This window comes from Rhinoderma darwinii, chromosome 1 (assembly GCF_050947455.1).
Source record: "Rhinoderma darwinii isolate aRhiDar2 chromosome 1, aRhiDar2.hap1, whole genome shotgun sequence".
NCBI lineage: Eukaryota > Metazoa > Chordata > Amphibia > Anura > Rhinodermatidae > Rhinoderma > Rhinoderma darwinii.
In genome coordinates, this window is record NC_134687.1 from 26,124,009 (window position 1) to 26,196,097 (window position 72,089).

Consider the following 72,089-nt stretch of genomic DNA (forward strand, 5'->3'; position numbering starts at 1 on the left):
TTCCTAGGACCCTGTTTCCTAGGCAGCTACCATGGAATGGATCCACAGAAGCAATCTGAGAGTGAAGCATGTAACCCTTCACTACCCTGGACCAATGGGGACTTTACCTTTAACTTCAGTGCCCTGGACCACCAGGGACTTTACCGTCAACTTCACTGCCCTGGACCACCAGGGACTTTACCATTAACTTCACTGCCCTGGGCCACCAGGGACTCAACCATAAAACTTTTCACCGTTTAGGCATTGTATGAAATCATTTTTTGGACATAAATGGCAGTTTATTTTGGCCATTGATTTGGGCAATGGATTGCATTATTGTATGGAAAATATATGGCAGTGTTATGTGGACACTATATGGTAGTATTATTTGGATACCATGTGGAGTTATAATGTGGGCATTGAATGGTGGTATTATTTGGGAATTGAAGGGCTGTATTGTGTGGGCATTTTCTGGAAGTATTATTTGGCATTGTATGGCAGTATTCAGGTAGGGACATACATAAATGTACTGGGTCCTCACACTGGGGGCATTGGTTATTCTATAAAAGGCGGAAGTTCTGTCTAGCGGTGTGGAAATAGGCTTTATAAACTAAACAACCCCGGTTTTAACCAGCACCAAACAGGGGGCCCCTTCACCTCTATGTATGTCCTTGCTAAAGGGACACGTTACCCAGAGAACGTTGAAGGTCCCGTCTAGTCAAAGGGGATGCCCACTCATGGATTCCCACCAATGCTATATTCTAATTTGTCTTAATAACATCTCAGAAGACATGTAACGAATATTCTAACAACAAAATACAAAAATGCATTGGTTTGGGCAGTGTTCTCCTACTTGGCCAGGATTAAAAAACAAGTCGGTAAAGAGAACTTGCAAGATCCAATATAATATAAATCAATGTAAGTTTCTCCATTTCTTATGATTCCAACATGGATCTGTCAAAAAATCTCCTTCCATCCATCACTACTTCATTCCAGCAACTGTGTTTTCTTAATTTTTTGCAAAAAAAACCCCTAAACTAAGAAATGTAACATTAATAATCCGCCTTCAATGTCGTCTTTATATTCTTCATCCGCCTGGACAGATTTAAAGGAAATCTTTATTTTCTTTGGCAGAAACCATTATTGCCAATTAGTACTCTGAAATTATTTCTCGTTTTGTGCCCCACATAACACAATAGTATCTTTTTCCTTTGCCATAAATGATATCCGGTAAGTGGGCAACCAGCCAGAAATCTATTTTATTACACAAAAATTTCCCAAATAAGTTCAGTCCTGGCTACAAGAATGAATCAGTCAGCACTCTCTTTCCATGAGCCTCAGTATTCCACATTTTACACCTCAGTTTCTCATGGATAAAATATGAAAGAAAAATAGTTATAATGAGGAACCTCAACCTCCCATTAACCTCTTTGCCACTCAACGATGCGACTTCATCGCCTACCTCCATGATGTTGAGTCATAGCACCATCAACTTATGACCCAACCAGGGCCGATGTCAGCACCAGACCAACCTGGGCTGATGCTAGGTCCTAATTGGCATGAGGGGGGATCATGGTGATCTGGTAAAGATGTTCTATGAATGTGAGATAGATCGATAGATAGATCGATAGATAGATAGATAGATAGATAGATAGATAGATAGATAGATAGATAGATAGATAGATAGATAGATAGATAGATAGATAGATAGATAGATAGATAGATAGATAGATAGAACAGACAGACAGACAGACAGCAATAAACAAATTAAAATCACCAAGGGCAGAATGGGAGGAGTGCAAGATCAAAAATGGAGGCAGTCACTAACCCCACATATACAGTGGCAGATTAAGTAGACTACGGCCCTGGGCTGTTCCACAAACTTGGGCCCCCCTTCCCCACTGCCGTTCTGCCGTGTCTATAGTGAACACCAGCTTTCTGTGTGAGCATTGACAAATGGATGTTTCGATTCCCCTTGTCAAAGGGATGTTCCTACATACTGACAGTCTCCAACCATCGCTGACAGTATCACACTGTGTAGGGACACTTCCTCTTGACGATGAGAATGGTAACACACATTTCTCTATTAGTCCTGGGTACACAAAGATATGTAGAATCCAAGGATTTCCTACAACAGACATGTCAGTACAGGGGACAGATCCCCTATAGATCCAGTGACTCACAAGTGACGTCTTTTCTGATGGGAGTCTTTTCTTTTCTTCTCCATCTGACACAGACCGTTATGGCGACTTCTCCTGATGAGACATCTTTGCCCATCACTTCTGCAGCCATTTCCAGCCTCTATAGAAACACATAAATTTAGACATCAAGGCCCAGAACCATAAATTAAAGGGGTTGTCCGGGCACAGACTGTTTTATATACTGATGACCTATCGATGTGCCTGGACAACCCTTTTACTCAGACTAATAAATTTGGACCTCAGACTAGATCATAGGATACATACAGACCCAGACCTATTGCAGTCCCTAGACCCGACCCCCCTAAGCAAATACAGAACCAAGAACAAGCACTCTAAATAAATACAGACATCAGACCAAACCCCCTACACTAACAACGACCCCAGACCTGATTCCCTTAATACAGACCCGAAACCACAACACCTAAACTAATACAGACCCTTAAATAAAGACCCCTAAACTAATACAGACCCTAGACCGGGCCCCCTAAATACAGACCCCATAAACTAATACAGATCCCTAAATACAGACTCCAGACCTCAAACTAATACAGACCTCAGACCCCTAAATACAGACCCCCAGACCTGACCCCCTACACTAATAATGACCTCAGACCTGACTCCCTTAATACAGACCCCAGACCAGACCCCTAATCTAATACAGACCCAAGACCAGACCCCTAAATACAGACCCCTAAATAAAGACCCCTAAACTAATACAGACCCTAGAACAGGCCTCCTAAATAGACCCCATAAACTAATACAGACCCCCAGACCAGACCCCTAAATACAGACCCCAGACATCAAACTAATACAGACCCCAGACCCCTTAAACTAACACAGACCCATAAATATACAGACCCCAAAACTCTTAAACTGATACAGACCTCAGACCCCCTAAATACAGACCACAGACCTCTTAAACTAACACAGACCCCTAAATATACAGACCTTAAACCCCTTAAACTGATACAGACCTCAGACCCCCTAAATACAGACCCCAGACCTCTTAAACTAATACAGACACCAAACCTCCTAAATACAGACCAGAACCCCTAAATACAGTCCCCATACCAGACCCCCTAAATACAGAGATGAGGTCATGTGACCTTATGTCTAAAGGTCCTTTTGCAGGACATATACAATGCCGTTTCGATGCGTTTTTTTGCCGCGATTCGCGGCAAAATCGTGGCAAAAACGTGACAAAACTTCATTGTACTTTGGGCGGCCATGGGCCCCCCGGGAGCCTCGGGCCCCGGGCGGCCGTCCAAAACGCCCTATGATGATCTGCCATTACACATATATGAACCAGACAAACAACACAAAGATTTGAACAGCACATTTCAACAAAATGAAACACAACGTGTATACAGGTGAAAGAACGCCTGTGACCATAGCTTCCAACCGTCCCGGATCAGGCGGGACCGTCCCGGTTTCTCACCGCTGTCCTGGGCGGTATGCAAAATGTCCCGCTGGGCACTGCAGCTGTATCAAAACAGCTGATCACTGCTGACAGGCGCTCTGCATGCCAGACGACTGCAGCAGCGATCAGAAGAAGGCAGGAATCTTGCGGCGGTGTTCTCACTGGGATCGATGCCGGCACGGGAGTATACCAGTCCAGACACCTGACCTATCATCTGATCTCACTGGTCAGGTGACAGGTCAGGTGACTGGACTGGTCCACTTCCGGGCCGGCATCGACACCATTGAGAACGCCGCTGCAAGACTCCTGCCTTCTTCTGATGGTGAGTGATGTCAAAGCAGAGCGGAGAGTGGCAGCAGTAGGCTACCTTTACCGCTCTCCGCTCTGGCGGAATTGTGGCACAAAGTATAAGGGGGTAGTGTTGCGCTACCTACAGGGGCCTGTGTCTGGAGCTATCTACAGTGGGCTGTGTGTGGAGCTATCTACAGGGGGGGCTGTGTATGGCGCTATCTACAGGGGGCTGTGTGTGGAGCTATCTACTGGTGGGCGGTGTCTGGAGCTATCTACAGGGGGGCTGTGTGTGGAGCTATCGACAGGGGGGCTGTGTATGGCGCTATCTACAGGGGGGCTGTGTGTGGAGCTATCTACTGGTGGGCGGTGTCTGGAGCTATCTACAGGGGGGCTGTGTGTGGAGCTATCGACAGGGGGGGCTGTGTGTGGAGCTATCTACAGGGAGGCTGTGTTTGGCGCTATCTACAGAGGGGGCTGTGTGTAGAGCTGTTTACAGGGGGGCTGTGTGTGAAGCTATCTACAGGGGGGCTGTGTGTGGCGCTATCTACAGGGGGGCTGTTTCTGGAGCTATCTACAGGGGGGCTGTGTCTGGAGCTATCTACAGGGGGGCTGTGTGTGGCGCTATCTACAGGGAGGCTGTGCGTGGAGCTATCTACAGGGGTCTGTGTCTGGTGCTATGTACATGGGGCTGTGTGTGTGGCGCTATTTACAGGGGGGGCTGTGTCTGGAGCTATCTACAGGCGGCTGTATCTGGAGCTATCTACAGGGGGCTGTGTCTGGTGCTATGTACAGGGGGGCTGTGTGTGGACCTATCTACAGGGGGCTGTGCGTGGAGCTATCTACAGGGGGGCTGTGTGTGGACCTATCTACAGGGGGCTGTGCGTGGAGCTATCTACAGGGGGGCTGTGTCTGGTGCTATGTACATGGGGCTGTGTGTGGCGCTATTTACAGGGGGGCTGTGTCTGGAGCTATCTACAGGGGGGCTGTATCTGGAGCTATCTACAGGGGGCTGTGTCTGGTGCTATGTACAGGGGGGGCTGTATCTGGAGCTATCTACAGGGGGCTGTGTCTGGTGCTATGTACATGGGGCTGTGTGTGATGCTATCTACAGTGGGCTGTGTCTGGTGCTATGTAAAGGGGGGTCTGTATCTGGAGCTATCTACAGGGGGCTGTGTCTGGTGCTATGTACAGGGGGGCTGTGTGTGGAGCAATCTACAAGGGCTCTGGTGGATGATATTTATGTGCGCTTGTTATTTTGCAGAAGGATCTGGTCGTGATTTGATGTGTTTATGCAGGATATTGGGCGTGGTTATGGGCATGGCTTAAAATTTCCCTCTTTTCCAAATTCAAAAGTTGGGAGGTATGCCTGTGACTGCAAATGTATACAGCACACAAGAAAATGGCGACAGCACACTGCAAACACCGATGCCACCTAAGCCACTAAATATAAATAAATATGCATTACTGCTAAATCTACTTACAATAGGGAGGTTCTTAGTGCACATTTTGATCATATTGTGTGATCCCACCTGCCTAGATAGATAGATATGAGATAGATAGATAGATAGATAGATAGATAGATAGATAGATAGATAGATAGATAGATAGATAGATAGATAGATAGATAGATAGATAGATAGATAGATAGATATGAGATAGATAGATATGAGATAGATAGATAGATAGATAGATAGATAGATAGATAGATAGATAGATAGATAGATAGATAGATAGATAGATAGATAGATAGATAGATATGAGATAGATAGATATGAGATAGATAGATATGAGATAGATAGATATGAGATAGATAGATAGATAGATAGATAGATAGATAGATAGATAGATAGATAGATAGATAGATAGATAGATAGATAGATAGATAGATAGATAGATAGATAGATATGAGATAGATATATAGATAGATAGATAGATAGATAGATAGATAGATAGATAGATAGATAGACAGATAGATATGAGATAGATAGATAGATAGATAGATAGATAGATAGATATTAGATAAAGAGATAAGCGATAGATACAGTATGAGATTGATAGCTATATAGATAGCTAGTGTAACGCTGGAGGCCGCCGATCGCCGGTATCTGGCTTCCCTTGGCGGCCGCCAGCATCTTTTACCTCTGTGCCGGCATTCTCCTCCTCCTTGCCGGGGTCGCCGGCATGGACTGCTCCCGCTCGCTGCTCATGCGCGCCCTGGTGACCTCTTAAAGGGCCTCCTTCCTGTGCCTGAGCGTTGTTGTGTCTGCCCATGTTTGTTTAGCAAATGGTCCCTTAGTTTCATCCTGTATCCAGTGTTCCCGTATCATGTGTCCTGTATCGCGTATCCAGTATTGTGTTTGTTCCAGTATTAAATATAGTGTCAGAGTTGAGTTTGTTATCACGCTAAGTGTCATCACGCCAAGTGTCTGCTATGCCATATGTCTGCCTATCTTCAACCTAAGTACAATTGTCCTAAAGACTTTCATTGACTGTTGTGTGGCCAGCTGCTACTCCGCTATGGCGGATCGGCCTGGTGGGTCCACATACCCCACAGCCGTGACAGTACGCTCAGGCCATCGATCCCACTGGTCAACCCAAAACAGAGGTCCAGATGATGCAAGCGCACATGCGTGACCTCCGGGTACGCCAGAATTAGCTGCAACAGACAATTAACTCCATAATCACTCATTTGGATCTTCTTACTGCACCTCCTCTGGCTGCTTCCGCTGTTCCTCTACCTGCTACCCCTCCTGCCTGGCCTGGGTCTACAATTTCGATGCCTCTACCTCCTTGCTTCGACTGGGATCCTAAGACCTGTAGAGGCTTTATCAATCAATGTACGATCCATTTTAAGTTACTTGCCCATCTCTTCCCCTCTGATGAGGCCAAGGTTGCTTTTATAATTTCTCTCCTCGCTGGCAAAGCCTTGGCATGGGTGAACCCCATCTTGGAACGAGAGGGCCCAGAATTCTTTGATTTACCACTGTTTCTTGAGACATTCCATACAGTGTTAGAGGAACCGGGTGGAACATCCTCGGCAGCTGTCTCACTGCTGACCCTCAATCAAGGGGAGTCAACTGTAGGGGTAGTATGCCATCTCTTTCCATACACTGGCAGCGGAGCTGGCTTGGAATAATGAGGCCTTGGTGGCGACTTTCTGGCAGGGTCTTGCCCCTCATATAAAGGATGAACTGGCAGCTCGAGAGATTGGATGCCCTAATACTTCTGGCAACCTTGATCGATATGAGGATCCAAGAACGCACTCTGGTACCAAAATTTCAAAGGCCGCTACTGCCCTGTTCTGCTGCACCTCTTTTGCAGGTAGATAGACTTAGACTGTCCGACCTTGAACGATAATGCAGACGATCAACTGGGTTATGTCTGTACTGTGGCCACAAGGGACATTTTGTGCACCAATGCCCTCAAAAGCCAGGAAACTACAGCACCTAGGCTTGATTGGAGAGACAATCCTAGGTGAATGTCCCTCAACCACTAAATTCTCTCCCAGACTGTCATTCCTGAGACAATTGTCACCAGTGCTTACTTAGATTCCGGAGCAGCTGCAAATTTTTATCAAGCAGGACCTGGTAGACCATCTCCACGTGGCCACTGTCCCTCTGGAGAAACCTCTGGTGGTCGCTTCAGTTGATGGACAGCCCTTGCCGGACCCTATTCTGTCCAAAACTAAGCCACTGAGACTACATATAGGTGTTCTCCATTCTGAGATAATAGTCTTCTACATCTTAACCAAAGCTATTAACCCCTTGCTGCTGGGATTGCCATGGCTTCGCCAGCACGCTCCAGTCCTTCATTGGAATTCCAGAGAGGTCCTCCAATGGGGATCTCGATGTCTAAACCGCTGTCTGCCTCAGGTTCGACCTGTTATTTCTCCTCTGCCACAATCTCTCTCTGGACTACATACACAATATGCCCCATTATGCAAATGTTTTCAGCAAAAAGGAGGCGGAGGCCGTTCCTCCTCATAATCCCTATGACTGTCCCATCTAATTGGTTCCTGAAGCCTCTCTCCCTCACAGACGGGTATACCCTCTCTCCTTGCCAGAAACCCAGGCCATGTCGGAGTAAAGGAGAACCTAGAGAGGGGGTTTCTCAGGAAGTCAACTTCTCCGGCCAGAGATTACCGGGGCTTAAACCAAATCACGGTCAAAAACCAGTACCCCTTGCCGCTAATCTCCAAGCTCTAAGATAGAATTCGTGGGGCCAAGATTTTCACAAAGCCTGATCTATGTGGGGCTTATAACCTGATCCGGATCCATAAAGGTGATGAATGGAAGATCGCATTCAACACCCGAGACGGTCACTACGAGTATCTCGTGATGCCCTTTGGTCTGTGTAGCGCTCGAGCTGTGTTTCAGGAATTTGTAAATTACATCTTCCGGGATCTACTGTATGTCTGTGTGGTGGTATATATTGACGACGTCCTGATGCCTCTACCTCCTTGCTTCGACAGGGATCCTAAGACCTGTAGAGGTTTTATCAATCAATGTACGATCCATTTTACAAAATCTGACGACGCATCGGAAGCATGTCCGCTAAGTCCTGTCGCGATTAAGGGTTGAATCACATATACACTAAACTCGAGAAGTGCACATTCAAAAGGAACTCTTTGCCCTTCTTGACCTACATTGTCTCAGATCGTGGACTTAAGACGGATCCAGAGAACATGAAGTCTGTCTTAGAGTGGCCACGTCCAAAGGGTCTCTGGGCAATACAGAGATTTCTGGGATATGCAAATTTCTACCGGCAATTTATCCCAAACTTCTTATCTCTGACTGCTCCAATCTCTGCTCTCACCAGGAAGGAGGTGAACGCCAAGGATTGGACCCCGCAGGTAGAGTCAGCATTTACCAACCACAAGAGCGCCTTCACTTCAACCTCTGTTCTTCACCATCCCGACGTGACTCTGCAGTACTCACTGGAGGTTAATGCTTCTTCCATTGGTTCTGCAGCACTTCGGTTTCAAAGAAACTCCAAGGGTAAGACAGTGGCTTCTTCTCCAAACTATTCTCTCCTGCAGAGTGCAATACTCCATACTACACTGCAGTCTGCACAACAATTAAATCCTCGCCAAGCCTGATGGTCGTTGTTTTTCGCTCGATTCCAGTTACTGCTCCACTTCTGACCTGCAGATAAAAATGTGAAGGCTGAAGACCTGTCTCAGTCATTTGAAACTGATGACTCTGTGGAGGCTCTTAAATATATCATAGATCTTTCCAGGATTATTGCCGTTAACCCTCTGCAAATTATGCAAATTAGAGACATTCCCCCTGGAAAGACTTTTGTTCGTCCTGAATATAGGAAAAAGATTCTCCAAACTGGCTGGGCACTCCGTAAGACCTTGAACTTTATCTTTCATCACTACTGGTGGCCCACGCTGCCTAGAGATGTTGTAGACTATGTTGCTTCTTGTACAAATTGCGTTCAAGGCAAGTCTACTCATTCGATGCCTGCTGGTCTGCTTCAACTTCTGCCCGTTCCTGATGGTCCTTGGCAACATATTGCCATGGATTTTATCACCAACCTTCCTCCTTCTGCAGGGTGTACTACTGTCTGGTTCGTGGCAGATCACTTCTCTAATATGGCACATTTCATTCCACAGACTGGCATTCCCTCTGCTCCTCGTCTGGCAAATTTATTTATACAGCATATCTTTCGTCTGCATGGACTGCCCCTCCATATCGTGTCTGATCGGGGTGTGCAATTTACTTCTAAATTCTGGAGAGCCCTGTGTAGACTTCTAGATGTGAAATTGGACTTTTCCTCCACTTATCACCCACAATCTAATGGCAAAGTTGAAAGGATTAATCAAATACTGCAAAATGATCTTTGGCACTTCGTTCCTGTTCAACACGACAGTTGTGTGCAGCCCCTTCCTTTGGCCGAATTTTCCTACAACAACCACACGAGTGAATCTACTGCTTCTTCCCCGTTCTTCATTGTATACACCCAACATCCACGTGTTCCTCTTCCAGTGCCTGCTGCATCTCAAGTACTTGCATCTAACTCTTCATTTGGAGACTTTCTTCATATCTGGAAGCAAACCAAATTTTCTATCCTACAGGCGGTGGACAGCATGAAGAAAAATGCTGATAGAAATAGAAAAAGCCCTCCTCAGTTTCTTCCCGGAGCCAAAGGCTGGTTATTGTCTAAGAATATTCTTTTCAATCAATCCTGTGTCATATAAGCTACGGCTGCCTCCGACTCTCCAGATTCACAACTCTTTCCATGTGTCCCTCTGAAACCCATGGTCCTGGATCGCTACAGCATATCCCCTTGCCCTGCAATTTCTCCCAGTGGTGCTTCTGACGTCTTTGAAATTAAGAAGATTCTGGGCTACAAGAGGGTGGGAGGAAAAGTCTTCTACCTGGTTGACAGGAAGGGGTTTGGTCCTGAGGAGAGAACGTGGGAACCTGAAGAGAACGTTGAGGCCTCTGCGCTCATCAAGAGGTTCCTTCTACGCTCTGGTCTTAAGAAGAGGAGGCGTAAATGGCAGCCGCCTATCTCCGCTATCCGGCTTCCCTTGGCAGTTGCCAGCATCTATTACCTCTATGCCAGCGTTCCCCTCCTCCTCCCCAGGGTCTCCGGCATGTACTGTACACGTCTGCTGCTTGCTCCCGTAGGGTGCGTACGCGCACCCTGGTGGCCTCTTAAAGGGCCAGCTCCCGCACCACTATAACCTAGCCTATCCCTGTGCACCCTGTCCTACTTAAATCCATTCTGCCCTCCTTCCTGTGCCTAAGCATAGTTGTGTCTACCCATGTTTGTTTAGCAAATGGAACCTGATACTCTATCCTGTATCCAGTGTTCCCGTACCCTATTTCCTCTATCCCATATCAGTATTGTGTTTGTACCAGTACGAAGTATAGTGTCGGAGTTGAGTTTGTTAGTTTGTTACCTGTGCCAAGTGTCATCTGTGCAAAGTGTCATCTGTCCCAAGTGTCATCACACCAAGTGTCTGCCCGACCAAGTGTCTGCATATCTTCTACCCAGGTATTCTTGTCCTAAAGACTTTCATTGACTGTTGTTTGGCCAGCTGCTACTCCGCTACGGCGGAGCGGCCTAGTGGGTCCACACACCCCACAGCCATGACAGATTGATAGAGAGATAGATAAAAAAAAAGATGAAAATTAGATAAAAAGATATGCGATAGATACAATATGAAATAGATAGATAGATAGACAGATAAAAATTAGATAAAGAGATATGTGATAGATATTAGACAGAAAGCTATAAGATATAGTATAGACAGATATATAGATAGCTAGAGAGATAGATAAATAGTGCGTCCTGAGGAGCCTGCGTCCTGAGGAAACGGCTCAAGAAGTGACATGCTCCTTCTTTTTACAGGGCGTCTTTTAAAAAAAAGTCCCGTCTGAACTAAACGCCGTTTTTCCTATTGAATTCAATGGGCAGATATTTGTATGCATTTAGCTAGCATTTTTCAAGGCGTATTTCAAGGCGTTTACGCCCTGAAATATGCATGAAAAGTCTGCGTGTGAACATTCCCTAAGGCCCCATTCACAGAACCGTAGTATTTGTCCGTAATTGCGGTCTGAAATTACGGTCCAAAATTATGGACCAATTCACTTCTATTGACCACGGACACCTTCCCGTATTTTTGCCGCAAAAAGCCTCCACAAAAGAGAGGACATATCCTATAGTTTGCTTTTTATGGTCTGTGCTCCCATTATTTGTATGGGACACGGGCCAAAAATCCAAGTGGCTGTCCGCTGCTGTCCGTGGCCGGCCGTGCCCGCAATCACGGGCAGTGATTACGGGCATGGCCGTGTGCATGAGGCCTTAAGCAGTGACCTGAGCAGATTTATCCCCATTAACCCCTCTCCACTCCTCTGATGTCTGGTGAGTTCAGGAGAGGGTGAGGGCACAATAGCTGCCAATACATTATATAAATGTGGCTGGCATTGTATCAGGGCACTGTGGCTGACATTGTGGTAGGGTACTGGATTTGTACCATATCGTCTGAATATTACCCATATAAAATGTACAGTAAAAGAAAAAAAAAACTTTTTCTCCTCTTTTAAGCTTCAAAATATCTGTTCGTCCTATAGTTCGAAAAATACGGTAAAAGTTGGTGTGCAAGCCTCAGGATCCAGGCTATACATCCTCCATGTATAAAGAAGGCGACGTCTCGGTTCAACACAAGTGAACCTTTCTCAAGCCTTGAGAAAGGTTCACTTGTGTTGAACCGAAACGTCGCCTATGGAACACAAGTTCTACACTTGATTTTCAACTTGACATCCTGGAGTGCTGCCGGTTTTTTACTAGATAGATAGATAGATAGATAGATAGATAGATAGATAGATAGATAGATAGATAGATAGATAGATAGATAGATAGATATGAGATAGATAGATATGAGATAGATAGATAGATAGATAGATAGATAGATAGATAGATAGATAGATAGATAGATAGATAGATAGATGATAGATAGATAGATAGATAGATAGATACAGTGGCGTAACTACCACCGTAGAAGCCGTAGCGACTGCTACGGGGCCCGTGGCATGAGGGGGCCAGTGTCGCCCGCCGGCACGGGCCCCCACCATGGCCGGAGGCTCCGCTAGCAGCCGCTATGGCTGCTACAGCGCGACGCCACTGAACAGTACGGCAGAGCAGGGAGGTATCTCCCCGCTCTGCCATTAAACAAAAGACATGTATCCCCTATCCACAGGATATCCACATGACTTGGATAAGTAGAGTAGAGTGAACCGTACCTTCTTTAGCCTCCAGAATAACACACATGACACCGAGGTTGGATTTTAATGGCCACAGCAGCCGTTTATTATAAATTTTATGCAAATAAAATTTTATAACCAAAATATTATAAAACACCCAAGAATTCCCCAGAATTGGAATTCTTCCAAAAAACACATCACAAAAAACCCTTAACAGGGTCAACATAAATAACAACATGACCAGGGAAGCCCTTGAGGTTACCGCCAAATCAAAACCAACTAGCCATCTGCCACCACCACTTGTTTTTACCTCCAGCCGTAACCCGGCTCGAAAGCACCGCTCACTTGCAGATGGCTTTTTCCATAAAGCACTTCAAAGGGGTAACACCCTAAGAAGCCTTCCACATATTTTGGGGGACGCATACCCCTGATGCGACCTCCCCCACCAGTTTTACTGACCAACCTCAAGGACTACCCACGCCAGCCACCGTGACAACATATTCCCCCATATATCATTCACCATACACCCTCCTGATCACACATCTTCATGCACAACCGAAAATAAAGGGCGGGTGGGTGGGACTGCTTCTGCTGTTGTTCTTCTCGCTGTCTCCCTCGCACTGAGGAAAACAGCGGGAAGCCGTTACTCTCACCCCCTCCTCCCTCCGAGCCCCTCCCCTAACTACCTTATGCATCCCTCCCTTAACTACCGTTATACCTATTAACCCCTTACTTCCCCCTACCTCCTATCCTTATGTCCTGCAGTCGGCAGTGCGGCCGCTCCTGGACAGGGGATACATGTGTGATCGCTGGCAGCGATAGGGAGAACGGGGGACTGAAAGTCCCCTGAAGTTCTCCATCACAAACCTCGGACTTCCGGGGTCTGTGTCGGCAGCTCCGGGGTCTGTGTCGGCAGCTCCTTTCATTTTTATTGAGCTGCGCAGATCCCGGAAGTCAGAGGTTAGTCATGGAGAACTTTGGGGGACTTTCAGTCCCCCGTTCTCCATATCACATGTATCCCCTATCCTGTGGAGATCCTGTGGATAGGGGATGCATGTTATTTGTAGCACACACTGTAGGTCACATTTTTTTTGGGGGTTGGGGACGCTGTATGGTGTTCCCTACAGGGGGGGGCTGTATGGTGTTCCCTGCAGGGGGGGGCTGTATGGCGTTCCCAACAGGGGGGGGGCTATATGGCGTTCCCTACAGGGGGGGGGCTGTATGGCGTTCCCTACAGGGGGCGATGTATGGCGTTCCCTACAGGGGGGCGCTGTATGGCGTTCCCTACAGGGGGGCTGTATGGCGTACCCTACAGGGGGGGTTGTATGGCGTACCCTACAGGGGGGGCTGTATGGCGTACCCCTGTAGATAACGCCATACAACCCACCCTGTAGGTAACGCCATACAGCCCCCCCTGTAGGTAACGCCATACAGCGCCCCCTGTAGGTAACGCCATACAGCCCCCTCTGTAGATAACGCCATACATCCCCCTGTAGATAACGCCATACAGCCCCCTGTAGATAACGCCATACAGCCCCCTGTAGATAACGCCATACATCCCCCTCTGTAGATAACGCCATACAGCCCCCCTGTAGATAACGCCATACAGCCCCCTTTGTAGATATCTACAGGGGGGACTGTATGGCGCTATCTACAGAGGGGGCTGTATGGCGTTATCTACAGGGGGATGTATGGCGTTAACGCCATACAGCCCCCTCTGTAGATAGCGCCATACAGTCCCCCCTGTAGATATCTACAAAGGGGGCTGTATGGCGTTATCTACAGGGGGGCTGTATGGCGTTATCTACAGAGGGGGATGTATGGCGTTATCTACAGGGGGCTGTATGGTGTTATCTACAGGGGGCTGTATGGCGTTATCTACAGGGGGATGTATGGCGTTACCTACAGGGGGGCTGTATGGCGCTATCTACAGGGGGGCTGTATGGCGTTATCTACAGGGGGGTCTGTATGGCGTTATCTACAGGGGGGGCTGTATGGCGTTATCTACAGGGGGGGCTGTATTGCGTTCCCTACAGGGGGGGATGTATGGCGTTATCTAGAGGGGGCTGTATGGCGTTATCTACAGAGGGGGCTGTATGGCGTTATCCAGGGGCGTAGCTAAAGGCTCATGGGCCCGGGTGCAAGAATTCAGCTTGGGCCCCCCTACCACTCCCCAACACCACCATCATCATTATCATCAGACCCCTGTGCGTGCCTATGCCCAGACGCTTTGCCCAACAGCCCCCATAGTATAATGCCCACACACAGTATAATGCTCCCATAGCTGCCCCCACACAGTATAATGCCCCATAATGTATAATGCCCCCCATAACAGCCCCATACGGTATAATGCTCCCCATATCAGCCCCCATACAGTATAATTCCCCCATATCAGCCCCCATTCAGTATAATGCCCCCCATCTTATCAGCCCCCATGCCATATCTGCCCCCCATGCAGTATAATGCCCCCCACACAATATCAGCCCCCCCCATACAGTATAATGCCCCCATATGTGCATAATAAAAAAAATAGCATAATTACTTACCTATCCCCGTTCCCACGCCGGGTGGAGGATCCTTCGCCTCCTCCGGTCTGTGCTATGAGTGACTCAGCGCAGACAGGCGCGATGATGTCGCTACATCCCGCCTGCCTGCGTCGAGCCGCTCAGGGCACAGTGAATGCTGGATCAAGGAGATGCCAGCTCCTTGCTCCAGGATTGAATGGAACCGGGACCTCGGTGAGTGACTCGCGACCCCCCGGAGGTCTTCACACGAACCCCCAGGGGGACGCGACCCACAGTGTAGGGATGTCACGATACCAAAATTTGGACTTCGATACCGATACTTCGTTTACAGTAATAAAAAAAAAAAGTTCTTTCGTTTTCTAATTTCTAATGAATTTTGAATGTGCCTCACATTAATAGTAATTAATCCCGTCATGTTTCTCAGTCATAATGGGTTAATGTGTGAGGTACATGATGGGGTTAATTACTATTAATGTGAGGCACATGGAGGTTAAATTCATCCTCGCACCTCGTGCCGCACAATAAGTGATAGAAAGCAGTTTATTTTATTTTTTTACAGAGTACACATCACAAATAATGCAAAAAAAATCGTTGTGCAGGTTATTACGGCCGCGCCAATACCCAATATGTGTATATTTTATGTATTGAGACCTATTTTAATGTTTATTGTAAAAAAGGTGAATGTGTGTTTTTTTATTTAACATTACTTTGTTTTTACTTTATTTTTAAACTTTAATGTACTGGCATATATCAGATATATGTCAGTACATTAGCCTGTGGACAGATAGCACACAGGCAGTTGTTAGGACATACCTCAGTATGCCCTAACAGGAAATATGGTAAGACAGCCCTGGGGTCCTTCAATAGACCCCAGGGCTGTCTGCCCATATATGGTATGGCCCTCGATCGCGTCACAGGAATTCCCTGTGACACGATCCAGGGGCATCCCCCCCTTCTCATTTTCCCCTGAATGCTGCAGTCGGCTTTGATTGCAGCATTCAGGAGAATAGCGGCGGAGATGAGAGGTTCCTCTGATCTCCGCCGTTATAGAGCGGGGCTGCGGCTGCGGCTGCGGCCATGTTCTGTCTTCAGTGCCGCAGATCATTAGTGCAGCGCCGGCCGCATCACATCATGCTGACGGCGCGCACATGTCAGGACTCAGGAGCGGGGCAATGGCTGTATTACACAGCCGCAGCCCCACTCTCATAGTCATGTGTACTATACTGTATTGTGAAGTTTGCGGTGGAGAGAGGAGGCTGTGATTTAACGGCCCCCCCTCTCCACCGCAAACAGCACAATACAAGACATTACATCACAATACATTACAACACAACACAGACTGCAGCTCACCTGGAGTCCTCGGCACCGACTCTTCCGCTCCACTGTCCGGAAGACGTGTCCCGTGACAACACGGTCACATGGTACACTAAGTGTACCATGTGACCGTAACCAGGAAGTGCCGGCTTTACGGCACAGAAGATTTTTTTTGGAAGCATACAGTATGGCAACGGGGGCCCGTGGGCCCCCCAGGCTTAGGGGCCCGGTCGCAAGTGCGACCGCTGCGACCCCTATAGCTACGCCACTGGCGTTATCTACAGGGGGGGATGTATGGCGCTATCTACAGAGGGGGCTGTATTGGGTTATCTACAGGGGGGCTGTATGGCGTTATCTACAGGGGGGGCTGTATGGCGTTATCTACAGGGGGGGCTGTATGGCGCTATCTACAGGGGGGGCTGTATGGCGCTATCTACAGGGGGGGCTGTAAGGCGCTATCTACAGGGGGGTCTGTATGGCGTTATCTACAGAGGGGGCTGTATGGCGCTATCTACAGGGGGGCTGTATGGCGCTATCTACAGGGGGCTGTATGGCGCTATCTACAGGGGGCTGTATGGCGTTATCTACAGAGGGGGTCTGTATGGCGTTATCTACAGGGGGGCTGTATGGGGGCTGTATGGCGTTATCTACAGGGGGGTCTGTATGGCGTTATCTACAGAGGGGGTCTGTATGGCGTTATCTACAGGGGGGCTGTATGGCGTTATCTACAGAGGGGGTCTGTATGGCGTTATCTACAGGGGGGCTGTATGGCGTTATCTACAGGGGGCTGTATGGCATTATCTACAGGGAGGGCTGTATGGCATTATCTACAGGGGGGCTGTATGGCTTTATCTACAGGGGGGGCTGTATGGCGTTATCTACAGGGGGGGCTGTATGGCGTTATCTACAGGGGGGGCTGTATGGCGTTATCTACAGGGGGCTGTATGGCGTTATCTACAGGGGGCTGTATGGCGCTATCTACAGGGGGGCTGTATGGCGCTATCTACAGGGGGGCTGTATGGCGTTATCTACAGGGGGGCTGTATGGCGCTATCCACAGGGGGACTGTATGGCGTTATCTACAAGGGGGGGGGGCTGTAAAAAAGGCACTATCTACAAGGGGAGGGGGGCCCCAGTCAAAAGTTTGCTATGGGGCCCAGTCTTTCCTAGTTACGCCCCTGGATAGATAGATAGATAGATAGATAGATAGATAGATAGATAGATAGATAGATAGATAGATAGATAGATAGATAGATAGATAGATAGATAGATAGATAGATAGATAGATAGATAGATAGATAGATAGATAGATAGATAGATAGATAGATAGATAGATAGATAGATAGATAGATAGATAGATAGATAGATAGATAGATAGATAGATAGATAGATAGATAGATAGATAGATAGATAGATAGATAGATTAGATAGATAGATAGATAGATAGATAGATAGATAGATAGATAGATAGATAGATAGATAGATAGATAGATAGATAGATAGATAGATAGATAGATAGATAGATAAATAGATAGATAGATAGATAGATAGATAGAACCTGACACATCGCCTATATAAACAATAAAGTGCCACGGCCCCTTCATTCTGGAGATTAGTAGGTGCCCCGGGAGTTTCGACCTCCACTGATCATATATTGACCAATCCTAAAAACAGGCCATCAATATTTAAATCCCAGAAAAATCTTTAGATGCCTGAATCCAGGTCAGGGCTGAATTTTTGGTTTGTGCTCGGTGTCACTTCACACTGTTGTACAGTCCACTATTATAGTTATTACCTTACTTTTATGCTGCCGCTCTCTTGACATCTATTTTAGGAGTCCCGTGTAACCTGAGCAAAACGTAGTTCCCGGGCCAGTGTGTATTTTCAGTAGTCACGCTGTTTAATATTGTAGTCATGCTCCTCGGCATACATTGATTTTATTACTAAACATGTCCTCAATCATGAAACGTCTGTAACTAAGTAGCGGCCTACAGGAAATGATATAAATCACAGCCCCACAGCCTCACTTAGCAGTAGCGCTGGTACAATACACAAGTCTATCGCGCCAGTGACCCGAATCACCACCACTGGAAACCACTAAGAGCTTTCCGGGGCCGTACAGTCAGGGGAAGCAGAAACAGACCCACATGTGTTTTTGTAACAAGAAACCAATTCACAACATTTTGCTACATTAAAGAAACGTTTAAGAAATTTATTGTCCTTCGTCAGGCCTCTCGGAAAGAGACGGGACCTACAACTGCTTCAAAGAGCTGGAAATGATATTTCGCTTGAGTTATACGTGGATGACTGCAAATTTTGACATTTACGCATTTACTTTGTGTTTCAATTCTTCATGATTTTTATGATTTGTGCTTGCTGTCAGTAAATGGAAACATTGTACTTGACATTTAAAGCACGAAAACCTAAACTTATATAATACTTCGCACAGCTGAGGGTTTGGTACAATTTTATCCATCCTTTGTGAGATAATTTCATCAGCAGGGAAAATCTCTACCCTGTCCTGATAGTTTGCGACCGTGTTTCAGTGCAGGTAAAACGTATCAGTATTGAAAAATACCTATAGAAATCTTCTCACAGCTGAGGTTTGTTACCGTTTTATCCATCCTTTGTGAGATAACTGCATAAGCAGTACAAATCTCTACCTTGTCCTTATAGTTCGCTACCATGTATCAGTGCAGGAAAAATGTATTAGTCTGGAAAAAAATATGCATTTCTAATACCTCTTACAGCTGAGGGTTTGTTACACTTGTATCCATCTTATGTGAAATAACTTCATTAGCAATCAAATCTTCCACCTGTCCTGATGTTTACTACTATGTATCAGTGCAGGTAAAATGTATCAGACTGGCAAAACCTATATATATCTAAAACTTCTTACGGCTGAGGGTTTGTTACACTTGTATCCTTCCTTTGTGAGATAACTACATAAGCAGCACAAATCTCTACACTTTCCTGAAAGTTCAATTCCATGTATCAGTGCAGGTAAAATGTATCAGACTGGAAAAACCTATACATATCTAAAACTTCTTATGGCTGAGGGTTTGTTACACTTGTATCCTTCCTTTGTGAGTTAACTACATAAGCAGCACAAATCTCTACCCTTTCCTGAAAGTTCAATTCCATGTATCAGTGCAGGTAAAATGTATCAGTATTGAAAAATACCTATAGAAATCTTATACTTCTCACAGCTGAGGTTTGTTACAGTTTTATCCATCCTTTGTGAGATAACTGCATAAGCAGCACAAATCTCTACCTTGTCCTTATAGTTCGCTACCATGTATCAGTGCAGGAAAAATGTATCAGTCTGGAAAAAAATATGCATTTCTAATACCTCTTACAGCTGAGGGTTTGTTACACTTGTATCCATCTTATGTGAAATAACTTCATTAGCAATCAAATCTTTCACCTGTCCTGATGTTTACTACTATGTATCAGTGCAGGTAAAATGTATCAGACTTGAAAAACCTATACATATCTAAAACTTCTTATGGCTGAGGGTTTGTTACACTTGTATCCTTCCTTTGTGAGTTAACTACATAAGCAGCACAAATCTCTACCCTTTCCTGAAAGTTCACTTCCATGTATCAGTGCAGGTAAAATGTATCAGTCTGGAAAACCTATACATATCTAATACCTCTTACAGCTGAGGGTTTGTTACACTTGTATCCATCTTTTGTGAAATAACTACATCAGCAGCCAAACCTTTCACCTGTTCTGATAGTTCGCTACCATGTATAAGGTCAGGTAAAATATATCAGTCTGGAAAAACCTATACATATCTAACATTTATCACTGCTGAGGGTTTGTTACAAGTGTGTCCATCCTTTGTGAGATAACTACATCAGAAGTACAAATCTCTACCCTGTCCTGATAGTTTGCTATGATGTATCAGTGCAGTAAAAAGGTATCAGTCTTGAGATCAGACGAGTTAGCTTCCATAGGATGGTCTAGGCTGGATACAAATATAATAAACCATAGGAAAGGATTGTAACAAATGATCTCCTCCAAAATCATCTTCAGCGTTGTCTTCTGCTGGACCTCATGATCCCTGTCATTATATCATTAGTGAAAGAACCTCTAGTCCATTTGTTGGCCACTACAACTTTGGAAAATTAGAATGTGTAATGTAAGAAAAGGGAGTAAAAAAAGTATTTCCAGCAAAGAATATCAGGTGCCGCAGACTAAGGTGTCATGCACTCGGACGTATTATGCCTCCGTTTAGTACGTAATAGGGCACCCATTGTACATGCATATGTCTCTGATTTTATATGGAAGCATACGGACCATTACTTCTAGGTGACAATATCCCTGTACATAGGGCACCCGAGCAGAGGCGTAGCTAGGGATTTAGCACAGGGGGGGGGGGGGCAAAACATATCTGAGTGGGCCCCAATCCAGTGCCCCCCCCCCACTAACACATGTTTACAACTGAAGAGGTGCATTATAATTATATACCAGCCATCATCCTAGAATATAACCCACATCATGTCTATATATCACCCCCATCATCCCTGAATATACCAGCCATCAACCCTGTATATAACCCCCATCATCCCTGTATATACCAGCCATCATCCGTGTACATAACCCCCATCATCTCTGTATATACCACCCTGGCTAGTATATACAGGTAAGATGGGGGTTATAAACAGGGATGATGGCTGGTATATACATGGATGATGGGGGTTATATACAGGGATGATGGGGGTTAATGCAGGGATGATGGCTGGACTACCCATCATCCCTGTATATAACAACTATCATCCCTGTATATAACAACCATAATCCCTGTATATAACAACCATAATCCCTGTATATAGCAACCATCATTCCTGTATATAAACCCCATCATCCCTGTATATACCAGCCAGGCTACTCCTGCCATACTAGGTTTGTACAGTGTAAAACTACTTCTCCCTGCATGACCCGAACAATGGTAAGGATATGCTGGGAGTTGCTGTTTCACAAAAAAAAAAAAATCATACCACCTATCATCTTGCTGCAAATCATACATTGACTACAGTACTGATTAGAGGCAGAATAAACATTTACATTAAGTAACTCACCGGTGATGTCTTTTCAGATTCTAGTTGTTCTTTTTCACTTTTCTTCTCCATCCAGTCCAGACGTGTCCGCGCCGTCCTTTATCGATGCAGGCCTGCTCTCTTCTGAGCAGGTCTGCTGGGGCTGAACAATGCTTGCATTGTTGAAGGGAGATGATTGGCAGGGCACAATGACTTGCTCCGTCAATCATCGCCTTTCAAAAACGGAAGCGGCACGATGATGTCATCGCGCCGCTAGTATCGTTGAAAGGCGCTGATTGACAGGGCAGAATGACTTGCCCCGCAAATCAGCTCCTTTCAACAACGGAGGCGCTAGCGTCGTTTAAAGGCGCTGATTGGTGGGGAAAGTCATTCTGCCCTGCCAATCAGCGTCATTGTTAGGCGCTGAATGAAAAAAAAGCTTCATACTTACATAGACATGGCGACGTGTCCCTCTGCCGTCCTGCAGCCCAGCCTCCTGGATGACGTTTCAACCCACGTGACCACTGCAGCTGTGGTTGGCTGCAGCGGTCACATGGGTTGAAACGTCATCCTAGGAGACCAGCCTGGACGAAGTAGCACAAAATTCTGGATAAGTATAAGATTTATTTTTTTGGAGTTGCAATTTAATGGGGAATTCAAAGGGGAAAACCCACAACAAAAAAGCAGCGATCATGCAAATATAATGGACATGCTGCGGATTAAAAGACCGCACCGCAGGTCAATTTCTGAGCATTTTTTCCTCTTATTATTTACGCAGCGTGTGGGTGAGATATGTTCACTTTGGTGCTACTATATTATGCTGCGGATTTTCTGCAATTAAATCTGTTGCGGAAACTCTGCTGTATTTATGCTACGTGTGAACTTACCCTTAAAAGGGTTATTTCCGTCTCAGACATTTATGGTAAATCCACAGGATATTTCATAAATGTCTGATGGATGCAGGTCCCAGCTCTGGGACCCGCACCTATCTCATCAATGAGAGTCCCCGGCCCCACCTGGTGAGGCAATCGCTGGCCAACGCATCCAGGTGAAGACTGAGTGTAAGGGCATGACCAGACGTGGCGGAATTGCTCTGGAATTCCGCTGCGGACAGTCCGCAGCGGAAATCCGCAGCATGCACGCTTCTCCATTGCCTTCCACAGCTTTTTAGTAGGGTTTGTTTACACGTTGCGGACAATTCCGCTGCGGACCATAGGCTACGGTGCAGAATTTGGTGTCCACAGCATACACTGACTGTTGCGGACGTGTAGCGGACTTGTTGCAGACTCCTTGTGGAATTTCTCCATTGACTTCAATGGAGAATCAAAATTCCGCAATGAAGTCCGCAGATGTCATGTACATGTTATGTGTGCTGCGGAGCGTATTGGTTTTACTAACATGACATTTCTTCATTCTGGCTGGACCTATGTATTTCTAGGTCTTCAGCCAGACTGAGGAAGTCAATGGGGCTCCCGGAATTACGAGTGACTACGTGTGTGCACCCGTAATTACGGGAGCGTTGCTAGGCGACGTCAGGAGATAGTCACTGTCCAGGGTGCTGAAAGAGTTAAGCGATCGGCAGTAACTGTTTCTGCACCCTGGACAGTGACTACCGATCACAATATACATCAACCTGTAAAAAAAATAGAAGTTCATACTTACCGAGAACTCCCTGCTTCTTCCTCCAGTCCGGCCTCCCAGGATGACGTTTCAGTCCAAGTGATGGCTGCAGCCAATCACAGGCCAATCACAGGCTGCAGTCGTCACATGGACTGCCGCGTCATCCGGGGAGGTCGGGCTGGATGCCGAAAGAGGGACGCGTCACCAAGACAACGGCCGGGTAAGTTTGAATTTCTTTTACTTTTACTAGGGAAAGGGCTGTCCCTTCTCTCTATCCTGCACTGATAGAGAGAAGGGAAGCCCTCTTCCCCTCAATACGCAACGGCTAGTCCGCATCAATTTAATGCCCATTTTAGGCAAAGCCGCAACAGAATCTGCAACGCAGATTCTGTGTGGCATTGATGCGGACAGTGTATGCAGAACTCCACCACGTCTGGGCATGCCCTAAAGGTGGCTGAGAGTACAGAAACGGCTGAACTTGCTGGACTTCGATGTTTCCATAACTTCCATAGAAGTGAATGAGAGTTACGGAAACAGCGTAGCACAGCAAGTTCCGTAACTTGTGTCCATTCCTCTTGTTACACACAAAAAAAAATGTGGCCTAAACGACGTCTTCTTTGGAGGCCATGGCCACTTTTCTCGTTTCTCGTCAAATTTGTCACAAAGAAAATTTTTTTTTCAGATTTTGCGGGTAAAATATTGCATGTTAACATTTGAGATATTTTAGCAGCTCAGTGTAAACTGCTTAAAGAGGATCTCCGACCAGAGACAACCCCTTTAGAATGAAGCCCTTTGGGCAATCAGCTGATCGCCCCGGGTTGAGCTCCGGCACCCCTAGTTGATTTTGCCGGGGGAATCTGTGGCCAGCATGGTGGCCATTCATACACATGGCTGTCCTAGTAATACAAGACGACTCGAGTCCTCCAGAAAGAAGTCTTTATTATCTGCATTAATATGTGTATGAGGTTGTCATTTGAGCATGTCTGAGCGCTTGTTAGTTCACCCATGCTCAGTCTGTCATTTTATGAAACATTAACAATGCATGTGTAGGGACAGTTTGTAGGAATTTAATGACTGGTGCCACCTGGAAAGTTTTTGGGGAGAGATGAAGGAGTGGTCGTGTGCTGTCCATTGTTATCTAATGCGTATGACCAGATTTTGTTTGGCTATAGTCAGAAATGACCTCTGGGAGACTAATATGAGGGCTTTGTCTTGTAGACCCTTTTTGCCTCTTTCCCGAGGACGAGACGATTAATTTTGCACCAGTCCTTATCGTGCCAATACTGTTGATGAAATTTTTAATGAAATGGAGCATACTGGTTACAACGGCCAAGGCTTAGGTGACAATGTAAAGAATTGAACATTCTTAGGCCTAACTCAGAAGGTGCTCCAAGGCCAAGAGATATCCAACTATTCACCAAAAAGAGCAAGTGCTGCTACGAACGAATCTCAATCTTTCCCAAAAGTCTGATCGTATACTGGAGTGTCTATAGCATCATTGTCTCTCCTGGATCCATTTATTGTCCAACCACTATTATAAATGAGCAGCCATTACTTAGACCTACGAGACTTGGTTGGGCATAGGTAGACTACAGTACATTTGGCTTTCCCTCAAGTTTTTGAGTGAGACAGAAAGTCCACAACCCTTGGTTTACGAAGATTGAATCCTATTCTTCATAAATTGAGGAAAATGTAAATTGAAGAGTGAATCCTATTCTTCATGGATTGCCGAAAATGAAAATTTTTTGAGTCACAGAGATTCCCAAACCTGCCAAATTTCTATAGATGAGGAAATCTTAAAATTATCTTCTCCATTCATTCTCCAAAATCTGGATCACTCCGATTCACTGTGACACTCAAATTTGACAAATTGATTCTACCATTACACCGGAAAAAAATATCCAAAAATATTTTAACACCAAATATTTGGCATACAATGTTCTGTCAATGGAGGGTAGTTTACCTCTATCATGTGCTGTATCCATGCATTGTGTTTACTATAAACAGAACACAGGAGGAACCCTTATCGAAATGATTTTGTAAAAAATAAATAATTCAGCCCCTTCATTGGTCATAAGTATCCTGTGAATGACGGAGATGAAAGCTGCAGAGGCGGCAGTAAGAGCTGCTGGTTTACATCTGGAAATGCCGGCCAGTCTGTCAGCTTGCAGATGGGGCTGATCTAAGGATCAAAAACGCCTTAAGATGTGTAGAATGATTCCTTGGCTTAATCAGTTATTTTTTTGCTGAAATCTGTACAAAAGCCTCTTCCCTCGCATGGGGTGGTCTATCGTGGTGACTGCACTACAGAAAGGTATTTTAATTGAACGTGTCTATCGGCGTGATCCAATGTACATAACGACAGAAGGGCCACCAGAGACAATATTTGGTCGGAGATATTTTACTTTAAGCTGTTATAACAGGGTTCACTCAAGGTCGGACATGACATATGTGCAACCTGTGTGGTACATTGGGGGCCCAGTAGGTATGGGTTTTTCCATTACTATAATATTGATTGCCTAGCCATAGGAAAGGCCACCAATATCTAATAATGGAGGTCCGACTCCCGGTACCCCTGCTGTTCAGCTGTATGAAGGAGCTATTGAGTACATGTCACCTTCATTAGCTACTCAGGCACAGTGCCATACATTTGGCTGTGGCTGTGCCTGGTACTACAGCTCAGTCCAATTTACATAAATGAGTATGTGCTGCTGTAAGCTGCAGTACCAGGCACAGCCACAACTTAACCTACAGCGCTGTGATATAATATGAGTAATAATGGAGGCAGAGACTGAGGTAATGATTCTTATGCCTTTTACTTAGGTAGAAGTTACAAAAAACGTGGAACCGGAGTGTTATAACAAAAAACATGCGATCTTCATTGGAATCCATACAACAGTCTATAACTTCCTTATTGCCATTACAAAGCTGTGGTGATAGATATTATATCAGTCCTGTTATGACGCGCCACCGTATTTCACTCCGCTTATGGTGATATTCAACCTCCTGGTGACTTACTTGTTCCACCTTGCTTGGGCTTTTATTTTGATTCTCTTTCCAAACAGTATTCCAGTACCCACTCCTATTATTTCCTTTGAGGACTACGTTCAAGCAGGCCGGCGTCCTATCCTGTGATGCTGCGTCTATCCCAGGCTGGTAGCTTCTTAGCACCGCAATTCTTTCAATAGACAGCCTCTTTGCGGGTTCAGCTGTATCTCTCTCTCTCTATGCTCTCTGCAGCAAGACCCCGCTCTGCTTGCTGCCAGGCTCTCTTGCACAGCCCGAGAACCACACTCCTGCCTTCTCAACACAACTAACGGTGCGCACCACTTCCTCTTCAGGTCTCCTCTGCTACTCCAGAACTCTTCACCAGTGTGCCACCTCCCTCTGCTGACTGACCTGGATACTGCGACCTCAGAAAATGCTTTACCATTTGGGTTGCAGAGCTCCAACGAGCGCCACATCCCCTTAATGCAGTTGATTAGCGGTGATGCCAGGAGTTGTACCCCAACCAATTAGATGTTGATGGCAAGCAAATTACTGTCCCAGAAAACCCTTTTAAGAGCAGCTTTGTACAGTCTATTATATTATATGTAAGAGACTGAGCTACTGAATTTCATAGCTACTGGTGGATTGTTAGAGAGACATAAGTGGGGTGCTTTACTATTCAAGAGAATGGGGCCCATATATTGTTGATGCTCAGGGGCCCAATCATGGGTATGTCATGTATATATTAATACTTTTAAATCGACACTTTTGGCCATCTAATTCTTGGCCGCATTGCCCAAATGGGCAATGTTAATGAGTTGTAATTTTTGAGTTCTCACAATGGGGGAAATATATAAAAACCAATGCAAAGGAAAAGTAAAGTAGCAACCAATCAGGTTGTAGCTTTTTATATAAGAAAAGTCCTAATAAATGAAAGATGGAATATTATTGGGAACTATGGGCAAAATTTTGCTCCATTGAATTATGGTGGCTTAAAGGGATACTAAAACCGTGATTGACAGCCGGGCTCCTGCTGTATTGGCTGGGATTAGAGAAACCCTCATCTGGGCCGTTAACACCTCAGACATCGCGGTCAATAGCTCCCTCTGTCTGCCTATTAGCGCACCACAATGTGATCGTGGGGTACTGATGGCTTACAATGGCAACTGGTGGCCTAACAAAGACCCCCAGGTCTGCCACAGGATTCTGCCAATTACTTTGCTTGTCAGTGAGACACAGAACGGCAATAATGCTTTAGAATACTAAGTAGTCCAAAGCATTATACAAGTGATCAAACGATCGTAGCTTCAAGCCCTGTAGTGGGACAAAGAAAAACAGTCAAATAAAGTTTAGTAACCCCCCCCCCCCCAAAAAAAATAAAAAACAATTTTTTATTTTAAAAAAAAAATTTTATTGGTTAAAAATAGTAAGCAATAACAAAAATACATATTGGGTACTGACGCAATCATAACGACCTAACAAAAATATTCGTACTGCACAACGCATTGCGTAAAACGGTGGAGAATTTGCCTTTTTTTTTCTCCAATCACCCTCCCAAAAAAATTTATAAAAGCTATTTCATAAATTATTTGTACCCCAAACCTAAAACTTGTCCGGCAAATAACAAGCCCTCGTACGGCTACGTTGACCGAAAAATAAAAAAGTTCTTACTCTCAGAATGAGGCGACTCAAGAATGATATTTTTTTCATAAAACATGAAGAAATATAAATACATTTGGTATCGCCGTATTCCTACCGTCCTGTACAATAAAGTTATCATGTCATTTACGCACAGTAACAATCTTAAAAAAAAAAACAAAGAAAAAGCTAAAAACATAATGGAATTGCTGTTTTGTTCCATTCACGTCTTAAAAAATAAATAAAAGTTAATCAATAATTTATATGTACCCTGAAATGGTGCCAAAAAAACTTTACCTCGTCCCACAAAAAACAAGCCCTCATATGGCTACATCAATGGGAAAATAAAAAAAGGTATGACGCTAAGAATGGGGCGATGCAAAACCAGAAAGAAAAAAGACAACATTTTGTAAATCCACGAGACAGAATTGAGCATGGATCTTTTCAGGCAACACATGTTGGGGATCCCCACTATTTCACCCTTGAGATGCCTGAACCTGTCTAGTGCCATTACAATCTATTACTGCAGGCCTTCTGTTGGATTGTGCGTTGTGCAGTACCTTTTTGAGACCCCCTTCCCTTATAGTGTACCATAAGTGCCCAAAAAATACAATGATAAAGTGTACAAATAACAACACCATATAGTGCCCAATTAATATTAAGGTGCCCAAACAACACTGTCAGACCAAATGAAGAAAAAAAAATGAAGCTGCCCTTTCATAGGTTTGATCACCAAGTGTGGGCTTGAAGGTGCTAGCTTGCCCAGTCATTAGGACCAGCGGTGCCCCTTTTCAGTAGTGACAAGTGATGAGGTGGCAAGGCCCTATTTCCGCCCCTGCCAGTGGTGGACGTGCTTTTCACAAACAGCAGAAACAGTGACCAAGAATGTTGTGATAAAAAAAGGCATCCGTTCCATGGTCTCATCCCATATCTCCAACACAACAGGGCAAAGAAGAAGGAGAAAGACAAGGAGTGAACAGGAGACAGCTGATCAAACAAGAGCAAAAGACTCCAGTGGTCTCCAGATAAACATCTCCCAACATCTTTGTGATTCATTTCTTTACAATTTTCAAGATCTCTGCATGCAGTCAGTGAATAAGAACATTCTTGTTCACCCCTAGAGGCTGAAAACATGCACAGATTTAACACTTCTCACAGCTGAAGATTTGCTACATTCAAATCCAGTCTCGACAACCTTCTCTAAGCCTGGACTCCAGACTGAGACATTTTACCTGCACTGATACATTGCAACAAATTACAACACAGGACAGGAATTTTTGGAGAATTTTTGTTTCATCCCTTCCCTTTTTTCCCATCCCTTGGTTGAACTTGATGGACATGTGTCTTTTTTCAACTGTACTATGTAACATTTTTTCTTGCAAATGTATTTATCTCCCAGAGGATTGTCTAGATTGGATACAATTGTAGCAAACCCTCAGCATCAGAGGGTCCACGAGTTTCCAGCTACCCCTCTATATAGGTGGAGGACTTCTGTAAATTGTAATGATCCAAATTTATAATGATTCTAACGTTACCCCATCTACAATATGACATCTAGTTTCTATTCACTACAAGAAGCATCAGCATGGATCCTAATAAATGAATAGGGTCATTATTAGGTTGCCCTACAGAACGTCTACCGCTGTGAGGCGTCAATTGAGCCACGTTGACGACCCAATGGCAGTGTAGTTATGATGAATGGGGAGATATCACTATATGCAGTTATCCCGGAGATCAGGGATTTGTACAGTAATTTGCGCTCCCATGTCTCATCTTTGTCTCCGTTCGCTTGGATAGCTTTCATGTAGCGGAGCATGTGGGGCAACCATTACCGCTCTGCAGAGTCACATTCCATGTCGATGGGGCAGAACGCTCTTGAAGTTACGCTTCTTCTACAACTTCCTTTGATACATGTTTCTTCCTTGGAATACAAAGCATAAAAGACTTCCTATAATAATCCTGGAGATATTGTGTCTTTAGTATGTCATCCATGCAGGTGCAGTCCTCTAAACACACATGTAGGGGAGACGCCTACGTAGAAATTGCAAAAAAATAAAAATAAAGGTACAAATCCCAACCCTTGAAAACATTAAATAAGATATAAGACTGGATACATTGTAGCAAGCTCTCAGCTATGAGAAGTTGGATACTCTGGTGGCCCAACGTTTCCAGCTGAAGACAACCCCATTTGGAGATAACGTTGGAGCCAAGAATATGGGGTGTTTGAGAAATAACCTATTAGATCTTATTAATGATATGTCCTGTGTGTACATTGATAACAACAAAGTTTACAACGCTGGTAAAATGTACTAGGTCTGTACAGGTTTTACAGGTTTCCACTCACCGACTGCAAGCAGAGATCTTGAGGAAATGAAACACAAAAGGTATATCAGACAGTTGTAGAGCTTTTCATTGTAAAATTGTTTGTGGTTGTGTATGAAAAATATTGGAATGGTAATTAGGGGCAAATGACCCATGTATAGCCAGTTATGTTCTCCATTACAGAGGATGTATCACAATGGGCGACTTTCATATTGTATCTATAATTGAACAGCCCTAACTGCTAGGTAAGACCCTTATATTCTCAGTAAGACAGTCAAAAGCAAACCAACACTATACATAATACAGGGCGTCCATTCAATTTAGCAATGCCAAGGGTTCTGGAGCCCCCTCTCTCTTCTAGGTACGCCATTTCACAAAAGGGATGGTGCCACACGCTAATTTAGCTATACATAACTTAAGCCTGTGAGCCCGTTTTACAATGCCCTTCAGATTGTCACTCTGGGGTTGGGGGGCAATGGCATACCACGAGCCCGGAGATTTTATAGATCTTAAAATGACATAGTATAGTCAGGTGGACACATCTGTGAAGCAATGACGACATCAAGATATTGTAGATAAGAAATAAAGGGCAAGACCTGGCACTCTTAAAGCGGTCATAATACTGGGGGTAGTGGGATACCCCAGGGGTCAGTATTGGGCATTATGATATATTTATTAATGACCTTGTAGACGGATTGCACAGTAAAATATAAACTTTTGCAGATGATACTAAACTACGTAAAATATTAACACAAAGGAGGACAGAATTCTGTTACAAATGGATCTGGAGACGTGGAAGGCTTAAAGAGGCTCTGTCACCAGATTATCAAACCCCTATCTCCTATTGCAGCAGATCGGCGCTGCAATGTAGATTACAGTAACGTTTGTTTTTTTTCAAAAACGAGCATTTTTGGCCAAGTTATGACCATTTTTATATTTATGCAAATGAGCCTTTCTTAAGTACAACTGGGCGTGTTTAAAGTTATGTCCAAGTGGGCGTGTATTGTGTGCGTACATCGGGGCGTTTTTACTTCTTTTACCGACACGATGCAGGACCTGGGGCAGGAAGTGACGTCCCAGCGTGATCTCGTGAGGACACGCTGTGTGTCTGTGCACTGCTAGAAGCTGGGTGGTAACGAAGAGAAGTGGATGATGCTGATTCGTCAGCATCATACACTTCTATTCACAACGCCCAGATAGTAAAACAAGTAAAACCGCCCAGATGTTACACACACAATACACGCCCACTTGTACATAACTTTAAACACGCCCAGTTGTACTTAAGAAAGGCTCATTTGCATAAATATAAAAATGGTCATAACTTGGCCAAAAACGCTCGTTTTTGAAAAAAAACAAAAACGTTACTGTAATCTACATTGCAGCGTCGATCACATGCAATAGGAGATAGGGGTTTGAAAATCTGGTGACAGAGCCTCTTTAAGCAGAGAAGTGGCAAATGAGGTTTAACACTGAGAAATGGAAGGTTATACACGTGGGAAGAGAAAATACATGTCACCGTTATATACTAAGAGGGAAGACACTGGGCAAAATTGACATAGAAAAGGACCTAGGTATATTAGTCAAGAGTAAACTTAACTGTAGCAACCAGTGTCAGGCCGCTGCTGCAAAAGCAAATAATATTATGTACTCCTGAGGATTCCAGATAGCAATATTTATTGATGTGATATTGGACAAAATGTATTAACTTGTCAGTTGATATTAAAAAAGATTGGAAGAGGCTTTTAAATCTGGTCTCACAAAGTCTTTGTCTGCTTTTGTCCCAAGACTCTCCACTTAGAGCCACAATAGAAGGAATTTGTCCAAGTTCTATACCAATTATGCACCAGCTGAAGATAATAACAGAAAAAAAGCGAAGGAGTTTGGAAGTTTGACCCTTGAGGATACCCATAGTTGCATTCACAGAGACATGGAGTGTTCGGTGATAATGCCAAAATGGGACGAAAATAGGAGGTGTAACACCCATGGCCGTGGACCGTTGGGATTACTCACCCCCCGACGGCCGCAGCCATGGATCTGCGAGCGCTGGCCCCATCTCCTCCTCAGGAGACGCCAGCGCTCACGTCTGTCCCGTTCTGCAGCATCCCGTAGGGATGTCAGGATAGTTAGGCTATGTTCACATGGGGTATTTTGCCGAGTTTTTTGACGCGGAAACCGCGTCGCAAAACTCGTCAGAAACGGCCCGAGAACGCCTCCCATTGATTTCAATGGGAGGCGTCGGCGTCTTTTTCCCGCGAGCAGTAAAACTGCCTCGCGGGAAAAAGAAGCGACATGCCCTATCTTCCGGCGCTTCCGCCTCCGACCTCCCATTGACTTCAATGGGAGGCAGGAGAAAGCGTATTTCTCGCTGTTTTATGCCCGCGGCGCTCAATGGCCGCGGGCGAAAAACGGCGCGATAATTGCCGCGAAAATCGGCGTGCAGGGAGAGGAATATCTGCCTCAATGTTCCAAACGGAATTTTGAGGCAGATATTCCTCCCCCAAAATACTCCGTGTGAACATAGCCTTAAAGTCCCTCATAATAAGGACCTGATTATTATTTGCTGCCTCTTGTATTTGTTGCAGCATTTCATCCTCCGCCTGTTCCGCTATGTTCGGTGGCTTATAACAAACTCCAATTAGCAGTTTACCGTTATTAACCGTTCCATGAATATTTACTCATAAAAACTCCGCACTGTCACAGTCTCCCCCAATGTCTTCATTCAGGACTGGTCTTAGGCTGGATTTTACAAACAGACAAACCCCTTTACTATTTATTTTTTTTAGGGGGGGGGTTATTATACTTTATTAAGCTTTATTTACTGTATTGTCAGCCAACAGAGTGGTGAGTTTCTCTGAGAAAATGAGTAAACTCCTCTTAAATAATCTGTGCTGCTGGGAAACCTTACGCCTCCTTCTATTTGGCTCTCAGGTGTTCTAGCCCCATGTTCTATCTTCCACTGTCAAATGTCAAACTTTCCTCACAAACATAGTAGTTACAACATGAGTGGACCTGTCTCCCACAAGATCAGCACATTCTTCTTCTGAAATACTCTGTGCCGCTGGGGATGGTATACCCTCCTGCTTTGTTGTCAATATTTTTATTATGTATCAGAGATTTTCATTATATAATGATTCAAATAAGCTGATCACAGTTTGTCCCGTTGCGGAGACTCCTAGCGATCAGCTGCAATCGGTGGGGGAACATAGCAGCAAGTGTTCAATTCCTCTGCAGTGCCACCACAGGAGAAAGGTAGTATTACATACTGTCCATTGAAATTGAAGGGGCTGTCTGTGTAAAGCATGGACAAGGTAGGTCCTCCAGAGAGAGAGTGGGACTCTTTATAGTTACTCTCTGCTGCGGCTAATTGAGGAAGGTCCCAAATGAGGAATTCCGCTCTATTAAATAAGAATTCCCTAAGAACGTATTTGAAAATGTATTTTCCGGACATGATGAAGAAAAAAATTATATTTTTTCAAATAACAAAAAGACAAAAAATGAAATAAAATAGTGCACAATGGTACGCCGCTCTCTTTATACTTTTTGTATTAAAATGCGACAAAGGGACCGTGACAGCAGCAGCGATGCAAAAAGGGACAGGATGTCTGCGAAGGACGCACAAGGACAATAGTACAAGGGCTGAAAATACCAACAGGGCTCCTGAAAAGACGTGGCAGACAATGAAAAGAGCTCATTGTATCAGGATGTAATGCCCGGCATTAGTATTCAAACATTCAGATGTATTGCATGGAGAGAATGGACGGTTCAATTGTGCAAGAAGAATGTATTTAACCTTGAATGAAAGATCCATCAATTCAAATAGGTCAACTTAAAACCGGCGCGGCGTATCGCATGATGGGGAATGTGCTGCGTCTGCTTGCCTCTGTCAGGTCACTATTGTCCACTGGAACAAAGTTAGTTTTGTCTCCCCTCTTGGGGACCTGACGGTCTGAGAAAGGGTCAGGACACAGGGCTGTCACAAAGGCAATGCTCCGCTTTACGAGTCCCATTAAACCCTATTATCTTCCTGTGACCTATTTTATTGAAGGTGAAAAGTTGCTGGTGGCTCAGCTCCAGGGAGATGAAATTTAGGATAAAAATATGTCACTATGTTGTTACTAGGAATACTGCTAATACCAAACCCTGAGGGAGTAACTTAAACGTGAAGAAGACGGCTTAAAAAAATTCAAAAAGTTACAAAAATAATTCATTTATTTCATTTAAGAATTAGAGAAAAAAATATCGGCAGCAGCACCTGCTGGAGTGTCAGAGCCCAATCACTTTGCCTGGTAGTGCAGCGCAGCACATTCAAGTGAACGGGGCTGAATGTGGTTGAACTGCAGTACCAGCCACAGCCACACGCTTATCAGTGTGGGGCCCCAGGAAGTGGCACCGATTATTCATTTATAGCCTATCCTAAAGAGCAGCCATCAACGTTATATCCTGGAAAACCCCTTTAAATAATTAATAGTGATTATTAAAAAGGTTATAAAAATACCCAATGTACACCTAATTACCCAAAAGTATGTGGACACCCCTCCCAATTATTGAGTTCAGGAGTTTCAGCCCCACCCAAACAAGTAAATACAATCAAGCACACAGCCATGCAAGCTGCATAAACAAACAGTGACTTTACAAGTGGTCATGTCATATGATGCCACCTTCGCCACAAGTCAGTTGGGGAAATTTCTGAACTGCTGGATCTGCTCCGGTCAACTGTAAGTGTTATTATTATCTGCTAGATCTGCCCTGGTTACCTATAAGTGTTATTATTATCTGCCAGATCTGCCCTGGTTACCTATAAGTGTTATTATTATCTGCTAGATCTGCCCGGTCCCCTGTAAGTGTTATTATTATCTGCCAGATCTGCCCTGGTTACCTATAAGTGTTATTATTATCTGCTAGACCTGACCCGGTCACCTGTAAGTGTTATTATTATCTACCAGATCTGCCCTGGTTACCTATAAGAGTTATTATTTCTCTGCTAGATCTGCCCATCACCTGTAAGTGTTATTATTATCTGCTAGATCTGGCCTGGTTACCTATAAGTGTTATTATTATCTGCTAGATCTGCCCGATCACCTGTAAGTGTTATTAATATCTGCTAGATCTGACCATCACCTATAAGTGATATTATTATCTGCTCGATCTGGCCTGGTTATGTAATGAATCGGGGTAGGGAGACGGACAGGTGGGCCCTAATCTACTCGCAACTCAGTCCCTGCCTACTTGCACGGCCCATCCTAAGTGACGGCGTACAACTGGGCGACAGTCCCTACGCTCAGTAAGTGCAAGACAGACAACACAAGACAAGGGCACACAGAAGGAAAGGGGGAAAGAGGGGCAGTTGCCCACGGAAACACCGTGAGCAACAGGCAGTGGTGAACGAGCCGAATCAAACCAGGAGAGTACGTAGTAGAGTAGCAGGATAATAGCCAGGGTCAATAAGTTACAGCGGTCAATCAGGTAAATAGCAGGAATCGCAGAGCCAGGAAACGAGACAATCACAGGCAAGGAACATGCTGCAAGTGAGGGTATAAATAGACCAAGGGCGGGAGCTAGAACCGTCAGGCCAGGCTGTGATAGGTTCTCCCTCTCCTCAGCCTGCAAGCCTGAGTGGTAACAGATCGCGTTACTCTAGCAGACCTTGGAGCAGATGAAGGCTGATTAACCCCGGGCGTCGACACAGAACCTGTGTCTGGCAAACCCTTTACAGTACCCCCCCCCCTTTTATGAGGGGCCACTGGACCCTTTCTAGGTGGCCCTGGCTTGTTGGGGAACCGAAGATGGAACTTCCTGAGCAATATACCGGCGTGAACATCCCGGGCGGGTACCCAAGTCCTCTCCTCAGGCCCGTATCCTCTCCAATGGACCAGGTACTGGAGGGAGCCTTGGACCATCCTGCTGTCCACAATCTTAGCTACCTCGAATTCTACCCCATCCGGAGTGAGAACAGGGACCGGAGGTTTCCTTGATGTAGCCAAGGACGGGGAGCAGCTTTTCAAGAGGGAGGCATGAAACACGTTGTGTATCTGAAAAGACGGGGGTAACTCCAGCCGGAAGGAGACAGGGTTGAGGACCTCAATGATTTTGTACGGCCCTATATACCGGGAAGCAAATTTCTTGGACGGAACTTTAAGGCGCAAATTTTTAGAAGACAGCCACACCAGATCCCCGACCACAAATAGGGGGTTAGTTGAACGTCTTTTATCTGCCTGAGTCTTTTGGATGCTCTGGGATGCCTCAAGGTTCTTCTGAACCTGGGCCCAGACTGTGCACAGTTCCCGATGAACGACATCTACCTCGGGATTGTTGGAACCACCATGTGAAATGGAGGAGAACCAAGGATTAAACCCTAAATTGCAGAAGGGGGAGACCCCCGACGAGTTACTGACCCAGTTATTAAGGGAAAATTCGGCAAGGGGAATGAAGGAGACCCAATCATTTTGACAGTCTGAGATAAAACACCTTAAGTATTGTTCTAGAGACTGATTAGTCCTCTCAGTTTGGCCATTAGTTTCAGGATGGAAGGCCCAGGAAAAGGACAGATCAATCTCCAGCTTCTTACAGAAAGCTCTACAAAACAATGAAACAAATTGTACCCCTCTGTCAGAAACAATATTGACCGGAACCCCATGGAGACGCAGGATGTGTTTGACAAACAAGGTAGCTAACGTCTTGGCATTGGGTAGTTTCTTGAGGGGTACAAAGTGGCACATCTTACTGAAGCGGTCTACTACAACCCACACCACCGACTTGCCTTGGGATGGAGGCAGATTGGTGATAAAATCCATGGTGTTATGGGTCCAAGGTCTCTGGGGAATGGGCAAAGAACATAGTAAGCCCACAGGTCGGGACCTGGGAGTCCTGGACCTAGCACAAATTTCACAAGCGGCGACGTAGGCCTTAACGTCTTTAAGCAACCCAGGCCACCAATAGGTTCTGGAAATGAGGTGCTTGGTACCCAGGATGCCTGGATGGCCAGAGAGTGCGGAGTCATGATTCTCCCTGAGCAACCTTAGTCGGAATTGCAGGGGAACAAACAGCTTGTTCTCAGGAAGGTTCTCGAGAGCAGAACCTTGATCAGCCGCAATTTCGGAGACTAAGTCTGAATCCACAGAGGATATGATTATACCTGGGGGCAAAATACAAGCGGGATCCTCCTCAGGAGTAGGGCTGGCCATGAAGCTACGCGACAGAGCATCAGCTTTAATATTTTTTGACCCAGCCCTATAGGTAACCATAAAGTTGAATCTCGTAAAAAACAACGCCCATCGAGCTTGTCTCGGGTTTAGCCTCCGGGCAGATTCTAGGAAAACCAGATTCTTGTGGTCAGTAAGAACCGTTACTTGGTGCCTAGCCCCCTCCAGGAAGTGGCGCCACTCTTCAATTGCACATAAAATGGCTAGGAGTTCGCGGTTGCCAACGTCATAGTTTCTCTCAGTGGAGGAGTACTTCCTGGAGAAGTAAGCACAGGGACGGAGATGGGTGGGAGACCTAGTACCCTGGGACAAGACAGCACCCACTCCCACCTCGGAGGCGTCAACCTCCACGATGAATGGCTCCATTTGGTTAGGCTGAATCAGCACTGGGACAGAGACAAAGCACCTCTTAAGGATCTCAAAAGCCTGGACCACCTCAGGAGGCCAGTGGAGGAGATCAGCACCTTTACGAGTGAGGTCCGTAAGAGGCTTAGCGATGACCGAGAAGTTAGCAATAAATCTCCTGTAATAATTAGCAAACCCCAGGAAACACTGTAAGGCCTTCAGGGAGGCAGGGCGGACCCATTCTGCCACAGCCTGAACCTTGGCAGGGTCCATGCGGAATTCATTAGGAGTGAGGATTTGACCCAAAAATGGTATCTCCTGCGCCCCAAACACACATTTTTCGGTTTTTGCAAAGAGTTTGTTTTTCCAAAGGGCCTGGAGCACCTTCTTGACATGCTCAATCTGGGAGGATCAGTCCTTGGAAAACACAAGTATATCATCAAGGTACACTACAAGAAATACCCCCAGATAGTCTCTTAAAATCTCATTTATGAAATTTTGGAAGACCGCGGGAGCATTACACAACCCAAAGGGCATGACAAGATATTCAAAATGACCTTCGGGTGTATTAAACGCAGTCTTCCACTCATCCCTCTCTCTGATCCGGATAAGGTTATAAGCCCCCCGAGATCGAACTTAGAGAACCATTGGGCCCCCTGAACCTGATTGAAGAGATCAGGAATCAAAGGAAGGGGATATTGGTTCCTTACAGTAACCTTATTTAAACTTTGGTAATCGATGCACGGCCTAAGACCACCATCCTTCTTCCCCACGAAGAAGAAGCCAGCACCTACCGGAGAAGTAAAGGGGCGAATGTAACCCTTGGCCAGGCATTCCTGGATATACTCTCTCATGGCTTCACGTTCAGGACAAGAATGATTAAATATCCTTCCTTTAGGGAACTTAGCTCCTGGTACCAAATCGATTGCGCAATCGTATTCTCTATGAGGAGGTAACTCTTCGGAGGCCCTTGTAGAAAAGACATCAGCGAAGTCCTGAATAAACACAGGTAGAGTGATCACCTCCTCAGCGAGAGAAACCAAATTAATAGAAAAACATGACGTCATGCATTCATTACCCCATTTAGTAAGATCACCAGTATTCCAGTTAAAAGTGGGATTATGCGTCTGCAACCAAGGGAGGCCTAAAATCAAATCGGACGATAACCCCTGCATCACTAACACAGAACACTGCTCCAAATGAATGGAGCCAACAATGAGTTCAAAAACAGGGGTATGCTGCATAAAATAACCATTAGCAAGCGGAGTCTATACCCACTACCGGGACAGGTTTAGGCAAATCAATTAGTGGCAAATTCCACAGACCTAATATTAGCAGCAGACCCTGGATCCACGAAGGCACTGCCGGTGGCAGACCTTCCATCAAAAGAGACCTGAAAGGGAAGCAAGATTTTATTAGGCTTCATGTTAACGTGAAATACCTGTGCGCCCAAGCGACCTCCCCGATGGTCACTTAGGCGCGGAAGTTTTCCGGCTGATTATTCTTACGCCTGGGACAGGAGTTCAATTGATGCTTGTCATCCCCACAGTAGAAGCAGAGACCATTCTTCCTGAGGCCCCGAGTTGCATCTGTTCATCCGAGTTCTCCGTGGAAGAACGAAGCAACGGAACCTCTGGAGCCATCATAGGGGAGCCAGAGATGAAGGCACCAGAACGTTCAAGTCGTCGTTCCCTGAGACGTCGGTCAAGACGTACCGCTAAAGCCATAGCCTGATCTGGAGAGTGAGAGGTGGGATAGCTAACTAACAGGTCTTTAAGGGCATTCGACCCAATCTAAACTGGCACCTCAAGGCAGGGTCATTCCACCGAGAAGCTACACACCACTTTCTAAAGTCAGAACAGTGCTCCTCAACGGGTCTCTTACCCTGACATAAGGTCACCAGCTAACTCTCGGCAAAGGCAGTCTTGTCAGTCTCGTCATAGATGAGCCCGAGAGCAGAAAAAAAAAGGTCAACAGAAGAAAGTTCAGGGGCATCAGGAGCCAAGGAGAAGGCCCATTTCTGGGGGCCGTCCTGGAGCCGGGACCTAATTATACCCACTCGCTGGCTCTCAGAACCTGAGGAGTGTGGTCTTAATCGGAAATAGAGTCTACAAATCTCCTGAAAAGAGAAAAAAGTCCTCCGGTCCCCTGAGAACCGGTCAGGCAACTTGAGGTGGGGTTCAAGAGGTGAGGTGAAGGGCACTACCTGGGTAGCATCACGCTGGTTGAACCTCTGAGCCAGGTCTTGGACCTGTAGGGAGAGACCCTGCATTTGCTGAGCCAGGGCCTCAAGGAGGTCCATAGTAGAGTCAGGGACCAGGGTAAGAAAAGGTATAGGGCCTGTGATTATGTAATGAATCGGGGTAGGGAGACGGACAGGTGAGCCCTAATCTACCCGCAACTCAGTCCCTGACTACTTGCACGGCCCGTCCTAAGTGACGGCGTACAACTGGGCGATGGTCCCTACGCTCAGAAAGTGCAAGACAGACAACACAAGACAAGGGCACACAGAAGCAAAGGGGGAAGTAGGGGCAGTTGCCCACGGAAACACCGTGAGCAACAGGCAGTGGTGAACGAGCCGAATCAAACCAGGAGAGTACGTAGTAGAAAAAACAGAGCAGGAGAATAGTCAGGCAAGCCAGGGTCAATAAGTTACAGTGGTCAATCAGGTAAATAGCAGGAATCGCAGAGCCAGGAAACTAGACAATCACAGGCAAGGAACATGCTGCAAATGAGGGTATAAATAGACCAAGGGCGGGAGCTAGAACCGTCAGGCCAGGCTGTGATAGGTTCTCCCTCTCCTCAGAATGCAAGCCTGAGTGGTAACAGATCGCGTCACTCTAGCAGACCTTGGAGCAGATGAAGGCTGATTAACCCCGGGTGTCGACACAGAACCTGTGTCTGGCAAACCCTTTACAGGTTACCTATAAGGGTATGTTCACACGGCAGCGTCCGTTACGGCTGAAATTACGGTGCTGTTTTCTTTCGCTGCGTCCATTACGGATGTAATTGGAGCTGTTTTTCCATGGAGTCCATGGAAAACGGCTCCATTTACATCTGAAGAAGTGACATGCACTTCTTTGACGCTGGCGTCTGTTTTACACGCCGCCTTCTGACAACGGCGCGTAAAAAATGTTTCCGTCGGCACAGAACATCGTAAAACCCATTCTAACACAAAAAATCCCACAAAAAATAAGCCCACATACAGCTATATCGCTGAAAAATTAAAACAGTTATAGCTTTTAGAAGGGGGGTAGGAAAAATAAAAGTGAAAATTAAAAAAATTACTGCGGAGGGAAGGGATTAATCAGGTCCCCTATTGACACTCACTGGTCCACAGAACACCAACCTCTTCTCTTCCATTACTTTACTCTGGCTGCATAGTATTATTGCAGCAATATATATTCAGACCACAGATAATATATGCCACAATAACCCCAGACCAGAACTGCTACAGCCAAGCCATATAATACTTAAAGGGGTTGTTCTGGCACAGGTAACTGATGACCTATCCACAGGAGAGGTCATCAGTATATGATCGTGGGGGTCCGACACCCGGACCCCGAACCAATCAGCTGTTCCGGCAGCCTCCGGGGACAGCAGATGGCTCCGGTTACAGTATAGTGGCCGTGCTGCAGAACTGCAAATCTGCTCCTATTCGCTTGAATACTGTAGTGACTGGAGGCAGTCAGAGCAGCTGATCGGTGCAGGGTCCAGGTGTCGGACCCGCCATGATCATATACTGATGACCTATTCCATGGATAGGTCATCAGTTGTCCGTGCCCGGACAACCCCTTTAAGGCTTCGTTCACTTCTGCGTCTGGCTTCTGTTCATGGGTTCCGTTAGACCTTTCCGCCAGGGGAGCCCACGAACGGAAAGCCAAACGGAAACCATAGTTTGACTTAAATCTGGGGTTTGATTCTGAGCAATTATTCAGTACCTATAATATGGGTGTATCATACCCCAATATTATATGTATTGCCTCATTTCTCAGAATCAAACCCCAGAATTAAGTCACTTTGACCACAAAATAAAAGAAATAAATCAAACCCTGAAGATAACGTTCTATGGCAGTGTGCTGCCTACTATGTTCACACGGGGTATTTTGCCGAGTTTTTTGACGCGGAAACCGCGTCGCAAAACTCGGCAGAAATGGCCCGAGAACGCCTCCCATTGATTTCAATGGGAGGCGTCGGCGTCTTTTTCCCGCGAGCAGTAAAACTGCCTCGCGGGAAAAAGAAGCGACATGCCCTATCTTCGGGCGCTTCCGCCTCGGACCTCCCATTGACTTCAATGGGAGGCAGGAGAAAGCGTATATCTCGCTGTTTTATGCCCGCGGCGCTCAATGGCCGCGGGCGAAAAACGGCGCGATAATTGCCGTGAAAATCGGCGTGCAGGGAGAGGAATATCTGCCTCAAAGTTCCAAACGGAATTTTGAGGCAGATATTCCTCCCCCAAAATACTCCGTGTGAACATAGCCTAAATGTACCTCCTCCACTCCTGGCTGTTATACTCCCTCTGGGCGCCACTTTACTGTGTCCTGGAGCTGCCCAGCGTACATGACGTCATGACAGGAAGACACAGTGCGTGTGGCAGGACTCGGAGGAGGCTGAAAAGCGGTAACAGTCAGGTAGGGAGTCTCTATCATAGAATCAACACGGAAGAGCGCCGCCGGATCGCAAATATCAGTGATAATATTGGCGATCCGGCGGAGCGCCGCTCCTCCACGTTGGTTCTTTGGTAGAGACTTTCTACCTGACTGTTACTGCTTTTCAGCTACCAGCCCGCTTGCTTTCACGGACGGGCAGCTAAACAGCAGTGCTAAAGGAGGGGCCACTTTACCGACTACGCTATAGCTTCCAGCAAAACGATGGGTCCGGTGCAAAACAGAGACAAACGGAAACCATGGGCACCGGATCCGTCACCATTGAAATAAATGGTGATGGAAGCGTAAACCTCTGGTATCCGTCTGCGTCAGTTTGTGTGTGTTCAGGGTCCCGTTCTGACGGAAAGCTCCGATGGATCGTCAGAACGGGACCCCAACGCAGATGTGAACAGAGCCTTATTTAAATAAAACTTTTTTTATTGAATAAATATCGTTAAACAGTAAAAATCATAGACATATTTGACATCTCGTCTTGACCCCGCACAATAAAGTTTAAGCAATCCAAAAATTCATATAAATGAAATGTAAACTTATATGTACACCGAAATAATGTCTAAAATCTATAACTTGTCAAATAAAAAAACAAAACCTCAAACAGCTACGTAGACATTACGATTTCTATACATTTCTGGTTCATTTTGCTTCGTAAATCTCTCCCCATATGTTTATGACATAGTGATACCTTCCAAAACAGTACAGGGCTCTGTAGGGAGTTACAATTCCAACACAGTCAGCAGTGAGGGTATGTTCACACGGCCTATTTTCAGCTGTTTTTCGGGCCTTAAACGCTCCGAAAAACGGCTAAAAATACGGAGGCTGAACGCCTCCAAACATCTGCCTATTGATTTCAATGGGAAAAACAGCGGTTTGTTCCGACGGGGTGTTTTTTTACGTGGCCGTTTAAAAAAAGGGCGCATAAAAAAACGCCCCTTAAAAAGAAGTGCATGTCACTTCTTGAGCCATTTTTGGAGCCGTTTTTCAATGTGTCATCAAAAAACGACGCAAAATACGCTTGTTTATTAAAAAACGGTTGAAAATCAGGAGCTGTTTTCCCTTGAAAACAGCTCTGTATTTTTAGACGTTTTTAGTAAGCGTGTGAACATACCCTCATAATGATTGGGAAAAAAACACCAAAAACATTTAGGCTATGTTCAGACGCTAAACAAAAAACGGCTGTAAAATACGGAGCTGTTTTCAAGGGAAACAACCTCTGATTTTCAGCCGTTTTTTAAACATCAAGCGTTTTTTGAGTCTTTTTTTTTTTTTTACTTTTTGGAGCTGTTTTTCAGCGTTTTTTTTACACGCCATTTTTTAAAACAGCTGGGGAAAAAACGTTCCGTCTGAACAAAGACGCTTAAGAATACGCTTGAAAACACTGCGTGTGAACATACCCTCAATGTTAGGGGTGAGATAATCCTTTTAATGGCTTTAATGGGATCATACAGGATTATAGAAACATAATGACTTATTACAAAAACTGCGCCACACTTGTAAACAGGTTGTGTGTGGTATTGCAGCTTACCTCCATTCATTTCACATCAGATGGACAGATAGGACAGGAGAAAGCTGCCACGTTTTTTCAGTTCTGCACAACACCTTTAATCGGGGTGTACACCTTTCCATCCCTTTTTGTATTGCTTAAATGCATCCAAAATTAAAAACAAAGCAACTTTGCGAATAGTCTTGATTAAACGATCTCCTACAGTTTTGTATATACAGCTCCTAGGCAGATCTATGTGTCACCATAGTTACAGACTACAAACACAACCTGTGTGTAGTCTGGTGCTGAAGTCATGTGTTTCTCTCTTTCTCCTGCCCCCTTTTCTTTCTAACCTATAGATAATAGGAGAAGAGGTAGATTGAAAGTAGAGGAGAGACACATGACTGCAGGATCAGACTACACAGGGTTTGTTTGTAGTCTGTAACCACGGAGACTTGTTGGTTTGCGTAGGAGCTGGATACACAAAACAGTAGGAGATTTTTATTTCAACGTTTTTGCATCGTTGCTGTCCAGGACGGGGGAGGGGCCCTTTTTGATTTTTGCTATGGGACCCTTGTTTCTCCTATCATTTAAAAAAATAATAATAATTAAAAAATAAGTATTCTATATAGAAAAACAAAATGAACGGAGGCATCTAACTCTTCAACCACAAAAATAATAAAGATATTTTACGTTTCGTGTTCAGGTCTGGAAACATTCACGGGTATTTCTGAGGTTACAAGTTGTCATGTCATATAAAAGCAGTTTGTGGGTTTTATTCGGTGGCTGGTGGAGACTTCTGCGTGTGATGACACATTTAAGAGGATGACATAAGGAGTTTTGGAATCTCAGTGAACTCTTCTGTTAGTTTTATGGCAAAACTGCACAAATTATGCACTAGAGGGCGCCACTAACCATATGCAATTCTATTGGTAGCAGCAAGTGTGGATGTTCTCTAGAAATGTGTGACTATGATTTATGTCTGATTTTTTTAAAACTGAGCTGTGAAAAAGTATTCACTCCCTGCCAGATGTTCCCAATTTTATATCAATTAGGCTAAATGAGTGTATTACATAGTTCATAAGGTTGAAAAATAGATACAAATCCATCAAGTTGAACCTATTATCCTACATTGTTGATGAGTTCGGCCACTTTCTATAAATATGCGTTTTGTATGTCAATTCCTCGCCATTTTTAAAATCGCTGCTTGCTGTCAATGAATTGGAACTTTCTTGTCTACATCCACAGACTGAAAACCTGTAAAGATCTGATACTGCGAGTTTGCTACAACTGTATCCAGTGTAGACAAAACCCACTATGGGTTAAAAACATAAGCACAAATTTCTGATTATATAGTTTGCTACATTGTATGGGCACGTTCAGACGTGGCAGAGTTTTTCCGCTGCAAATGTTGCTGCAGATTTGAGGCAATTACGCAACGAAGCTGCAGCAACGTTTGAATATTTGACAGGCAATTCAGACGTTGCAGATATCACAGTGGACTTGCGCAGATTTCAGTTTTTGCTGCATACAATTGTAGCAAACTTTCAGCTGTGAAAAAAAAAATATTTGGGTTTTCAGTACCTGGATGTAAACAAGATTGTCCACATTCACTGATACCAAACAGAGATCTTAAGGCCCTGTTCACACAACAGGGTTTCCCGACCGTGTGACGGCCGTTCAAAAAACGGCCGTCACACGGCCACAGTAGGTACAATAGACCCCAATACAATAGACCCCAAATGTTTCATGGATCTACAGATATGGGAATGCACATTACAGAAGGCAGAGTCCTCCTTTTTGTGGCCCAGAGCAAGGGTTCATAGTGCCCCCCCCCCCCAATCCTGTACTTCTCAAAAATCCAAAATGTTGAGAGAATTCTACGGTACAACATAGGCAAAGCAAGAAATACAGTATATGAACTGCATACAACGTTACCATTCACCGTGCTCTATTATAGAATAAACCAGTAAATAAATAATTACATGAACAGCGGGGGCGGAGCCCGATTACTCAACCAGCCCCAGCGCTACACAGCCCGGACTGATCTCCACCAGAACCGGAGGACCAACACGTGGGGTCAGCTTGATTTAGGCAAAAACAGAAACCTGGTTACCTGGCAAAGCACTAGTTTTTGGTTTGTGGGGTGACCCCATGCTGTCCTTTTGATTTATTAATTTCACGAATGCATGGTAGGCTTAGATACAGCATCTCAGCAGACAGTATCACACATGATAGGATTAGATACAGCATCTCAGCAGACAGTATCACACATGATATGATTAGATACAGCATCTCAGCAGACAGTATCACACATGATAGGATTAGATACAGCAGCTCAGCAGACAGTATCACACATGATAGGATTAGATACAGTGGCTCAGCAGACAGTATCACACATGATAGGATTAGATACAGCAGCTCAGCAGACAGTATCACACATGATAGGATTAGATGCATCGGCTCAGCAGACAGTATCACACATGATAGGATTAGATACAGCAGCTCAGCAGACAGTATCACACATGATAGGATTAGATACAGCAGCTCAGCAGACAGTATCACACATGATAGGATTAGATGCATTGGCTCAGCAGACAGTATCACACATGATAGGATTAGACACAGTGGCTCAGCAGACAGTATCACACATGATAGGATTAGATGCAGCGGCTCAGCAGACAGTATCACACATGATAGGATTAGATGCATCGGCTCAGCAGACAGTATCACACATGATAGGATTAGATACAGCATCTCAGCAGACAGTATCACACATGATAGGATTAGATACAGCATCTCAGCAGACAGTATCACACATGATAGGATTAGATACAGCAGCTCAGCAGACAGTATCACACATGATAGGATTAGATACAGCGGCTCAGCAGACAGTATCACACATGATAGGATTAGATACAGTGGCTCAGTAAACAGTATCACACATGATAGGATTAGATACAGTAGCTCAGCAGACAGTATCACACATGATAGGATTAGATACAGCAGCTCAGCAGACAGTATCACACATGATAGGATTAGATGCATCGGCTCAGCAGACAGTATCACACATGATAGGATTAGATACAGTGGCTCAGCAGACAGTATCACACATGATAGGATTAGATACAGTGGCTGAGCAGACAGTATCACACATGATAGGATTAGATACAGTGGCTCAGCAGACAGTATCACACATGATAGGATTAGATGCAGCGGCTCAGCAGACAGTATCACACATGATAGGATTAGATGCATCGGCTCAGCAGACAGTATCACACATGATAGGATTAGATACAGCATCTCAGCAGACAGTATCACACATGATAGGATTAGATACAGCATCTCAGCAGACAGTATCACACATGATAGGATTAGATACAGCAGCTCAGCAGACAGTATCACACATGATAGGATTAGATACAGCGGCTCAGCAGACAGTATCACACATGATAGGATTAGATACAGTGGCTCAGTAAACAGTATCACACATGATAGGATTAGATACAGTAGCTCAGCAGACAGTATCACACATGATAGGATTAGATACAGCGGCTCAGCAGACAGTATCACACATGATAGGATTAGATACAGTGGCTCAGTAAACAGTATCACACATGATAGGATTAGATACAGTAGCTCAGCAGACAGTATCACACATGATATGATTAGATACAGCAGCTCAGCAGACAGTATCACACATGATAGGATTAGATGCATCGGCTCAGCAGACAGTATCACACATGATAGGATTAGATACAGTGGCTCAGCAGACAGTATCACACATGATAGGATTAGATACAGCAGCTCAGCAGACAGTATCACACATGATAGGATTAGATGCATCGGCTCAGCAGACAGTATCACACATGATAGGACTAGATGCATCGGCTCAGCAGACAGTATCACACATGATAGGATTAGATACAGTGGCTGAGCAGACAGTATCAGATACACGGCTCAGCAGACAGTATCACACATGATAGGATTAGATACAGTGGCTGAGCAGACAGTATCACACATGATAGGATTAGATACATTGGCTGAGCAGACAGTATCACACATGATAGGATTAGATACAGCGGCTCAGCAGACAGTATTACACATGATAGGCTTAGATACAGCATCTCAGCAGACAGTATCACACATGATAGGATTAGATACAGCATCTCAGCAGACCGTATTACACATGATAGGATTAGATACAGCGGCTCAGCAGACCGTATCACACATGATAGGATTAGATACAGCGGCTCAGCAGACAGTATTACACATGATAGGCTTAGATACAGCATCTCAGCAAACAGTATCACACATGATAGGATTAGATATAGCAGCTCAGCAGACAGTATCACACATGATAGGATTAGATACAGTGGCTCAGCAGACAGTATCACACATGATAAGATTAGATACAGCAGCTCAGCAGACAGTATCACACATGATAGGATTAGATACAGCAGCTCCGCAGAGAGTATAACACAAGCTAGGCTTAGATACAGGGCTCAGCAGACAGTATAACACAAGCTAGGCTTAGATACAGGGCTCCAGCAGACAGTATCACACAAGATAGGCTTAGATACAGGGCCTTAGCAGGCAGTATCACACAAGATAGGCTTAGATACAGGGCCCCAGCAGACAGTATCCACCATGTACTTACCTAGTCACTGCTCCTGAGTCGGGTCCTCTTCACCCTGGAGGTTAAGCGGACCCAACTCAGGAACGGTGACTGGATAAGTATATGGAGTATATGGAGGCCCTCATAGAGATGGTGGCAGCAGAAAATGTGGGGCTAGGGACGCATGGGCCCCAATGCACGGGCCCCACTTTCCCCACCAAAAGGCTAGTCCTGCCAGAAGAAATTTCTTACTTATAGAGGAGCTGCTTAAAGGGGTTGTACGGGCATTTTATATTGATGCCTTATCCTTAGGACAGGACATCACTGTAATATCAGTGGGGGTCCAACACCAGGCACACCGACCAATCAGCTGACTGAAGGGGCCGCGACAACTTCAGTGATTACCAGTCACAGCGCCATTCACATCCGTAACTGCTGTGCCTGGGACTGCAGCTCAGTCCCATTCACTTGATTAGGACCGGAATCCTACGTTATGGATGTGTACGGCGCTGTGTCTGTAAACTAGGAAAAGGCCGCGGCAACAAACGCCGCAGATCCATCAATCAGCTGATAAGTGGGAGTGCTGGGAGTCGGACCCCCACTGATCTGATATTATTGACCTATTCCAAGTATAGGCCATCAATATAAATTGCCAGGAGTACCCCTTTAATCAATATATCATAGAATGGACATAGATCTGATCATAGTTGAACCACCAGAATTGGTATCTACCTAACGCATGAGAAAAGTCAGTGAAATGACTAATTGCGGCATGACTGGGGAAGCGGGTACAGCTACGTTCAAATAACCCTTAACTCTAACCCTTTTTTGTTCCAGACCCTTGAACTTCCTAATAAAAAAGACACAATATACTTTGCTGGATGAAAAAAGGCAGAGATGGTTCATTAACAATTAACAAACAAGTAAAACCGCTACACCACAATCTCCGCAGCCAATCAAACTTCAGCATGACTTTCCCCAAGCCAACCTTCCCCTAATTAACATATCCAAAAATCAGAGGGAAGGTCCTCTTCCCTCTCACTGACGATTTTTGGCGCTACTCAGTGTGACATTGTGATGTCCCTCTACTCCCCCTACCCAGTCACGATGCTCCTATACCAAGTGTCGGCTCCGTCTCTCCTAAAATTTTTAATATGGCACATGGCAGGTAGGCCTGTGCTCTTCAGCAAGGAAAGGAAGAAAACAGGTTTATCACAGCGGGGTTGGAAGTATGGGACTGAATTCCCTTTGTGGTTTGAAGTCTGGGGTCTGAATTATTTCTGGGGTCTGAATTATTTCTGGGGTCTGAATTATTTCTGGGGTCTGAATTATTTCTGGGGTCTGGAGTCTGCAGTATGGACTAATTTTGGGGTCAAAAGTCTGGAGTCAGAATTTTTGGATTCTTGGGTCTGAAATTTCCTTAGGGTCTGAACTCTGGGGTCTGAAATGTTTTGGGGTATTTATGGGTATAGTATTGGCCTAAAGTTTGGGGGTATTTATTGGGGTTTTTGGGTCTGAAATAATTTTTGGGGTTTGCAGTCATGGACCTAATTATTTTTGCAGCTTAAAATGTGGGGTGAAAATAAATTTTGAGGTCTGGGGCCTGAATTCATTTTAGGGTCGGAAGTCTGGGGGGGACTGATGAAGGGATCATGTACGCTACTCATGATTCAAGGGTGTTCGGTTGGGTGGGTGGATATATAAAGGGGCAGGGAATGACTGATGTCGTTTCTAAAATAAGTAGCTATGCGTAATTATTGTGACATTTAACCGGTAGCTGCTAAATGATGTCTGTGAGGGGCAATAACGAAAGGGGGTGGAGCCTGACACATTTGCAATTGATGTGGGAAGCTATGTGTCATGGAGACAGCAGCCACAAGTTGCTTCAGTGTAGAAACCGTACTGTAACAGGGAACACAAAGACTTGACCATGAGGACCACAGTCTTCAGTGGACTAATACAAAGATATTTTTCAACTTCCAAAAATAGTAATACGAGGTGAACCAAAAATTCCAAAAATAGTAATACTAGGTGAACCAATCATGATCCAACCCAACGAATATGGTAAAAAAAAAATGATAATATTGAATGACCGTCCCTCATATTGATATTTTGCCTTCCATTAAAGGTCCCTGGTAGTAGTCAGGATTCTGCTATTTATTAGGCTACACCCACGTGGAGCCACTGATGCTGTTTATGGATCAGGAGTGGAGTTTTATTTATATCTAATGGAGCTTCTATCAAGGGAAGGATTCCCCCGGAGTCTTATAATAAGAGATGTATTCATAGCTCATGACTTTTATTAAAGGGGACACTGTGAAGAGTGATAGAATTACTATGAGTCACTTTATATTTATTTTATTTTCCTGCTCTCGCTGCTTTAGATATCTAGACGGCCCCATCTGTTCCGCTCTGACTCACTTGTCATAATTGGTCCCTTAGAATGAAGGGTTCACATCGCATCGCTGGATGAGCATTATGTGACACTACATACATTACATCAAGTGGAAAACTGGGGCTGGGCTCCACCATGGGATGTGTCGGCCTCGTGCTGAGTACTGGAATGATACGGCCTATATTTCATCCTTGGAATAGACCCTGAGAAGTGATTTCACTATATGGGTCCTCCCAGCTGCTAAGCGGACACTGATCCTCCCGGCAAATGACATAATTTTATCATCTTTTCTAATCTTAAAGGCCTAGCCAATAATGCATAATGTTACATAAATCAAAAAAAGTTCACGTCAAAAAATTTCCTCCAATTGCCGGTTCAGCATTATATGTGAATGACTATCATTGGCTAGTTCTTCTAAGTGTTGGCCCATTTAAGTTTTGCTTAATTAGGACACAGCTATGATCAGTGACTTATTAAAATTCCCTTCCGGTATTAAGGTTTGGGATTAGGTTTTGTACACCATGCTTTACACTGCAGCTCTGCTTGCTCACAGTAGCTGATTTCCATTTTAGCATGGAAGGGATAGAAGTTTTATACGCTAAAAGCAAGTAAAGTACCAGTGAGAAAAAGATTATCAGGTAAGTGCCACACACAAAATGAGTCAAATGAGTCTGAATATGGGGGTACCTGGAGTTCCCTTTTAATTTATCTACCGTTATGTCAGAAAAAAACATTGTGGGTCTGGGAGTCAATGCTGGAGAATGTATTTTGCTCTTTGGACAATTCATTTTTACAGTATCTTGCTGTTGGGGCTCATATCGATCACTTGTAATCTGTGGGGAAACATGGCAGAAAGTGTTTGATTTCCCTGCAGCGCCACCACAGGGGAAATTAAGTATTACACAGTTCTCATTAAAAACAATGAGCTATCCATGTAATGAAAAAATACAAACGTGCCAGATCCTCCAGAGAAAAAGACAAGCTCTTTGAATGGGCAACTCTCCTCTATTAAAGGGGTTGTACAGGATTAGAAAAACATGGCCGCTTTCCTGCCTTTGGTACGCGGTGCTGTGACAATGGAGAACGAGGTAAGTCCTAACTTTTTTTTTTTTCTAGCAGTGTTTCCGCATCGGAGATTCCACATGAAAAACTGCACCACAATTTGGTGCGGTTTTTCGGGCGGAATTCCCTGCGGCTTCCAGTACGGATACATTGTGTACTTTTTCCCATCATATCCACCCTGTGTGTCTTTACCCGAACTCAGAATTCCCTAATAGGGTCTAGGTTTTCTAAATAAGGCAACTGGCAAACGTGCCGTACAGTGAATCTCTAATATTTTGCCCTTCCAGAAACATCATTCATTTCAATGATATCTTTGCACATGTGCAAAGCCTCACTGAAATCTAAAAATGCTGCAACAGAACTCCCCAAACAGTTCCCGAAAATCTCAGCTTCCTGGACCACAGTGAGCGAGACATGGGGGGAGAGAAATTAGGGCTACCTGCAATTTCAATGTGGAGTTTCTGGTCATAATCTTTCATGTTAAATTGTATTTCCAATACACCTGTGCTTTAAATTGAGTTCTGCATAGATATTTCGGAAATATATCCTACTCCCCCATATGACACTCACAGTGCTCTTAGAAGCTGAGATATGGGGGGCGTTTGGATGGGATCCCCACACCGGAGAGCTGGTTTAGCTGTCCCTGTATCTGCCCGTGACATAAGACAAACACTGTGGTCACCAGTAGTTCTACTTCCCTAACTAACAAAATAGTGGCTCTCAAGGGCCAAAAAGGTTATATTTGACTCCTTGATCCTGCAGAGCTGCTATTTTTTTAGTTAGGGAGAGAGAACCATTGGTGACCACAGTGTTTGCTCCATGTCCGGGACACATTAAGGGACCATAAAGCATTTCTATAACATACCTCCAAAACATCCCGTTTTTTGTGTTATTGTCATGTGAAACAGACCTTGAAAGGGGCAGTGATTATGCAAATTAATCAAATGGAGCCGTTATTGGGAGGTTTTGATGGTGTTCCCGGGTGGATCGGGGCTGGGTTCAAAAAGTCGCATTGTAAAGACGGGGTAGGGAGACAGACAGGTGAGCCCTAATCTACCCACCACTCAGTCCCTGCCTACTTGCAACGGCCCGTCCTAGGCGACGGCGTACAACTAGGCGACAGTCCCTAGTCACTATGTGCACGACAGACAAACACACAAGGGTACACAGAAGCTAAGAGAAATGGGGCAGTTGCCCACGGCAACATCGTGAGCTACAAGAGTAGTGAACGAGCCGAGTCAAACCAGAAGTGTACGAGGTACCAAACGCAGAGCAGGAGAGTAGTCAGTAAAGCCAGGGAACAAGCAGAGGACAAATAGTACAAGCAGCAGCAGCAGAGCCAGGAAACAAGCAGAATCACAGGCAAAGGAGGAGCAGGAAAGGAAGGTATAAATAGACAGAGGATGGGAGCTAGCTCCGTCTGGCCAGGCTGTGATAGGCTCTCCCACTCCTCAGCCTCCCAGCCTGAGTGGTAGAAGAAGGAGTCACTCTATCAGACTTAGGGTATGTGCACACACACTAATTACGTCCGTAATTGACGGACGTATTTCGGCCGCAAGTCCCGGACCGAACACAGTGCAGGGAGCCGGGCTCCTATCATCATAGTTATGTACGACGCTAGGAGTCCCTGCCTCGCTGCAGGACAACTCTCCCGTACTGAAAACATGATTACAGTACGGGACAGTTGTCCTGCAGCGAGGCAGGGACTCCTAGCATCGTACATAAGTATGATGCTAGGAGCCCGGCTCCCTGCACTGTGTTCGGTCCGGGACTTGCGGCCGAAATACGTCCGTCAATTACGGACGTATTTAGTGTGTGTGCACATACCCTTAGGAGCAGGTGCAGACTGACTAACCATGGGCGTCGACACAGATGCTGTGTCTGGCAGATCCTTTACACCCATGTATGAGGTATAAGGAATTGGTAGGGATGTCTACAGTATAAAGCCCCGGCAGGCGTAAATGTAAGTCACATGACATTTATTAGAATTGATATGACATTTATCCTCTTATTTGAGCATTTGCTTTTGAGTTGTAATTTCATACACGTTCTGTTGTACAATGTTATTCACATATATAACATCAAAGAAGAAGACTATTCAAAATACATTGCTTTCTTTTAGTATAGCCTTGATTTACATATGCAGGTATTATTATTTTTAACAACAAATTCATAGGCTCCACCATGCAGTACAGTCTTTAAAGGAGTTGCCTGTCTTTCCTAAAATCAGCACCATTTTTGTCCATGGGCCATGTCTGGTACTGCAGCATTCAATGCGGCCAAGCTGTAATACCAGACACAGCCATGGAAGAGCGGCACTGTTTCTGGTGGAAAGCTGTCCCTTTTTTTCTGGGTAGTTGCCCAGTGTTCCCAAGCCTTTGTGAATCTCCCAGCCACAATAATCACAGTGTCGTCACTTTACATACGACTTTCAGCTATAAATAATAAAACTACCTGATCTATTGAGCTGTTCAGGACGCTCGGATGTCCATGGTTATTCTAGAGATTTCTTAATACAGTTCTGTCAGTTATTTGGTGTTCACAGTGTTGGTCAGTCCTTGGGCCCACCAGAGAAAATAATACTGAGGTCCACCTTCCATCTATACAGAACATGTTGACATCCTCTTTTAAATGCATCATTAATTAATCAATACCCCCTCACAGCAATGATATCCCTAAAGTTCACCCTTAGAACCCCTTCACAGTAATGAATCCCACTTGGTGCCCCCCACACACAGTAGTGATGTCCCATAGTGGCCCCTACAATGTAATGATGCCCTGTTTGTGCCACCCACACAATGATGCCCGCTAAGTTGCCCCCACAAAGTAATGAGACCCTGTTTGTGCCCCCACACAGTGATTTCCTCTTAGTGGCCCCAATAAATTTGTAATGCCCTGTTTGTGCACCCCACACAGTAGTATTGCCCTGTTATTGCCCCCACACAGCAGTGATGCTCTGTTTGTGCCCCCCACACAGTACCAATGCCCCCTTAGCCTTAGTGCCTCCCCACACAGAAATAGTTCCTCCTAACATAATGAAAGCATTACCCACCTAGCCCCATTTCAGCAGCCGATTGTTCAGGCCTCTTCCTGAGCATGCAGATACATTTAAAAGATTTGTATTTGTGTCCTGGGAATGCAGATACAGTTCAAAGTCGTTGGTGGCCCGGGCCCTATAGCAGCCCTCTCAGCTGCTACGGCAGTGGAACCGCCAATGTCTACAACTATGTCTGTATCCCGAGGCCATGAATACAGTTGAGAGCTGTGGCGCTGTCAGGGGCCGACAGTAGCCTCCTGACTTCTGGAAGACCAATGTGTTTGCTTTGATTACATGGTGGTAAAGACCACCACTGCATATCATTAAAAAGGCCTAATAGGTTATTTACGAATCATCTCATAGGGATTAGATCCTAGTGGCAAGTGATTGGTTCCAAAGTCAGCAGAAAATGGTGTTGTCTTCTGCTAGACCTTTGGGTAAGAGCCCGGAGGACTCTCTGAAACCCTGGTGGACTAGTTCAACCCTCGGTGTTCAACGCATATTTATGAAGGCCCCCTTTTACTGACACGTAGATAATTTGTGTCAGTGAATGGGGAAATCATCCTTGAATTTGTTTCATGATTCTCTTGAAATTCTACATGACCCTGAAGAGGTACACAAGTCTTTATAAAGCTTCCTCAATGTATGGGAACACTATCTGCAGTATCTTCCATATATGATCCCACCACTATGACTATGTTCAATGGGGACCTGTTATGAGTTATGATGTTCCTGAAGAGTTAAAACTAGAGTCAAAGAGTTCAGAAAAGCTTCAGCCGACCTACGGAGCTGCACAGCTGATGGTTCTACTCCAATTAACATCATCAAGAGCATTCCTGGTGATACCGATTGGCAAAGAGCCACTCTCAGCACCCGCTGACATAACTCTTTAGGGGAATCATATAAAGGCCTCTATTTACAGTGCACCTGGATATTTTAAAATGATTAATTATAATTATTTATAGAATGACTTGTTAATTTTTAAAGTCTAAGGCAAAAATGTTATACCTACTAAAATGACTCCTGAGATATAACATTTACAGTATATCCAATTTAATCCAAAAAACAAGAGGAACGAAACAAAATGTAAAAATAAAGTAGAGTTTAATGGGGCAAAACAAAGTTCTATCATTTCTTCAATCCCTTCCCTTTCTCCCATTCCTTGGTTGAACTCGATGGACGCACTAACTATGTAACTATGTAACTATGTGACATTCAGTCTGAGATTTGCCTTTCAAAATTCTTGCAGTTGTTCCTAAGTTGTTTCTTAGCAACAGACTACAAATTGTAGTCACTTAAGAAACTGTCCGTTTCTAATCTGTTGCTAAGAAAAAACAAAGAAGCAACTAAAAAAATGTTACATGATATGCGTCAAATCTCAGCAACACTGAACCTATTTTTTAATTTCACAAAAATGTAAAGGCCCAAAAATTTTGCCTTGGTCACCATTAAAAACCATTTCTAATCTCTGAGGGTTTAACCAAAGAAAGTTGTGTTTATGTTGGTATCTGATCCAAAATTCATGATTTCAGAATTCAGTTTACGATAAGATAAATTAAATTCCTGCTATGGAACGCTAAGGGCTCATTCAGACGACTGTGTATCTCGTCGATGTGACAGCCGTTAAAACAACGGACTCATGTATTTCAATGGGGCCGCCATTCACACGACCGTTCCTTCAACAAAGCGTGTGAAGGGTCCGTGAAAGATAGGATATGGACTATTTTCCTCTAGTCTATGGGGGATCCGTGACAACGCGTCCCGCACAGGTGCACCTCGGATGTGAAGACTGCAGTTGTTCACATCCGAGGTTAGCTACGCTCGTCTGAATGCAGCCTAACAATAATTAAACAATGGTTTGCCCCGAAAAAGATACTGAAAATTCCTGGAGTGTGTTCGCCTTTGTCTCGTGGCTTTAGAGTAGATGTCAATCTGTTTCCAGCCTATTTTTCAAAGGAAGGTTTAAATGGATCCTTGAAATGTTTGCGTTGACCTCTGAGGTCTCCCCGGTAGGGGAACAGCTGTTTTAAGTCTTAGGGCTTCTGACAAACCTTTGAGAGGGCCATGCCAGAGCCCGCTGATCCCAGAACAAGATTAGAACAAATAGGAAATCTATGAATGTCTCTGTGTCACTGACATTGATTAAGAAGTCGTGTTCAATATGGTGCAGTGCAAGTTACATGGGCAAATATTTGCCTTGGCTAGTCCTGGAGGTATTTGCTCCATGGTCAGCAAATAGCATCTTCCGCCATTTAAGCTGAATGGATAACAAAGCCGTGAATACAGAGGAGAAGGTAAGGTAATACACTTGTATATATTTACCTCATTATGCACTAAGTAATTGACTAATGCATTTAACTAAAGATTATGCCCTTAGGGTATGTGCACACAGAGCTGATATACTGCATAAAACTATCCTGCGTATCCATCCTAGAACCCACAGGGAGATCTGTCCAAAAAAAACAACCCAAATTGTTGTACAGATTTTTCAGGCGGAAAATCAGAGAACAGAGGGACGCGGTGCTATGACAAAGCCCAGGGGGGTAATTATAGACTTTTTTTTGTTAAATTGAAACAAAAAAAGTTTTTTATTTCTGATTTGTGCTTTTTCATGCGGAACGCAGCTTTTCTGCCACGGAAATCGCAACACTTAATATTGGTTGCGGGTTTTACCTCTCCATTGCATTCAATGGGGAAAACCCGCATAACATGAATGCGACGATTCCACAGCATAAATTGACATGTTGCGGATTGAAAAACTGCACTGCTGATCAATTTAAGAACGTTTTGTCAGCGGATTTTTTTTTCCAGCGTGTGGATGAGATTTATTCAAGTCTCATCCACTTTGCTGCTACTGTAATATGCGGCAGATTTTCCACCATGAAATCTGTTGTGGAAAATCTGCAGCTAATCCGCCAAGTATGAACATACCCCAAAAGAGGATTTCTGGCTTAGTCAACCCCTGTTCAATTGCCCCATTGGGGTATTCTGAGATTGAGGAAACCATGGCCAAACTTACAAGTGTGCAGCCTGTGCAACGGCCCCTGCTGATTGGGAGGGGGGGGGGGCATCTCAGATGGTCTGTTCCCAAGGCTTGTGACCACCATGAATATAAATTGTATAGCAGTATTATTCAGACATTGTATTGCAGTGTTGTTAGATTACTTTATGTATGACGCTATTATTTGGGTACTGTATGGTGGTATTTGCTTTGCATTGTGTGGCACTGCTACTGAGGCCAATTGTAGTATAATATTTTTGCAGTGTATGGTGGTGTCGGCAATGTATAGTATTGCTATTTCGAAAACGGTATGAAAGCGTTATTTGGCTAATGTATGGCACTATTATTTGGGCACCATACTATATGACGCTTATACTTAGGCTCTGTTTGTTATGGTTATTTGTACACTGTATGACAGTACACCATATGGCGGGAAGGGGCGCCAAACGAGGCTGGCAGTGGACAAACCCGCCCCAATCAGTTTATCATTGGACACCAGTCAACCTTCTTTTATAGGATCGAATCCAACCGGGGTCAACATCTGCCTGGAGTTTGCATGTTCTCCCTGAGAAATATCTAATTACCTATGTTGGGAAGTGGTGCCAGTTACCAAACGATTGACGAAAATCTTGGAATAACATAGTGTATTGCAGCAAGGGGAGGGGGCATTATACTGTGTGGGGGCCAATAAGCGGACATTATATTGTGTAGGGGTACTACAGGGGGCAATATACTGTGTGTGGCACTTAGGGGGCATAATACTGTGTGGGCACAATTAGAGGACAAAATACTGTGTCCTTGAAGGGGTTATAATATATTATTATACTGTATAGGGGGCACTAAAGGGGCATTATACTATGTGAGGGCACTATATAGGGCGTTATACTGAGGGGGGCATTATACTTTTTTATGGGGCATTTTTTTTATGATGGGGTGGGGCGCCAAAATATAATTTCGCACCGGGCCCTGTCTATCCTAAGGCCGGCCCTGCACGCCGCATCTCCGAACAGAATACGCAGCATAACATGCTGCGAATATGAAAGTCGAACTGCCCTTTCCGAACAAATTTTCTGCATTCAGTAAAAAAACACTGGAAATCCGCAGGTGCACATATACTTTGCTCTTATCAATGTTTAAGACTAAATCCGCAGGAAAAACCGCGTTTCCGCACTAATATGATCAGCAAAAACGCAGAATTTGCTGCGTATTTTTGTGACTGATTTCTATCTGAGTTTTTTTAGATTCCACTGCAGATTTTCTGTTGCAGAAAATCCGCAGCGTATCCTGTGTGTGGGAACATACCCTGACTTTGCTGCTACTGTAAGGCCCGGTTCCCACGTGACAGATATGCTGCGTAAAAAACACGCAGCGTATCCGACCTGGAACCTGCAGTACATTCCATCTGAAAAGCGCACACATTACGTTGCGTTTTTTTGGACGGAATTTCCACTGTGGAAAGCCGGGGTAAAAACCGCTCATACTTACGTAACCCATTGGTATGGCGACGTGTCCCTCCTGTGCAGTCCGGTCCAGTCTCCTTGTATGATGCTGCAGCCCATGTGACCGCTGCCGCGGTGGTCACATGGAATGTAACGTCATCCCAGGAGGCTGGCCCTCTGACTTCATCCAGGCCGGCCTCCTGGGATGACGTATCTCCGCCTGTGATTGGCTGCAGCGGTCTCATGGGATGCAACGTTGTCCCAGGAGGCCGGACTGCAGGTAGAAGGAGGGCATTCTGGGTAAGTATGATTTTTTTTCTGTGGTTGCGATATTTGTGGCGTAATCGATGCAAATATGCTGCAAAAGTCGCAACACTTGGCTTTCTGTTGTGGGTTTTGCATCCCCATTGAATTCAATGGGGAAAACCCGCAACGGAAAATCAACAAAAACGCAGCATAAATTTACATTCTGCGGAATTAAGTTCCGCACCGCAGGCCACGTTATTAACGTTTACACTGAGGTTCTTTTCCGCAGCGTGGGCATGAGATTTTCTGAATCTCATCCACTTTGCTGCTACTGTAAATGCTACGGAATTTCCGCACACAACTCCGTTGCAGAAATTTTCCAAAATTTATGCTACGTGGGAACCCGGAATTTGTGGGTAATTTCCAGGGGGCAGTTTTCTTCTAATTAATATTCGTTCCATTGGCGCAATCAAGTCCAACCCTGCACTTCTTTTTATTTAGACACGTGACCTGACATTTCGATTTATCTCCCACTAAGAAACTCTTTGGAGTTGAGGGATACGTCTTATGTTCTCCGGGGCCCCAATGCATAATCTGTACCCACCATGCCATCCAATAAGGCGGAGGGCCCGTATCGGACTTCAATCTTTACACAGGTATATTTTCTAGTTGAATAAATAGAAGAAAACAATATTTCATGTATAATATTTAGGTGCCAATAACCCGAGAGATCGATAAGAAGAACCCACCGTGGCACTTAGACAATATTTGAGGCCAAATAATTTTTACAAATCCGCTGAGGTTTCCAGGTTGACAAACGGTCACCAATGTTGTATATAGAGAAAACAAAGAATTCAGAAGATCTTACTTTATATGTGAGGGGTCAGCTATCTTGAGAGTTTACACTGTAGAAGAACATTTGTGAAGTGCCCATAAACACCTCAGACATAATTAGGGTCATTTACTAAGTCGGGCTTAAGTAGATTGGAGTGTAATTACTGTACTGACTTGTAAATGAGCAATTATGGTCATTTACTAAGAACAACTTGAGTGAATTGGCGTGCAGCTCATGTAATTGTGTCCGGGATATGTCATTATAACTATATTCCTAAATTAGTGCTACATTAGTATACAAAACAATATTTTCCATACAAACCTTGACATTCAATAGATCAGTGTTTCTCAACGCTCCAACAATGATCCTTTCACACCGGCCGACACTCGGCCGGTGCAGTGAGTGCCGATCAACGAGACACCATTGATCGGCACTCACTTGCTCTTGTCACAGGGAGCTATGGATGGGGACGAGCGGTCATTACTCCGATCGCTCGTCCCCATACATTATCATCATGTCGGCAGTGCGTCTCTTTGTTTACACAGGGAGATGCGCTGCCGACAACGATAATATTTGACATTTTTTAAAACGAAACGATCAGCAGATGATCAAGCTTTTGCTCGTTCATCTGCTGATCGCTGGCCTTTTTACACAGGGAAATTATCGACAACGAGCGTTATATGAACGCGCGTCTGCCCAATAATTGTCCTGTGTAAAACCCCCTTAAGCCAAGTACCCCCTACTCAACCAAATAAAATCAAAGTACCCCCAAGGCTCTGATCATGCACCATACTGACTATTAAAGTAACCGCATGAGCACAGTGCCTAAATCTATGGCATGGTTTTCTCTTCATTGCTGCAAAGATTCCATAAAAACGCCACTATAACATCAACCAGTGTCCTCATCGACCAATATATCTATCTATTATTTATGCAGAGTCAATATATTCCCCACCACCATACAAAGGATCCATCTATTTGCCTTGGTTCCTCTAGAGCCAGTTTAGTCAGAAATTAAATAGCCTACGTAGGTATTGGACCATGGAAGGGATGGATCTCTCTTTTGGACATGATCCATTTATCATGCCCCTTTCTCCTCAAGCTTCATCTTCTCCATTTATTAGTAGTTGTTGGTGGTCTGAGCACCAGACTTTCCCATTTGGACTTTAGGACCTCCTTGGGACTCCATTAGGAGTGTGGGAACATGAAGCAAAACCAAGGAGGAGCATGGACTAATAGTGGATGCTCTGGTGGAGCTAGCTTCTGATAACAAGGCCCATGAGGTCCATCTAATGCTATAAAGGAGCGGTTCACTAACTGATGGGATTTATTGGAGGGTGGGCCGTCATAATAATATCCAACCATGGGCCGTAGGTAGCCCAGTCCAACACTGAGAGGGAGCATTTTTATTTTTTCCATAAGGTTCCTCTCTTCTATACATGCCCCTGGTTCTACCCATTACAATTGACCTTAATAGACTGTGAAAGTTGCTCCTTGCACAAGTGCTATAAAAAATTTGGCACGTTGACTCAAGGAAGTGTTCATGCTGTATGGATGCATTGCCCTATTTGTGGTTTAGGGTCAAGCTGGGTAAACAACTGTCCTGACAAAGAAATCATTCCCTGTGTAGTAAAGCTGCCCGTAGACCATATCTTGGCCTGCACGACAGGCGGCACGACCATCATATAATATCTTCTCCGTGTAACATTATATCACTGAATAAATAAGAAATGGTAGAATTTTATAAGTGCTTTAAGAAAAAACTTCTTGAAACTATGTTCCTTTTTAAGTGGATAATAATTAGCAGGACACAAGTGACAATCTATCTCAGTGTAAAGCTCCCTGCCAGCTGCTGTGAGAAGGGGCTTCAAAGCTTCCCCCGGAATGTATGGCGTAGATACAGGGCGCCGGTGGCAGCTGTACCGTGTGGAGTTGGTTTTCTGTCCACCACCATGTAATGGTAAACAGCAGTTCAATTTGTTTCACATCACTAAGGACAAGACACTGCTGAATGAGGAGCAAATGAAGGGAGACAACAGCATCTCAGCTCTTATTACGCGAGGGACTCGTAATTAGACCCATGTAAAGGAAGTCCATCAAAGCCCTATGCCGTTCTTCCCAAAGACAATTGGAAAACTACAGAAGGCTTGGACCAAAACTTGGTTGTTGCCCACCTGATGCTGGAGTACACCCCCTGTAGTCCCTTGTCGGAGATAGAAGGGTGGTGTGACCCTCAGACCAGTTCCTACCTTGCTTGCTAATTTGGTAGTGGCCATAGGGAGGGGAAGTCCTCATGATAATACTGCAGCAGGTCATTTACAGTCGTGTTAGCTCAGAACCCTCACTACAGCATCCCAAATAGGTCTGCCCTTTAGCTTGGTCTTTCCAAAGCCACTTGGACATAACTTTCTACACAGTCCCGGTACGGCAGCCAATGGAGTCCTTATAAATCCATAATACAGACCCATAGAGACTTTCTGTCCTTCATGAAGCACTGTATTCTCTGCTAGAAGCAAAGATTGTAATGGAGAAATTCTCTGTAATACAGTATGCAGACAAATAATATTCCACATTTTTGTTCTTGCAGATTCTCTCAGGTTTTTTGAGAGAAAAACTTTGTTGTGCCTCCACAATTTTTTTCTCTTTGGGTGCCGCATTACAGATCTGTATAAAACAGATCTGTAATACGGCCATGTGCATGAGGCCTAATTGCTGGTGTGTATAATGGAAAGCAATTCCCATTACAACTAAAACTATCAATGAATCAATATTGCTTATGTCATTGCTTAGAAATTCAGACTAAAGAGAATAGTCTTACCACCACTAACTTATGTAATACTGTCCGCTACAATCAAAAATAGAACTAACATAATAATACTATATACTAAGGACAAGAATATAACTACTAAAATACTGCCCCCTATGTATAAGAGTAAAATAATATAACTGCTATAATACTGCCCCCTATGTACAAGAATATAACTACTATAATACTGCCCCCTATATACAAGAATAGCACTACTATAATACTGCCCCCTATGTACAAGAATATAACTACTATAATACTGCTCCTATATACAAGAATATAACTACTATAATACTGCCTCCTATATACAAGAATATAACTACTATAATACTGCCCCCTATGTACAAGAATATAACTACTATAATACTGCCCCTATATACAAGAATATAACTACTATAATACTGCCCCCTATATACAAGAATATAACTACTATAATACTGCTCCTATATACAAGAATATAACTTCTATAATACTGCCCCCTATATACAAGAATATAACTACTACAATACTGTCCCCTATATACAAGAATATAACTACTATAATACTGCCCCTATATACAAGAATATAACTACTATAATACTGCTCCCTATATACAAGAATAGAACTACTATAATAGTGCCCCCTATGTACAAGAATATAACTACTATAATACTGCCTCCTATATACAAGAATATAACTACTACAATACTGTCCCCTATATACAAGAATATAACTACTATAATACTGCCCCTATGTACAAGAATATAACTACTATAATACTTCCCCCTATATAAAGAATATAACTACTATAATACTGCCCTCTATATACAAGAATATAACTACTATAATACTGCCCTCTATATACAAAAATATAACTACTATAATACTGCCCCTATATACAAGAATATAACTACTATAATACTGCTCCTATATACAATAATATAACTACTATAATACTGCCCACTATATACAAGAATATAACTACTATAATACTGCCCCCTATGTACAAGACTATAACTACTATAATACTGCTCCTATGTACAAGAATATAACTACTATAATATTGACCCCTATATACAAGAATATAAGTACTATATTACTGCCCCCTATATACAAGAATATAACTACTATAATACTGCCCCTATATACAAGAATATAACTGCTATAATACTGCCCCCTATATACAAGAATATAACTACTATAATACTGCCCCTATATACAAGAATATAACTACTATAATACTTCCCCCTATATACAAGAATATAACTACTATAATACTGCCCCCTATATACAAGAATATAACTACTATAATACTGCCCCTATATACAAGAATATAACTGTAATGGCAGGAAGGAGGTGAAGGGAAAGTGAGCCCTAATCTACCCACCGCCCTGTCCCTGCCTACTTGCAACGACCCGCCCTAGGCGACGAGGTACAACTGGGCGGCGGTCCCTACGCTGGCTAAGTGCACTGGAAGACAAACGGGGAACACGCAAGGGAAGGGGCAGTAGCCACGGAACGCCACGAGGAAACGGGGCGGTGAACGAACAGTCAGGACCAGGATGAAGTGAGTACACCCGAGCGGGCACGGAGACAGAAGCAAGCCAGGGCAAGCAAAGCAGGTCAAGCAGAACTGCAGCAAGGCAGAAGCACGGCAGAAGCAGGCTGGAGCAAGCAGCAGTGGGGCCAGGAATCCAAAAGAATTACAAGCACTGAGGGAGAGCACAGGGCAGGTAATAAAGGGCAGGGGGCGGAGCTAACTCCGAGAGACCAGGCCGCGATAGGCTCTCCCACTCCTGAGCCTGCCACCCTGGTTGGTGGGAGATGGTGTCAGTCGAACAGGTCTGGCCTCAGGTGTGGATTGATTAATCCCAGGAGTATAGCTAGATGAAGTACCTGGCAGATCCCTAACAGTACTCCCCCTTTTATGAGGGGCCACCGGACCCTTACTAAGGGGACCCGGTTTAGTGGGGAAGAGGAGGTGGAACCTCCTGATCAATACCCCAGCGTGAACATCACGGGCAGGTACCCAAGTCCTCTCCTCCGGCCCGTATCCTTTCCAATGGACCAGGTACTGGAGGGAGCCCTGGACCATCCTACTGTCCATAATCTTGGCCACCTCGAATTCCACCCCCTCAGGGGTGAGAACGGGAACAGGAGGTATCCTCGAGGGGGACCAGGACGGGGAGCAGCGTTTAAGGAGGGAGGCATGGAAGACGTCATGTATGCGAAAGGATGGGGGGAGCTCCAGACGGAAGGATACAGGGTTGAGGACTTCAATGATCTTATAAGGTCCAATGAATCGGGGAGCAAACTTCCTGGACGGGACCTTAAAGGCATGGTGTCGCCCCAAAAACATGTTTTTTTTTTAAAATTTAAACATTTAGTGTGTGGGTGATTAAACATTGTTCAAATTTTTTTTATTTTTTTCGCGAGTCAGGAAATATTATAAATTTTTTCACATTTTTCAAAATTTATAATACTACCCATTTTTGGTCACTAGATGGAGCTAGTTGGAGCTAGTTCCCAAAATTGCAGCATTGCAACATTGGGTTAAAAGCTCTCGCTCTAGTGAGCTCTCTGCATCCCCCCTCCTTTATCCTAGCTAGTGCCGGGATAAACGAGGGGTTTGAAAGGTTTAACCTCCTACACTGTGTGTCGCCATTTTTTGAGGTAACCCACAGTGTAGTAGGTTTACATACAGTAGTAAACACACACAAACACTAACATACATTGAAATCGCTTACCTGCTCCTGCCGCCGCGGCTCCCTCCGGCCCGTCCGCTCCCTTTGCTGTCGCTGTTCCATGTGCACAAGTCCGGAAGCCGCGACCGGAAGTAGTAATATTACAGTCCGGCCGCGACTTCCGGTCCACAGGAAAATGGCGCCGGACGGCGCCAATTTCGAATAGGACTGTGTGGGAGCGGCGCATGCGCAGTTCCCACACAGACGCCGTACACGGACGTGAATGGGACGGGAGCCGTTAATCGACACACACAGAAATGGAACAAAAAATGGCAGCCCCCATAGGGAAGAAAAAGTGAAAAAATAAGAAAAAGTAAAACACACAAATGAATAAAAACGTTTTTATTAAAGCACTAACATCTTTAACATATAAAAAAAATTATTTGCCATGACACTGTTCCTTTAAGGCGCAAGTTCCTGGACGACAACCAGACCAAATCCCCGACGACAAACCGGGGGTTAGCAGAACGTCTACTATCCGCCTGAATCTTTTGTGCGCTCTGGGACGCCTCTAGGTTCTTCTGAACCTGGGCCCAGACAGTGCACAGTTCCCGATGAACCTCCTCTACCTCAGGATTATTGGAACAACCAGGGGAGACGGAGGAGAACCTTGGGTTAAACCCGAAATTACAGAAAAACGGGGAGACCCCTGACGAGTTACTGACCCGGTTATTCAGGGAAAATTCAGCAAGGGGAAGGAATGAGACCCAATCGAATTGGCAGTCCGAGATGAAACACCTTAAATATTGTTCCAGGGATTGGTTGGTCCTTTCCGTTTGGCCATTAGTTTCGGGATGGAAGGCGGAGGAGAAGGACAGATCAATCTCCAACTTTTTACAAAAAGCTCTCCAAAATAAGGAAACAAATTGTACCCCTCTGTCAGAAACGATATTGACTGGGGCCCCATGGAGACGCAGGATGTGTTTCACGAACAAAGAAGCTAACGTCTTGGCGTTAGGTAGCTTCTTAAGGGGCACAAAGTGGCACATCTTGCTGAAGCGGTCGACTACCACCCACACCACCGACTTGCCCTGAGATGGAGGCAAATCGGTGATAAAATCCATGGAGATATGGGTCCAAGGTCTCTGGGGAATGGGCAAGGAACGTAGTAGGCCCGCAGGTCGGGACCTAGGGGTTTTGGACCTAGCGCAAACCTCACAAGCGGCGACGTAAGCCCTAACATCTTTAGGCAACCCAGGCCACCAATAGTTTCTGGTAATGAGGTGTTTGGTGCCCAAGATGCCAGGATGACCAGATAGAGCGGAGTCATGGTTTTCCCTGAGTACCCTCAGCCGGTATTGCAGGGGAACAAACAGTTTGTCCCCAGGGACGTTCCCGGGAGCTGCACCCTGATCAGCCGCGATATCAGAAGCTAAATCAGAATCCGTGGCAGAGACGATTATACCAGGGGGTAAAATACAAGCGGGATCCTTCTCGGAAGGAGGATTGGCCATGAAACTACGTGACAGAGCGTCAGCCTTAATATTCTTGGACCCAGCCCTATAGGTAACCAAGAAATTAAATCTGGTAAAGAATAGTGCCGACCGAGCTTGTCTAGGATTAAGCCTCCGGGCCGATTCTAGGAAAACCAGATTCTTGTGATCCGTAAGGACCGTTACCTGGTGTCTGGCCCCCTCCAGGAAGTGCCGCCACTCCTCAAACGCCCATTTAATGGCTAGAAGTTCGCGGTTGCCAATATCATAGTTACTCTCCGTGGGCGAAAACTTCCTAGAGAAGTAAGCACAGGGGCGGAGATGGGTGAGGGAGCTGGTACCCTGGGACAAGACGGCCCCCACTCCCACCTCGGAAGCGTCAACCTCCACAATAAATGGCTCCTCTTGGTTGGGCTGAATCAGCACGGGGGCCGAGATAAAGCACTTCTTGAGAGTCTCAAAGGCCTGGACGGCCTCAGGGGGCCAATGGAGGACATCGGCACCCTTGCGGGTGAGGTCCGTAAGAGGCTTAGCGACGACCGAGAAGTTGGCAATAAATCTCCTGTAATAGTTGGCGAACCCTAAAAAACACTGTAACGCCTTAAGGGAGGCAGGTTGGACCCATTCCGCCACAGCTTGAACCTTGGCAGGGTCCATGCGGAATTCATGAGGAGTGAGGATTTGCCCTAAAAATGGTATCTCCTGTACCCCAAAGACACATTTTTCAGTCTTAGCAAACAGATTATTCTCCCGAAGGACCTGGAGCACCTTCCTGACATGCTCCACGTGGGAGGACCAGTCCTTGGAAAACACCAGTATGTCATCAAGGTACACAACAAGAAATATCCCCAGGTAATCTCTCAGGATTTCATTAATAAAATTCTGGAAGACAGCAGGGGCATTACACAACCCAAAGGGCATGACCAGGTATTCGAAATGACCCTCGGGTGTGTTGAACGCAGTTTTCCACTCATCCCCCTCTTTGATGCGGATAAGGTTATATGCCCCCCGTAGATCGAACTTAGAAAACCACTGGGCTCCCTGAACCTGATTAAAAAGATCCGGAATCAAAGGAAGTGGGTACTGGTTCCTTACGGTGACCTTATTCAGGTTACGATAATCAATGCACGGCCTAAGACCACCATCCTTCTTCCCCACGAAGAAGAAGCCAGCACCTACAGGAGAAGTCGAGGGGCGAATGAAACCCTTGGCCAGGCATTCTTGGATATATACCCTCATCGCTTCACGTTCAGGACATGAAAGATTAAATATCCTACCCTTAGGAAGCTTGGCACCAGGCACCAAATCGATGGCGCAATCGTAATCTCTATGGGGGGGCAACACCTCAGAGGCCTCCTTGGAAAACACATCGGCGAAGTCCTGAACAAACTCAGGAAGCGTGTTTACCTCCTCCCGGGGAGAAATAGAGTTAACAGAAAGACATGACATCAGACATTCATTACCCCATTTGGTGAGATCCCCAGTATTCCAATCAAACGTGGGATTATGCAACTGCAACCAGGGAAGACCTAATACCAGATCAGACGATAATCCCTGCATCACCAGTACAGAGCACTGCTCCAAATGCATGGAGCCAACCAGGAGTTCAAAAACAGGGGTATGTTGAGTAAAATAACCATTAGCAAGGGGGGTTGAGTCGATTCCTACTACAGGGATAGGATAAGGTAAATCAATACAAGGCATCTTTAGAGACATAGCAAATTCCACAGACATGATATTAGCAGATGAGCCAGAATCCACGAAAGCACTGCCCGTGGCAGACCGGCCAGCAAACGAGACCTGAAAGGGAAGCAAAATTTTATTGCGTTTCACATTAACGGGAAATACCTGTGCGCCCAAGTGACCTCCCCGATGATCACTTAGGCGCGGAAGTTTTCCGGCTTCTTATTCTTGCGCCTGGGACAGGTGTTCAGTAGATGCTTGTCGTCCCCACAGTAGAAGCAGAGACCATTCATTCTGCGAAACTCCCTACGTTGTCGAGGGGACATGGAGGCCCCGAGTTGCATAGGTACCTCCGAGTCCTCCGTGGAGGGGCGAGGAGACGGGACCTCGGGGGGAATCGCAGAAAAGTCAGAGGGGAGCACACTGAAGCGTTCTAGCTGACGTTCCCTGAGACGTCGGTCAAGTCGTACTGCTAGGGCCATAACCTGGTCAAGGGAGTCAGGCGAGGGGTAGCTAACCAGCAGATCCTTCAGGGCGTCAGATAATCCTAACCTAAACTGGCACCTTAGGGCCGGATCGTTCCACTGAGAAGCTACGCACCACTTCCTAAAATCAGAACAGTATTCCTCAACCGGTCTCCTACCCTGACGTAAGGTCACCAGCTGACTCTCGGCTAAAGCAGTCCTGTCAGTCTCGTCGTAAATGAGTCCGAGGGCAGAGAAAAAACGATCAACAGAGGAAAGTTCAGGGGCGTCAGGAGCCAAGGAGAAGGCCCACTCTTGGGGCCCTTCCTGGAGTCGGGATATGATGATACCCACCCGCTGGTTCTCGGAACCTGAGGAGTGGGGCTTTAGGCGGAAATACAGTCTGCAACTCTCCCGGAAGGAGAGAAACGTCTTACGGTCCCCTGAGAACCGGTCAGGTAACTTGAGGTCGGGTTCTAGAGGTGAGGTGAGGGGTACTACTAAAGCAGCGTCACCCTGATTGACCCTTTGGGCCAGGGCCTGGACCTGTAGGGAGAGGCCCTGCATCTGCTGGGTCAGGGTCTCAAGGGGGTCCATGATAGCGTCAGCGTAGGAGAAAGGGTAGACTAGGTAAGGGCTTGTAATTATGTAATGGCAGGAAGGAGGTGAAGGGAAAGTGAGCCCTAATCTACCCACCGCCCTGTCCCTGCCTACTTGCAACGACCCGCCCTAGGCGACGAGGTACAACTGGGCGGCGGTCCCTACGCTGGCTAAGTGCACTGGAAGACAAACGGGGAACACGCAAGGGAAGGGGCAGTAGCCACGGAACGCCACGAGGAAACGGGGCGGTGAACGAACAGTCAGGACCAGGACGAAGTGAGTACACCCGAGCGGGCACGGAGACAGAAGCAAGCCAGGGCAAGCAAAGCAGGTCAAGCAGAACTGCAGCAAGGCAGAAGCACGGCAGAAGCAGGCTGGAGCAAGCAGCAGTGGGGCCAGGAATCCAAAAGAATTACAAGCACTGAGGGAGAGCACAGGGCAGGTAATAAAGGGCAGGGGGCGGAGCTAACTCCGAGAGACCAGGCCGCGATAGGCTCTCCCACTCCTGAGCCTGCCACCCTGGTTGGTGGGAGATGGTGTCAGTCGAACAGGTCTGGCCTCAGGTGTGGATTGATTAATCCCAGGAGTATAGCTAGATGAAGTACCTGGCAGATCCCTAACAATAACGGCTATAATACTACCCCCTATATACAAGAATATAACTACTATAATACTGCCCCTATATACAAGAATATAAGTACTATATTACTGCCCCCTATATACAAGAATATAACTACTATAATACTGCCCCTATATAAAAGAATATAACAGCTATAATACTACCCCCTATATACAAGAATATAACTACTATAATACTGCCCCTGTATACAAGAATATAACTACTATAATACTGCCCCCTATATACAAGAATATAACTACTATAATACTGCCCTCTATATACAAGAATATAACTACTATAATACTGCCCCCTATATACAAGAATATAACAACTATAATACTGCCCTCTATATACAAGAATATAACTACTATAATACTAATACTGCCTCCTATATACAAGAATATAACTACTATAATACTGCCCCCAATATACAAGAATATAACTACTATAATACTGCCCCCTATATGCAAGAATATAACTACTATAATACTGCCCTCTATATACAAGAATATAACTACTATAATACTGCCCCTATATACAAGAATATAACTACTATAATACTGCCCACTATATACAAGAATATAACTACTATACTACTGCCCCTATATACAAGAATATAACTACTATAATGCTGCCCCTACATACAAGAATATAACTACTATAATACTGCCCCTATGTACAAGAATATAACTACTATAATACTGCCCCTATGTACAAGAATATAACTACTATAATACTGCCCCCTATGTACAAGAATATAACTACTATAATACTGCTCCGTATATACAAGAATAGAACTACAATAATACTGCCCCCTATGTACAAGAATATAACTACTATAATACTTCCCCCTATATACAAGAATATAACTACTATAATACTGCTCCTATATACAAGAATATAACTAATATAATACTGCTCCTATATACAAGAATATAACTACTATACTACTGCCCCTATATACAAGAATATAACTACTATAATACTTCCCCTACATACAAGAATATAACTACTATAATACTGCCCCTATGTACAAGAATATAACTACTATAATACTGCCCCTATGTACAAGAATATAACTACTATAATACTGCCCCCTATGTACAAGAATATAACTACTATAATACTGCCCCGTATATACAAGAATAGAACTACAATAATACTGCCCCCTATGTACAAGAATATAACTACTATAATACTTCCCCCTATATACAAGAATATAACTAATATAATACTGCTCCTATATACAAGAATATAACTACTATAATACTGCCCCTATATACAAGAATATAACTACTATAATACTGCCCCTATATACAAGACTATAACTACTATAATACTGCCCTCTATATAAAAAAATATAACTACTATAATA